Below are 72,089 nucleotides of genomic sequence, written 5' to 3' on the forward strand. Positions count from 1 at the left end.
GACCATTTTGGGAACATATTTTCAGCCCTCTCTCTCTCTCTAAAATCCCTAGGAGTCTCTCTCTCTCTCCCTTTTCTTCTTCTTCTCCATTTCTAACAAGGAATTGCTTCCAAGAGTTTCAAGATTTGAGTTTCCATTGAAGACCCATCATCAAGGTTTTCTTCAAGTCTTCACTAAGGTATGTAAGGATATTTAAACATGGGTTGAGTCCACCCATGTTCCCTACTCTTGCTTTGAGATTAGAGGTCCATGAGAATAAAGTTTCTTGGTATGGTTTGTGTTTGAATGAGTTTTGTCTCCTATTAAATTGACTTTATTTGTGTTGATGTTGTTGAGCTTATAAGTTTCTAAAAACCTTTATGTTAGTATGAGTTGATGGAGATGACTTGTTAATATATTTTGTTGATCTCTTTAACCATGGGATTATGTTGCATAAGTCAATTTTCTTAAATGCGCTATTCTATGTGAATTGTTGGGCTAAAGCCATAGAGTTGTGATGAGTCTTGAGGAGATGTCATAAATTCTTATCTAAATGAGGCTTGATTGAGTTGATTGGAGGATAGAATTGACGAGTGGACAAGGTCCTAAATGAGACTTGTCATTATGACTTAATAGAGTTGAAATGAGGATAGAGTTGATGAGTGGGCAATGTTCCACGTGAAACTAGCCATGAGGGCTTGTTTGAGATGATTAGAGGGAGTTTTATGAGCATGAAGTCATGGAAGGAGTATCGAGCATCGAAGCGGGTGAGAGTACAGTCCATACTCGAACCCCAGAAACTACGCCGCCAATGTAGGGAGGGATGGAACCGTTAAAGTCGGATGCTTCCCATGGGATCGAATCGTTAAAGTTGGATGTTTCCCATTTTTATTGTCCTGAAATGATAGGACTTGACTAATCGATGATATCCATGATTAGGGAGGCGTTCATACCCTGGCAAGGTATGGACTAACGTGGCAACAACGTCTGATTGTTGTACTATCACTGGCTCATAGGTGATGGTTGTCGGATAAGAGAAACTCCCATTTAGGTCTTGATAGTGCTCCGAGTCAGTTGAGTTGAGTGGCTTGTGATGTGGTCCCGTCTAAACTATTCTTGTTAGACTTAGGACACTTGAGTGAGTTGTCAGGTATATATGAGTTGAGATCCCGAGTTGATATTGATGTTTTCTTGATGTTTGTTTCATTCGGCCATTTTACATACTAGTACATTCCACGTATTGACGCCATTTGGCCTGCATCATTTCATGATGCAGAGACAGGTGCCAGAGATCATCAATCGGCGCTCCGTTGAAGATCCACACCCACTCTCAGCTAGCGGTGAGTCCTCCTAGTTCTGGAGGATGTTAAGCCCTTTTTGTATAGTTTTGCTGTCATTTACTTTGTTTTGATTGTTGGTAGCCAAGGGCTTGTCATGGGGACCTTCTAGATTGTAGATAGAGGCTTCATACACCAGAGTGTAGAAATGTTGAATTGTTCTTTTGAGTAGCCCTTTTTAAAATTTCTTGTCGAGTTGATGGTTGTTTGGCCTTTAGCCCTAATTCATGAACAGTATATCATTAATTGAGTTTTCCGCTAAGAGAATGTGATTGAATGAATGTGTGACTAGACAAGGTGGTTCGCTCGGAGGTCATAAATGGCCTTCAAGTGCCGGTCACGCCTAGGGTACCCTCCCGGGGTGTGACAATAAACTACGCCGCCAACGTAGGAAGGAATTGGACCGTTAAAGTCGGATGTTTCCCATTTTATTGTCCTGAAATGATAGGGCTTGACTAATTGATAGATTCATGATTAGTTGATTCATTCATGCCCTAGCAAGGTATGGACGGACGTGGAAACAATGTGGCTCATTGTGCACCACCTACTTATAGGTGGTGGGATTGTTGTCGGTTAGAGAAACTCCCAATTGAGTGGATTGTGCTTGATATGATTGGTTTGATTGAGTTGATTTGTAAATTATTGCTAAATTCTAATTTGCATATCTATTGAATTGAGTCTTTTGACTTTATTGTTGAGTTGATTGTATATGATTGGATTGGATTGTATGTGATTAGATTGTAAACGATTGGATAGGATTGAATTGGATTGTACAAGATTGAATTGAATTGTATATGATTGGATTGGATTGGATTGGATGGTATGTGATTAAATTGAATTGGATCGTATGTGATTGGATTGGATTGTATATAAGTAGTCTCTGTCTAAACCGTATTCCTACTTTAGACTTATGACACCTTGATTGAGTCTCTCTTATCCTTTTTGATTTGAGATATTTGAACCGGTAATGTTTCATTCTGTCATATTACATACTCGTACATTCTACGTACTGACGTCCATTTAGACCTGCATCGTTTTATGATGTAGAGACAGGTTTAAAAGATCATCAATAGGTGCTCCGTTGAGGATCTGTTCACACTCAGCTTATTGGTGAGTCCTCCCCTACATTCGGAGGATACCACTTATGTTATTCTTGCGTTGAGTTTAGTCTTTCATTTTGTTTCGAGGTAGCTATGAACATGTCATTGGCACCAATTAGATAGTAGTGATAGAGGCTTCATAGACTAGATAGTGATGGGTTAATTGAGTATTTTAATTCCTTGAATTATCCTTGTCAAACTATTTAATGACATAGATTGGAGTTCGATTTGTTGGCCCATGGCCTTTATTCTTTGAGTTAGATTGATGATTTGAGTTGCCCACTAAATTATTTTTTTATTTTAAACTTTCCGCTGATTGATTGATAGGAATGGATGTGTGATTGGATCACGTGGTTCGCTTGGGGAACAACAATGGTCTTCAAGTGCCGGCCACGTCTTGGATACCCTCCCGGGGCGTGACAATAGTTTATCCCTAATGCAAAGGCACTGAAACGGTATCAAACATATTTTGCGATACCTAAAAGGTACTATTAATATGAGTTTGTTTTATACTAACAAAGATTGTGCAGACCTTATTGGTTATGCAGATGCAGGTTATTTATCAGACCCACATAAAGCTCGATCTCAGACAGGCTATCTATTTACAGACGGAGGAACTGCTATATCATAACGATCTACAAAACAGTCTATTGTTGCTACTTCTTCAAATCATGCTGAAATAATGGCAATTCATAAAGCAAGTAGAGAATGTGTGTGGTTGAGATTGATGATATAGTTCATTAAAGAAAGATGCGGCCTGAAAAATGATGTCAAAGTACCCACAGTTATATTCAAAAACAATGTCGCGTACATAACTCAATTGAAAGGTGACTTCATAAAAGGAGATAGAGCGAAACATATTTCACCAAAATTATTCTTCACACATGATCTCCAGAAGAATGATGATATTGATGTACAATAAGTTCATTCTAGTGATAATCTTGCAGATTTATTCACAAAGGCATTACCAACATCAACTTTTGAGAAGCTAAGATATAAGATTGGAATGCGTCTTCTCCAAAATATCAAATGAAGTTACATCAGGGGGAGTAAAATACGCATTGTACTCTTTTTTTCTTAATCAAGGTTTTGTCTCATTGGATATTTCCTAATAAGATTTTAACGAGGCATAACATCTATGGATATTGAAAATAATTATATATATATATATGTATATTTATTCTTTCCCTAAAAAAATTTATTTTATCACGTGGACATCCAAGGGGGAGTATTATGAAAAGTAGTAGTGGATGTACTGTTGTGGACCCACTTAAGAAAGTTGCACCCAATTTGTACTCTTTATTTGGCTATAAATAGCCAAAGTTTTGCAATGAAAAAAATGATATACACAGATACGTTTTCACTCCTCTACTCCTCCTTCTTTCTCTTATTCTCCTTTCCTTCTTATTTTGCTGAGTTAGTTTATTTTATAACAATACTAATTATTTTTATTTATTATCTATAATATTTTTAGTTTATTTTTACTTGTCATTTAAATATATTAAGAAAGGTAATTTTTTATATTATTTTTAATATTAATTACTTATCCCTCAAATTATTATTTTTAAATCTAATACTAAATATTACTCCTAGGGTTTGTGTAGTATAATAATCATATCAATTATTATTTTCTTAATGAATGTGTGAAATTCAAATATGACAAATAAAAGTAAATGGGAGGAGTACCTTATTTATTACTCTATTTGTTCTATATTAGTTGTCTACATTTTTTTATATGTCCCTTAAAGAATCATAATAAAAAAAGATAGTTTAACCAATTTACCTCTTAAATTATTTTTTGAAACTTTACACTTTCAAAATGAATTACCTCTTTGATAGAAGGGCTGATCTATGAGGAGTATGAGAGAACAATTCGACATGTAGAGCCAAGGTCGTAAGGGTAAACTGGATTAAAAATTGACAAGTAATTTGATATAACTATATTTAAAAATGTAGACAACTAATATGGGGCGAAGGGAATATGGTTTTTTGGTTACATAAAACTAACTGAGTTGAATAGGAGTATATTCGGAAGAAAACAATTACTCCATCTATTTTAATTTATTTGTCTTTACTTTCTTTTTTAGTTCACTTCAAACGGAATATATACTTTCTTTTTTAGTTCTCTTCAAACGGAATATATCTTTCATTTTTTGTCAATTTTTTAGTTTCAACTTTTCATATGACATGTTTAGGACCACAAAATTAAAGGACATTTTGGTACATTTTATAGTTTAACACCACGATATTCAAGAGTCATATTTATTTTCTTAAATTTTGTGTTAAATTAAAACTAGACAAACAAATTGAAATGTGGAGGGGGGAGCACCTTCTTAATTACTCCCTCTATTTAATTGGTCCATGTTAACTTGTCACAAGTCACAATCCTTAAGAAAGCTTTTATTAGGAGTGTAGTTTAACGAACTAACCTTATTAATGATACTTTGGAAATTCTAAATTTGACTATTATTATTTCATGTGATTATCTAATATAAGGAATAAATATATTTTAACGAACTAACCTTATTAATGATACTTTGGAAACTCTAAATTTGACTATTATTATTTTATGTGATTATCTAATATAAGGAGTATAAAAAAAAGAAGTATAATAAAACTCTCTTAATTTTCAAAATTGGACAAATAAAATAAAATATCCATTATTAATATAGGGGCCAAGTATGAAATGGATGGAGTATATGAATCATCACGTATTTTGGATCAAAATTAAAAGTTAAAAACACAACTTAATACAAATTGAAGGGCGCGTAAAAGGGAAGGAAAGATTCAGTGAAAATTAAACTCACACTAATAATGTGAAAAAATTGTTGAACTTACTTTAATGTATAATTCCTCCATCTCAAAATACTTGTTGTGTTTCTTATTTACATGCCCCTTAATAAAATATAACTGAAGAAGGGTGTTTGCTTATTTTACCTTTATTTATATGTTAAGATACAATTTCTATTCATGGAATACTTTATTTATATGTCATATAAAATCGAGGTGTATGTAGTTTCAAGAACAATTACGACTAAAGATAAAATAAAAAAAATATCATAAACTTCTAATTAGCTGACATATATTTTTGAAACAAATATTTAATGACGATAAGTATTTTGAGACATATGGAGTAGCATGAAAAGTTTGACGAACTCACGCCAATAACTTATTTGATCAAACTTTTCAAAGAGTTTTTTGAAATTCTTTTTGTAAAAATAACAATTTATGTTTGACTAATCAATTTTAAAAAATACTTTTATCAAAGGCATAATACATAAATAGGACCTTTAACTTGGCTTCAAATTATAACTTTGACATTTAACTTTGATAGTGAACAAGTAGGCACTTAACTATCCAACATTTAAAAAAAACACTCGAATATTGCATCCCAAACACGTGATATGCAGACACTCTGACGTGGATTAATGAGTCATTCAGTGGCTGCCACCTAATTAAAATAAATACACGTGAATTTTAAAAATTTCTTTAAATTTGACAATGAACAAGTAGACGCTTTAACTATCTAACACTCAAACAAAAAACACTCGAATATTACAGCCCAAACGCGTGATAGAGGCTGCCACTTGGAGGGGCCTCGTTCCTAAAAAGCCTTTTTGATTGCCTCCGCCCCTATCTCTTAAAGCTACGGCAACCCACCGATCCCCGAATCGGCTCTGGAATTCCTTTCTTGTATGATACAAAATAAATTTCACTCAATTACATTACCCTTAGAGAATACTCTTCTAGATTTCACTTTTCCTTTTTTGGCTCCGATTTTGTGTAACCTCAATTATGAATATTTTGAATTTGAAAAAAAGAAAGATATATCTCATTCAAATTTCACCTCGGAGGACAACTAAGAATGTCCATTAAAAGGAACGGACTGATGGGGTCATTTTTCAAGCACGAATAGAACGATCTAAAGGGGTTGTGCAACCTAAAGAGATGGCCATATCTTTTTGACGTTGCATACTTTCGTTTAGTATTCCTTATAGCTATTCTCCAATCACCCGAAATTAGTGGCGAGGCGGACAGTGCGAGGACAGTCCTCTGAATAGAGTCCATTGTATCCCACAATAATCGACGGGCAGCCCTCATACATTTAGCATAAACCGCTGGAAACTCAAAAGTTTGTCCACTCTGAGTGGGCAGAGCCTGCTAGCAAAGAAGTTATCCCCTATCAACGTATATAGTTAAGGGAAAACTAAGGGTTTACCCATAGATTCTGTCCATGAATCCTCTTCTGCTTTGAAATATAAAAATGGTCTTTTTAATTTCATTTGACTCGGGGCGTCAGGGACCCTCCAACAGAAACCTCATCTTTTTTGTCGTCAATAAGTTCTTCCTCAGTGTCCTACTATTCATAAGAAATATTGATTGTTAAGATTGGACAGAAACGCTCAACTGTGGCACAATTAGTTCAAATTCTTTTAGAAGCGAATGCTTTGAAATATTTTATTCTTATAGCAACCACCGCTTCAGATCCTGCTCCTCTACAATTTTTGGCCCCATATTCTGGATGTGCCATGGGGGAATATTTCTGCTATAGTGAAACATCAACATAGTCATTCCTTAGTAGTCGTTGCTACAACTTCTATTTAGCTCATTCCGTGCCTACTCACTTCACTCGTTCTCCCGTATTACTACCTTGTTTTGTTGTGCCAAAAGGAACTAAAAGCATACTTTGCTACTAATCTGATATCCATCTAGCAGTATTTCCTATTTTTTGACTTACATGGTTACGATTCTACCATATATGTCTTTTTCATTCCGTCGAATATCGATTTTATGGTATTGATGCTTATGACCTCCCCCTGTGGTTATCTGATACCGGTAGAAGTGGCTATGGTAAAAGTGCTTTCCAATCCGCCACATCGAGGAGCAACTAAGAAGAGAGGGGTATAAAAAAAGGAAAGGAATGTCTTCGATCTGGCTCTTGTTCCCTGTAGGTATATATATATAAAGGATTGATTAAGGATATAATTGTCTTTTCAGCTTTTTTTACTATTAGGGTCGTCGAATTTTACCTCTGAAGCGCGTAACTTGGATGTTTTTCACGCATTTTATCATGTAGGATTGGAGTATTTTTTTATTTAAGTGTTGGATAGTTAAAGTGTCTGCTTGTCAAAGTTGAAGGTCAAACTTATAATTTGAAGCCAAATTAAAAGTTCAATTTATGTATTATGTCTTTATCAATTATGTATTTATTTGAGATTCTCAAAATATTTATGAGAAAAGTTGTTTTTTTAATTTCTGTTATTACGTAGAAGCACTTTTTTTCGTAATAACTTAATTAAACACCTTCATCTTCTATTAACTTGAACAAATTATAAAATTATAATTAACTAATAGCACGGGGAGAAAAGCTACAACAACATAAGACTTTTATTGACATCATTGTACTACTAAACAAAAAAAACAAAAACAGTTATTAAAGACAAAATAGATAAAAGAGGAGACACTATTCACCTTTAATCCTAAAATTTGTGGCTTTAAAAAAAAAATGAAAGCTTCAAGAAGGTGTAAAAATACAAAAATAAAATAAAAAATATACCCACTTGCTTGGTTGGTTCTCTTATAAAACTCCATGCATACATCCAATCTTCGACCGGACATTAAAAAATTACTTGTAATCGCGCACCATCCAAATAAACAATTGAATAATGACTTTTTCTTATATTCACACGACAGAGGAACGTGTTTATCAGAATATTTTTTATTCTTACTTCGGTCTATTAGCAAATTTACGTCCTAATTGCCACTTACATATTTGTTACACCCTCTCGTTCGTCATTTGTGACGATGGTATTTGATTGAGCACTAAATTTATTTATTTTTTTAAAGAAAAAAATATTTTTAAAATTTATAGTTAAAACAATTTATAAATATTGATGGGATTATAAGATTATGTCATTAAGTATAAAATAAAATATTATAAAATTAAATTATTCTCAAAAATTAAAACATTTCATTTAATTATTTTTTAACAAGCTAATGTGTTTGAGTATATGAAAGGTTATGGAGCTAGTCTTAAAACTAGCTCTTGACATCGCATTGAGTCCAGATTAATTGAGTTTCAATTAAGCGTGTTGCATGGTGAACAAGGAATCTTAATATAAATAATCGGTCAGATAGTTAAGCAGATAGATAAACAATTATTTAGATTAAGGATGTATTTGGTATGAAAGAAAAATATTTTTTTGGAAAATAAGTGAATCTATTACTTATTCTATTGTGTTTAGTAAGTAAATAAAAAATAATTTAAAAGCATTTATATGTATTTTAACAAAATAATATGGAGGGGTGGAAAGTGGAGCCTGAAGGGTAGTGAGGGTTAGGGGTTTGGGTGGGTGAGGAGGAGACAATAAACTTATAATATCATAAAATGTTTTTTCTATTTTCATTAAAAAAGTCCTTTTACTCATTTTTAAGAAACTTATTTTTCTAGAGAAAATATTTTTCAAAAATTTTTTCGAACGGGAGATTATCTATATAATTACTAAATTAAAACATTAGAAAAAAACATCACTCCCTTCGTTTCTTTTTAATTGTCTTGTTGCGCTTTTCGAAAGTCAATTTGACTAATTTTCATAGATAAATTAAATTATATTAGTTTGATATTTTAAACAAAAATTTAAATATTTAAAAATTATATGAAAAATATTATAATTACAATTTGACATCATTTATGATTGAATGCATTTTCTTGGTTGAAGCTCTCTTATTAGATCCCACCAAAATTCATCCCTCTCTAATCTCTATAGTTCAATATGAATAAATTGTTGAGCGTACCACACTTTTTAAGAAAAATATTTTAAAATGTTAATTAAAATAATTTATCAATATTATCTTTTTAATTCTTCTCTCTCTTCTTAATAGTAGAGATAATTATTATTTAAAATTTAAAAGCAATTAAAAACTTCATTAAAAGGATAATTCTAAAAAAATAATTAATTATATATTCTTGAACTTTCAAAAATTCATTTATTTTGAATCATTAAAAATGCCAATCCTCTATTTATATTGACTTAAAGGAGTACCTTCTTAGAGTTCAACTCGTTTCAAGTATGTACTAGAGAGATTTCTATTCTCCTTTCAATTTTCAAACACCAAATTAATGCTAGTAATTATACATAAATTTTTTCAAGTAAATATTTTATTTACCAAAATGGTAATTACAAAGAATCAAAACCAGCAAGCTTGGACAAATTAGCCCAAGTCTTGCTAAGTATCATAATCGAAACTATCTATACTCATCTATACAATTTTACTAGGGATCAACATTGAGTTCTGGCAGTCTATTACCTAATCTGACTTGGTGGGATCCTCTACCATGTACTTCTTGTATAATTTGTTTGAGAATGAGCTCCTCAGTCCTCTGTTTCATATGTTGAAAAATTCTACAGTTGCGCTCCATCCACAAGTGATAAGTGGTTCCAACCAAAGTCATCCTGTACACTTGTGTTACACTGTTTCTACCTTTCATGTATTTTATTGCCCTTCTTCATGCCATTTCAATCCTGGTCTTTGTATGCCGTGCCATGCTAGCAGCTTGGTCCATATTCTAGCAGTGAATGAGCAGTTAAAGAAAAAATGATCAATATCCTCATCCTCCATTTAACACAAGGGAAATGTCAAGATGGTTGTTAGCCCCCATTTTGCCAATCTGTCTTTTGTTGAGAGCCTTATATTAAGTGCAATATACAATATAAAAAGCCATTTAGGAGCTCCATAGTTTGCCCATACCAACTTTCTCCTCTCCACTTTCACCATGTTATCTCTCATCTTTCCATAAATATTTTTAGTAGGGATTACACAAATTTCACAGTATTAAAAGCTAATTACAACATATCCCTATTCTTTTTCAGATTATAAAAATACCTTAAATTTGATGGAATCTGAATAAATCCCAAAAACGTCCTGATACACCGTGTCTCGATTCCGAATACATCACGTACATCTTGATACATCACGTAAAGTGATGTATCCGATTGATACATCGCGTAAAGTGATGTATCCGATTGATACATCGCGTAAAGTGATGTATCCGATTGATACATCGCGTAAAGTGATGTATCCGAGAATGGGAGAGAGTAGAGATTTTTGTATTTTTTTTAAATGGTAGGAAATCTTAGAGAATATGGTAAAATAAGTTGTATATTTAGGTAAATTTTTCATATTTGTAATATAGTACTGTTCCATTTGCAGCAGAGTATGTTCACTATATCCAGCAACTTGTAGATGTTTATGGGCCTTGAGTAGAGCTATCAAAATGGGTTGGCTTAATCCAACCAAACCCAACCCTAAATGGTTAGCGAGTTAAATGAGTTAGGACGGATTGATCCTTTTAACTAAAGGACCTATAAAATACCAGCTCATCTCATCCCTAAGCGGGCTACGGGCTAGGACGGGTTGACCCTTCAATCAAAAGATGGACAACAATGGCCTCTTAGAAAGACTATCGAATATTGATGAACACAAAACTAATATGTCAAAAAGTCACATGTCCATGAGTTGTACACACTTTAGTGGAATAGATAAGATACAACAATGAACGATCATAGGATTGATCAGAACAACATACATTACATGATCATTTTTTTCATAAACTAGACAAGAAAGGAGAAACGAAAAATTAGGCATAAACACAAAACTAAAAGAGGTCAAAGATTTATAGTTATAATTTCAATTGCCTAGTTGCTGAAGATTTTATAAAATAAAGCACTACTTAAAAATATAAATATTTTTAAAATTCACGACCCACGGACTGACCTCTAAGGCTCGCAAGTTGAGCCTATGAAGCTGGCGGACCAAATGAGTCTGGGCTAAAAAACCTCATAACTAAATAAGCTGAAATTTTTTAGCCCAATCCTACTTAATTCAAGGATTGAGTTGGATCGACCTCACAAGCTAAGCCCATTTTGACAGCTCCAACCTTGAGTATTTTCTGTACTAGTCAAGATGCTTGCTTGGCCGGGATGCCCCATACTCCTCACTATAAAACAAATGTGTTTTTTGCAACGACTTTTGGTGGCGACACATATAAGTGCCACAAAAGTAAGAGTTTCAGTGGCAACTTCAAATGGTTGCTGCAGAAGGTGATAGTTTTAGTGGCGATCCTAAAGGTTATCGCCACAAATATGAAATAAGTTTCTAATAAAATATGAATGAAAAAAGTATATGTGGCGACTTATAAGAAATTGATACAAAAGTCTTTTGCAGCGACCCTGTCTCGCCACTAAAAATGGAGCTATATTGTGGCATCATTTTAATTTCTTAATCTAGATAATTCAAAAAATAAATAAATAGACAAAAAGTAAATGAAACCCAAAATGATTAAATAGAAACCCTAATGATATATCTTTGCTTTTATTTTTGGATCTTTTCTAATGGGTTTGAGTTATTTTTTTGTTAGAAATCAGAAGCGTGATTTGATTGTTCGTAATATATGCTAATTTGAGTATTCCACTGTTTTTTTATTCTCATATCTGAAATGCTAGTGGATATCTCTACAAGTTCGTTTTATTCTCGAGGCATATTGAATATATTGAGACGAGAAGTTAGTTTTGCTATAACAAGTGTTTGTTCTTCACTTTTTATCTCTTTTTGAATTGGTTCTTTTGAGCAACTAACTTATTTGCATAAAGTTGTATATAGTTAGTTAGAAGTACTTTCCTAGAAGAGTAAATTGATAAGCAGGGACATATCTCACAATTAAAGATCCTTAGAGTGTATAGACAGCCGTTCTTCTTACTTCAACATTTTGACCTTTTTTTAAATGAAGGACTATACATTCTTGTCCTGCCACTTCAAATTAACAAGTTGATTCATGTTAACAATTAATAGGAATCGTGTTATACTAGAATAGCAGGAGTTGTTGATCAATTTGTGGATTATTAATAGTATCTAGGATAATCAAGTGACCAGGTAGTATCAGTTATAATATTCTTGAATGTTAAAGTCGTTTATATCACGGTTGTTCGAGGTCCAACCGTGAGATGTTATTACTTATTACTGCTTTTTTTCTTTTCTTTTGATAGATAAATATAATTCTATTTTTATTAATGTAGTGACAGCACTTAGGTAACTCTAGTTTGTACAAAAAAGGATCTAAGCTCAGCTTCTGTGTACAACTATTATGGGAGCAGAGGGACTCTAAGATGATCCACATCAGTTACATTTTTTATTTTTTTGGCCAAAACATCTAGTGGAAAAGACACTGTTATTCTAATACACACGTGTTCTCTGTGTTGCCTCAAAGCATCTGAGTTTCTAATCTTTTTATATAGTCAATCAAACGCTAGATTGTATCTCAGACTTTTCTTCGACCTTTGCCAACATGCTTTAACAAATTGTTATACATGCTCTTATGCATGAGCCGATCTAATAGTTAAGAGACATATTCTTGAAGATGCTAAGAAACTTAGATGTCGGAAGTTTCTTTCATTGGCTATCACTTGATATTTCTACATTAATCAGTGTATTTACCATTAGCTTTTCTTCATCAGTCACTTAGTTTCCTTGATGTTGGCGTCTTCTGTTCTTGATTTGTTCAAATTTTGCTCTTGTAGGGACATTGAGGAGGAATGATAGCTAGACTTGGTGTAGAAATATTGCTACTCTCATTTGTACTCTATAGACTTGGCTAGAATAAAGAGGTATATAAGCTCATGTTTATTTTTATCAATTGAACTTTTAACACTTAAATGTTTGACATTTTGGCTCGATTCTTGTTTAGAATATCAGTTGATGCTCTGTACAAGATTACCCATATAGACAACACTAAATTCTTGTTATTAACACAAATTTTTATTATCAAGATCATTGCAATAAGGCTAGTTATTAATATATTGCATATATACTTGTCATTGGAATGAGTATCTTTCATTGTTTTTCTTATATTATCTATGTGTGAGCAAGACAATTTCTGCAAGAAGAATAGCATGTTCATTAATGGTTGAACTCCTTAAATTGGTGCTACATTTAATGCACTCGCTGCACTTGTACTTCACTAATTCAGGTGTTTGATTATGCTTCTTTTTTTTCATGTCTTACTTCTCATGGAACTGTTAAATCTGATTAAAAGATTAGTCTATAATGGTACTGGGCTTATTCTCACCGGTATATTATTACAAATTTGAGGCTCACATCTCATATTCAAGTGTTTTGAGTTCAATCAGCTTATCAGTCATCTTTGTTGGTTTTTAGGGTAATAACTGATAGTTCCACCGCACTTCATTTTGTATGAACACGTACTAACTATATAATTTTTAGACTGTCTTAAGAAAATGACAGACCGAAAAAATCTATTAACTATGTACTTGTAAGTTAAGAGAAAATAACAAAAATATTTCTTATATTTTGGGTAGGTTCTAAGTAGTTTATTAAATATACTCCTGCTTGATTGTGGTCCTTAAATTTTTTGTGTATGGATGTTGAGAAGCTTAAAAGCTACTCCAATAAATTTCTGTGTCGTTAACAACTTATTGCAGACGTCTCACATATTTCTTGATATGTAACATTTGCTTGTAAAGTGATCAAAGAAGGCTTAATTTGAAGAACAAGTGTCTGAAGGTAAGAGAACTAGTGATTTGAATTAAATATTATGCATTGAATTTTTTTTATTTCTTTTCTTATTTGGACATAAAGTGTATCTAGAATTTGATGACTTGTGAAATTGCTAATAATATATTGTATTCTTTATAATTGTACTGACTATTTGATTGGTAATGAAAGGTTCTTATGTTATTTTTTCTCAAGTATATTTGGTAGTGTTTGTTATAATGTTAATAACTTAATGTAGGGCAATTCGTGTAAATATTCTGCCCAATTTTTTTTTTTTAAAAAAAGAAAATAGAGCTTTAGTGGTGCTAAAGGAAATTCTTTTGTGACAACCAATCTAGAGTCGCCACTAAGGTCAATTGTTTTTGAGGCGAACTACCTAGAGTCGCCACAAAAGGGCATTTTGTTTTGAGGCGAGAACAAATATTGGACCGGGAAGAAAAAGGGGGAAAAAGTAAAGTCTAAACGCATATGGCACGAAAAGGGACCTTCCTAAAATCCATTTTGTTGGACCTTTTTTGTGGCGTATTGGTTAATATTTTGTGGCGACTAAGTTGCCACATATATGCGTATTTAGTGGCAACACAATAAGTCATCAAAAATAACATTTAATTATGGAAGTACTTACCATAACTCTAATATCGCCACTAAACACATACAGTGGCGAAATTGTGAGCTTTTGTGGCGATACCATTACGATTCAATATAGGTAACTAGAAATATGATTTTTGGATCAAATACTCCACAAGTTCATAACATACTACGAAGGTGGTCAAGGGTGATAACCATTAATATTCGTGTGCAACAAGCCTTCTACACATTCGAATACTATGTGTGGATTTTAAAAGACCCTGAAAGCAGAGATTTGAGGGGAGAGGGGTATCTTGGACTTGCTGATGAAAGAGAAAGAATGTGGCATGCAATTCGCTGAACCATAAATATGATGCCACCCTAGAGATGAGAGAGCAAATTGTACCCAACTATAGGGATCAACATGAAGTTTCTGGATTCTAGGATTATTTTCCCTTGTTAGCCTTTTTCCTTAGTTTTATTTCCCTTTTGCCTTATTTCTCGTGTTTCAAAATGATAAATAGTTAGTTTTCTTTTCTGAACTTTAAATTGACAAAATAAGGCTTGAACTAATTATTGTGCATCACTTATTTGTCATCTTAGGCCTACCACTCTCCTAAATCACCTTCCACCACCTTATACTATCCCTCAAACTCGATCGAGCTCCAATTATATGCCTTTTCCAAATCGCCTTCCACCACCTAATATAATCCCTCAACCTCTACTTACATGCCTCTCCCAAATATCCAAATTACCATTATTAACCAAATATTTCCGAGGCAACCTTATACCCACAATACTTTGCCTATGCTCATGCTCCTGGAAACCACACCCATAAACTCACATATGTTGAAACCATCTCATTTATCCATAACTATCACGAATCAGATTCTTTCCAAAAAGACATGCTGATAAAATTCATGTTTAAGAAATTGGATAAATTGGCTAATAGAGTGCAGTATGTAGAAGGAAGTAAGAGAGTGGGTGGTTTGAGTTGTGAAGATTTGTGCATTCATTTGATGTTGAGTTCGAGCTGTTCAATTGTATTGGAGATCCCAAGGCCCACTTACGAATGTATTATGACAAATTAATAGGGTTTGGAAAATATGAGAAAATCATAATGAAGTTGTTTACGAAAAGCCTCAAAGGGGAGACTCGGTCATGGTATATTGAACAAGATTATCGAAAATGGGTGGACATGGCTTCAGATTTCATGAACATATTTGGTTTCAATGTCGAAAATGCATTAGATTAGTTTTATATTGAGAATTTGAAGAAGAAGCCAAGCAAGTCTTTTCGAGATTATTCTATAAGATGGAGGTTTGAGGCTGCTAGGGATAGACCTCCTATGAAGGAATCTCAAATGAAAAAATACTTTATTCGAGCTCAAGAACCGCAATACTACGATAAAATGATGTTGGTTGATGACAAGAGTTTCGCCGAAATTATTAAGTTGGGAGAGAGAATCGAAGAAGGTATCAAAAACAGTACCATTATCAATTTGAAGGCTTTGAAAACCACCAACAAGGCCATGCAATTTGGAGGGATGGCTGAGAGCTGAAAGAAGAAAGAGGTAGGTTTTGTAATCATGGCGCATGGAACCAATGGCCAAATACTAGATGCCAACTCCTCAATATCATGCCTTTTTATATACCTTCTCCATAGCAAAATCCCCATCCACAATATCAACAACGCACCTACCTATCTATAATACCCAACCTACATATTTCCAAACTCCACCTCCCACTCAACCATCAATTTATAGAAACGGACTCAATTTTGAGAAGAGGCCCATAAAAAGCTATACCCCTTTAGCTGAGTTCATAGCCTAGCTTTATGAACGATTGAGAGACGATGGCTATGTCACTCCAAGTCCTTCTTTGCCTGTAGATTTTCATGCCAAATGGTACGATCCTAATAAGACGTGTGCTTATCACTCTGGAATGAAGGGTCATACTTAAGAGTGTGCAAAATCGAACCAACCAATAAATTAAATCGAAAAAAATATTATTGGGTTAATGATTTTATAAAAACAATTATCGGGTTATTAATTTTTAATATTGGGTAAACTGATAACCCATTAAGACAATAATAATTTACTACTTCATCCCTTAATAAATATTAATATCAATACTTTATTGGTTATTACCTTTGCCCTTTAGCCTTCAATTCCCATTATTGTCCTAGTTCTTTTATATGTGTTACACTTGTAGAGTTCTTTTTATGTTAGTCACTATTGTTTATATTTTATGAGCATTCCGTAAAGTTATATTATTATCTTGTCGCTTCATATTGTTGGAGAAGTCATATAACTATTTTATGAGCATTTTCTTATTGGTTAAATCAAAAATCGAACCGTTAAGGACCAAAATTGATAAAAAAAAATGTCTTATTTATTTGTTATTGGTTTAGCATATTTCAAAATTGATAAACCGAATCGATAATATGTAAAATTGAATCAAATCGATCGATGCACACCCCTAGTCATACTACTAAGGCTTGTCGATCTTTGAAAGATAAGATTCAGAAGCTTATTGACACCAAGACCATTCAGCTCAAAGATCCTATATTGAGCGTGCCAAATAATCCACTTCTAAACCATCAAATGAATATGCTGGAAGTGGTAGATTTGGAAGGATCTATTTGGTTGGTTGAGAGAGAAGAGATAACGATTGCAACAACTTGAACGTCTGTTATGGTAGAACGGTGTGCTCCCTTTGAGGTCAAGGTTGTTGCATCCAAGCCACTATTCACAGTTGTCAAGGCTTCCCCCGAAAGCTATGACACTCATACAGTATTGCAGAGTTATGATAAAGGAAAGACAAAGGTGAAAGAAGAAGATATTGCTCATGGGGTGACACGATCTAGAAGAATAAATTCTCGATTTGAAAAGAGGTACAAGTTAAAAAAATACTCGATCAATTGAGTAAGACTCCCGCTCAAATATCCATTTTATCACTGTTACAGACTTCTGATGAAGATATTGAGTGAATCTTATGTTCCCTCCAATATCACTGATAGAGAGGTGGCCCATATGGTTGGGCATGTATTTGAGGGATATAAAATACCTTTCATGAGGATGAATTGCTACTTGAAGGAACTTCGCTCAACAAGGCTCTCTAAATCACTACCCAGCATTAGAACAGAGTCATAACTAAAGATTTGGTCAATTCGGGGTTTGGTCTGAATATATGTCCTTTTAGCGCGTTAACAAGGTTGGGGTGGATATTGCGAAAATTCAAACATGAAAGATTAATGTGTGATCATTTGATGGCCCTCAAAGGGACATGATTGGAGAGGTGACTCTAGACATGTTCATTGGTCTTGCTACCTTTTTCATGGTTTTTCAAGTGATGGACATCTATGCCTCCTATAATTTATTGCTTGGTACCTTCGACTCTTCATTAATGTTTGAAGTTCGAATGGGAACATCAAGAAGTAGTAGTACATGGAGAAAAAGTTTATCCTATTTAGGCAATTAAATGGAGAGCCCACCTGGATGGGGAGATGTAGGGGTGTTCATGGTCCGATTTGACTCAGTTTTTGGCTAAAACTTAACCAAACCAAACCATTATAGTATAAATTCTGTCGGTTTCGATTTTATCGATTTTGTCAGTTTTATCGGTTTGATTCATTTTTTACGGGTTGAAATAATATGTTTTATAATGCAAAAATATTGACAAACTTATTTACTATCTTCATAATGCAAATCAATAGAATTTCAAAACAACTGTCATTAATCTTCAAAGATACCTGAACTCGTTCAGAGATAGTGAGGACAGAAGAAAAATATATAAGTTAAATTAGTTACCATCTAAAGTCCAAGCTAGAGCTATAAGAGAGAAGAAAAAAAAGGTTTCAATAATAACAAACTTGAATATGTCCTGACTGGAACTATGTCTGATTTTCTTGTAAAGTATATAAGCTAAAATGATAAGCTCTAAAAAGGGCAAAATATTAGCAACATAAATCCATAAGTTGGTGGATTGTTCAACTCATACGGTTCACGAAGGAAATGACTTCAAAAATAAAGAATTGACAACCTATTTTGACTGTCCAAGTTTGATACCGAATTTGAGAAGAGGAACCACCAGAATAAAAAGAAGTCCTTTAAGAAGCATCATTTTTTTCACTATTGCATGAAGTAATTGAAGCATTCCAGCTGTGGCCAATAGAAAACTTGCTACTTTACCTTTCTCCAAAATGAAACTATTTGAAAAAAAACTGAAAGCACGAATCAACACAACAGCATATGCAAAAATAGCTTCGAAAGAAATTACAAAATTTCCACCACGAGGAAGATAGCAACTACTGCATAGTAGTACAACCTCCACAACAACAAAATTAAGAAGGCTAGCACATAAAAGGTTAATTATATACTTTACTTTTTCATTAATCAAGTTGAGAAAAATAACAAGGTCTTTAAACAGTCCTCCGAATGATCAATATTCAACACAAAAGAACCATATACCCAACTGTCACCAGAGAAAGATCACTCAATTGCTTGCATAAAAGTATGATTAAATACAAAAAACAAGTCAAAAGCATAATCCAAAAGTACTTCAGGTGAAGCAGCAACAAAAATCTGAAAATTAACTACCAAAGAGCAAAACAGTTGCACTACGAATTTCAATTGCAACATCCAAACTAATCAATGCTCAAGGTTGTGCTAGCATATTCTGAAGGAAAAAAAAGAAAGTTTAACAAAATAGATGTTAAAACTTTTTAAAACATAAAAGACATATTCATAAAGAGTAAAATATGTAAATTTATATTTTTCAACTATCTCAAGTCTCTGAATTTCTTCTAAAAGATCTTCAAGCTTGCATTCTTTGGAAGTTGATCTTAACCATTGTTGAGTGCAAATAAAAGTTTCTACTGTCTTTGGAGATAAAGAACTTCAATAAGAGTCAAGAATCCAAACACCGGTGCTAAAAGTTGATTTAGAGGCAACAGTAGAAATAGGAATAGAAAGAACATCTCTTGCCATCCTAGAAATAATTGGATATCTAGCCAAAGAAATTTTTTACCAAGCCAAAATATCTAACTCTTGACATGCCTATTCGTGTTTCTACTCCTGTTGGTGAGTCTGTGCTAGTTGAGAAAGTGTATAGGTCTTGCCTTGTGACTTTTATGGGGAGCAGAACTTATGTAGATTTGATTATTCTAGAAATGGTTGACTTTGATGTAATCTTGGGTATGACTTGGCTCTCACCAAATTTTGCTATCTTAGATTGCAATGCTAAGACTGTGACATTAGCCAAGCCTGGGATGGATCTGTTGGTGTGGGAGGGTGACTATTTTCCAGCCCCAATGCGGATTATCTCTTTTCTTTGTGCTAAGAGGTTGGTGAGTAAGGGTTGTTTAGCCTTCCTAGCATATTTCAGAGATGATAGTTTTGAAGTGCCATCGATTGAGTCTATTTCGATAGTGCATGAGTTTATGGATATTTTCCCCGCAGACTTACCTGGTATGCCACCTGATATGGATATAAATTTTTGTATCAACCTGGAGCCCGACACTCGCCCTATTTCCATTCCACCTTATAGAATGGCCCCAACTGAGTTGAGGGAGTTGAAGGCCCAACTTCAAGAGTTGTTGGATAAAGGTGTTATTAGACCGAATGCCTCTCCTTGGGGTGCCTCAGTTTTATTTGCAAAGAAGAAGGATGGTAGCCTTCGTATGTGCATAGACTACAGGCAGCTGAACAAGGTGACTATTAAAAATAGGTATCCCCTTCCTCGCATTGATAATTTATTCGATCAGTTGGAGGGTGCTTGTATTTTCTCAAAAATTGATTTGAGGTTCGGTTACCATCAGTTTAAAATACGGGCAGTAGATGTACTGAAGACTGCATTTCAAACCAGGTATGGACGCTATGAATTCTTGGTAATGTCTTTTGGGCTTACAAATGCACCTACTACTTTCATGAGTCTGATGAATGGAATCTTTAAGCCATATTTGGATCTCTTTATTATTGTTTTTATTGATGATATATTGATCTACTCAAAGAGCAGAAAAGAACATGAAGAGCATCTGAGAATTGTTTTGGGATTGTTAAAAGAGAAAAGGCTATATGCCAAATTCTCCAAGTGTGAGTTCTGGCTTAATTCAGTGTCTTTCTTAGGGCACGTGGTTTCTAAGGAGGGAGTGATGGTGGATCCCCAGAAGATTGAAGTAGTGAAGAGTTGGGCAAGACCCACTAATATCTCAGAGGTAAGGAGTTTCATTGGTTTGGGCTAGCTACGACCGCCGGTTCATCAAGGGATTTGCTTTCATTGCTTCCCAGCTAACTAATCTGACCAAGTAGAAAGTTCCATTTGTGTGGTCGGGCGAGTGTGAAGAGAGATTTCTGAAACTCAAGACATTATTGACTACTGCACCGATTCTTACCCTATTAGTAAAAGGTAAGAATTTCATTGTTTATTGTGATGCATTATATTTTGGTTTAGGTGCAGTGCTAATGCAGAAGAAGAATGTAATTGCCTATGCTTCAAGGCAATTGAAGGTACATGAACGTAATTATCTCACTCACGATTTGGAGTTGGCTGCGGTTGTATTTGCATTGCAGAAGTGGAGACATTATCTATATGGGGAAAAGTGTGAAGTGTATACAGATCATCGCAGTTTACAACATGTGTTCACTCAGAGAGACTTGAATTTAAGACAAAGAAGGTGGATGGAATTACTAAAGGACTATGATATCACTATCCTTTATCACCCAGAAAAAGCCAATATAGTGATCGATGCCTAGAGCAGAAAAGTAGGGAGCATGGGAAGTTTAGCTCATTTGCAGGTTTCCAGATGTCCATTGGCTAGAGAGGTTCAAACTCTGGCTAATGACTTTATGAGGCTGGAAGTAACTAAGAAAGGAGAATTCTTGGCCTGTGTGGAGGCAAGATCTTCTTTTCTTGACAAGATTAAAGAAAAGCAATTTGATGATGAGAAGTTGAGCCGGATTCGTGATATGGTCTTGAAGAGAGGGTCCAAAGAGGCTGTTATCGATGAGGAAGGCGTCTTAAGGATTAAGGGGCGGGTGTGTGTGCCATGTATTAATAATTTAATTTAGACTATTCTTGTAAAGGCTCACAGTTCGAGGTACTCTATACATCCTGGTGCAACTAAGATATATCGCGATCTGAGACAACATTATTGGTGGAGCAGAATAAAGTGTGACATTGTTGATTTTGTTGCCCATTATCCAAATTGTCAGCAGGTAAAATATGAGCACCAAAAGCCTGGAGGGACACTTCAAAGAATGCCCATTCCTGATTGGAAGTGGGAAAGAATTGCAATGGATTTTGTTGTCGGCCTTCCAAAGACATTGGATAAGTTTGATTCGATATGAGTGATTGTTGATAGGTTAACTAAGTCTGCTCACTTCATTCCAGTCAAGGTGACTTATGATGTTGAGAAGTTAGCCAAACTCTATATCCGCGAGATTGTTCGATTACATGGAGTTCCGATTTCTATTATATCAGATAGAGGCACACAATTTACTTTTAACTTTTGGAGGACCTTGCATACCGAGTTAGGTACTAGATTGGATCTTAGTACTACATTTCACCCTTAGACCGATGGGCAGTCTTAGAGGACAATTCAAGTGTTGGAGGATATGCTTCGTGCATGCGTGATAGATTTTGGTGGTCATTAGGATCAGTTCCTACCTTTGGTAGAGTTTTCGTATAATAATAGCTATCACTCGAGTATTGATATGGCTTCATTTGAGGCATTGTATGGAAGAAGATATAGGTCTCCTATTGGTTGGTTTGATGCATTTGAGATGAGACCCCGGGGAACTGATCTTTTGAGAAAATCACTAGAGAAGGTGAAATTCATTCAGGAGAAGCTTCTAGAAGCTTAGAGCAGGCAGAAGGAGAATGCAAACCGAAAGGTCAGGGACATGAAGTTTATGGAGGGAGAGAAAGTATTATTGAAGGTCTCACCCATGATGGGTGTGGTGAGATTTGGTAAGCGAGGTAAGCTTAGTCCGAGGTATATTGGGCCGTTTGAAGTTCTTAAGCGTATTGGAGAGGTGGCCTATGAGTTGGCTTTACCTCCAGATTTATCCGGAGTACACCCAGTGTTTCATGTGTCTATGCTAAAGAAATATCATGGTTATGGAAACTACATTATTCGCTGGGGTTCGATCTTGCTTGATGAGAATTTGTCTTATGAGGAGGAGTCTGTAGCTATTCTTGATAGGGAGGTTCGCAAGTTGAGGTCAAGGGAGATTGCATCTGTGAAGGTACAATGGAAGAATTATCCGATTGAGGAGTCCACTTGGGAGACTGAGGCGGATATGCGTGGAAGATATCCACATTTGTTCGTTGAGTCAGGTACCCTTTTCTATCCTTACTCTTCTTTTGACCGTTCGGGGATGGGTAAATTGGTATCTGTTGTAACGACCCATTAGATCATTTTGAGAACTAAAATTTTTTATTTTATAAAAGACTCACTCCGTAAATTTTTAATATGTATTTGGACTATTCGATAACTATGATTATTTAGTTGAGGGGTGAATCTAAATAATTAACTAAATTAATGGATTAAAATGGTAATTTATTTAATATCCTATGCCATTTATCCCATATTTATTAAATTAGAGTTAGTAGGTTTATATTTGTTAACCACCACAAATCATCATGCGGCAGAAACTGTAATACGAGAAGAACTCAATTTCGACGTCAGCAAGACTTAGAAAACGACTTCAGGTAAAGTGTACAGAAACATCAATATCATTATTTTTCTATACAACCAATTGTTGGGTTAAAATGGTTTGCCTTATATGTCAATTTCACTTTCTTTCAAATTAAATAGAGGAAGACCAGTGCACTTTGATGGTGGAAAAGTCATAAAACTGGATGGTTAATAATATAATAATTCACGAATATGTTGCTCGTCTTTCATAGTTGTAAATTCAAGAAAATTATTTTTTAACTTTGATTCTGTGATGGAATTTTTGTACAACATTATAAACTTAATCCAAGCCTTGATATATTGAGATAAGTAATTAAATAGTAGGTGTATTGTACTATATGAATACCATTAAATTTATGTTATTGGAGCAATTAAGACTTAGCCCTAGACTTGAGAATTTAAGAAATTGATTATAGAATTGGGTGAGTTGTTGGATCTAGGTTAAACATATAAATAATATTGGTGTCTACGGACTAGTTTACTTATAAATATTATATATTTGATAGATTGAAAATGGTCTGAGGCATTGAAGAAAGGAAAAACATTGGTGGATTAGCTTGCTTTACTTCAGTTCTTCGATTGAGGTAGATTATGGTTTTTATTCTATATCATAGATAAACTCTTAATAGTGATTGATATTCATTGAGTAGTGTATGAAGTTTACTATGCATTTAATTGTTGTGGCTTGGATGTTGGTATGTTATTGTGATGGTCTGAAATCCTAAGACCGTGAAATCTATAATCTTGAAATTGCCCTATCAAAAATGGTGCCTTGAATAAAGAAAGCTTGATGAAATATTGTTAATGAAGTGAAATGTAATCACAAAGAATGATAAATGAATTATATTTGGATCGGGTGTCACATTTCGATATGGTATAATTGAATCGGGTGTTATTTTTCGATACGGTATATTTGGATCAGGTGTCACGTTCCGACACGGTATATTTGGATCGGGTGTCACGTTCTGGCATGGTAATATTAAGGGAAATAAATTAAAATGACATAATACTACCCAATCTCCAATAACTCATTTTCCAAAAGAGCGTGATGTGGAGGCTTGAGTTCTCATGTGTGATCTTGATATTGTTGACTGATTATGGAATTCTTAATTGATTGTCATCTGTTAAGGGCTATGGTTGATTTTCCACTATTACTTTATGCATAGTGATTTCTATTTTGAGTCGGCCGATGATATCTACTCAGTACATACTGTCCTATACTGACCCTTACTTGTATCTTTTCTTGTTTTATTTTGTGGAGTGCAGCGAGTGTTCCACCAAATTTGACTCAACCTCAGCTCTAGTCAGTCTTCAATTCAGAAGATTTCAGGGTGAGCTATCATTCTAGCTCGTGATGGATTCTCTCAGTTATGGCATGGTGTTCTTAATTTTTGGACACATTTTGTGATTTATTTATTCTGGTGTTTGACATTTCCAAACTTTGTTTTAGAATTTAGATGTCCTTAATGTGATGACTTTCAGATTTTGGGAAACGTTATGTAATAGATTTTAGTGGCTTTTGTTATTCCTAACTTTAATAAGATTGAGCTTCCGCATTATTATCGTGGTTTATAAGTTGAATTGTTAATGTAAGTTGAGGTTTGTATCGTTGGTTCTCTCACCTAGGAGGTTAAGTGTGGGTGCCACTCATGGACCATTTTGGATCGTGACACTTCACTACGAACATATTTGTAAATTATCTTTTGAAGATTAAAGATGTCATGGAATAAAGAATTGGAAGTAACATATGAAGTTCCTAAGAATTTCAAAGTTACCTGGTAGAAAATCTCAAGGAACTTAATGAAAACTTTAACATTCTTTCAATCATCTATCGATGGATGCCCTCCCACATTAGTTGTTTCTAAACAATACTTGAGGTACTTGTGATCATCATCATACATTCTTGAAAATGCCCTTTCAAATTTTACAACTATATTTAGCATCATATATGTGGAGTTCCACCTAGTTTCAATATCTAAAGTCAAAAGATCATGAGTGTCAATCTTAACCTTCTCGACAAATGACTTAAAGGAATCAAACCTTCCAGCTGAGGACTTAACATATTTGATAGCATTTTTTACCCGAGAAATAGACTCATTTTTTTCACCGAGTCTTTTTTTCACGATCAAATTTAGAATATGAGCATTACATCTAACATGTAAGAACTCATTTCCTAAGATGCCTCATTTCCAATCCTCAATTCTTCTCTTCAAGTGTTTAATTGCAGAATCATTAGCAGTTGCATTATCTAAGGTCACCGTGAATATGTTATCAATTTTCCAATCAAATAAGCATGCCTCAATCCCCTTAGCAATTATTTCACCCTTATGATCTGATGTTTGAAAAAAATTGAGAATTTTCTTTTTCAGATTCCACTCATCATTGATTCAATGGGCAGTGACAACCATATAAGTTAGATTTTGAAGTGATGTCCACATATCACTAGTAACACATACACATTGATTATGAATAAGCTTTTTAAGCTTTTCTTTCTCTTCTTAATATATTTTCAAACATTGTCTACCAACAGTCAAGCGAGAAGGTAATTGAAAATTAGGCAAAACAATTGCCATTAATCTCCTAAAACCTTCCCCTTCAACAACTTTAAAAGGTTGTTCGTCAATAATGACAAACTCAACAATGGCTCTCCTAATCTCATTGACGTTAATCACAACCTTTTCTACAATACATGTGTTATATGTTTGTTACCCTTTTTTAACTACCTTGATTTTTGATTAATTTCTGTCAATAATTCTAAGAGGGAAATTAGGACAAACCTCATTTAAATGTCTCCATAGTGTTGAGGTCCCATTCGTACTTTCAGAAGCAAAGTTACTAATACAGTAGTTACATTTCGCTCTTTTCTTACCTCATTTATCAAGATATTCAGTATAGTGTTTCCAAACGCCGGATGTTCTCCTGTCACTACTCACAAGGCTACGATCAGGGTCGCAAAGAGTTGTTTGTTTCTGCTTGTTAGCATGATTGAGAGTAATATCACGAGTTTTATCATCGTCAAGCTCAAGTTCCAGCAAAGTAGTTGGAGATACTTTGTTGGTTACCTTCACTGGCTCCACCTCTTTTTGAGTAGTTGTAGTTTCCATCTGAAAAAAAGTATCCAAAAATTTAAATAAATAGAGATATCCAAAATCATTAGATAAAAACTAAATCAACAGAATAAACCTAAATCAGTGGAGAAAATCTAAACTAACAGAGAAATAAAATAAAAAACACATACAAGATGAAAGACTAGAGAAACAATTCATTCAAGTAAAACTTCAAAGACACAAAAATAATTACACAAACAAAGAGTAGGTAACATACAAAAAGTAACCAAAAAAGTAAAAGGAAGAAAAAATTACAGACTTACAGGGATTAAAGCTTCTTGCACTCAATTTTTATCGTGAGAGACTGAGAGCGGAATAGAGGTCTACAGAATTTGGGAAGAAATAAGAGGGAACTGAAAATCTAACGAGAGAAAAAATTATTTATGCTAACTATTCAGTAAGGATTTTTTATTTTACTTTAAACGTAAATGGACTTGGGAAACATGGGCTAGACTTTTTTCTTGGAATGGTCCTAAATTATGAAAAAGTTAAAAAATAGATAAAGTTTAATAAACATATATAAATATATATAATATTTTAAATATATACATATTTATCCGTTCGGTTCAGTTTAGTTCGGTTTTCTTTATGGGTAACACCAAACCAAATCAAATGTTATCGGTTTTTAAAAATTCAAAACCAAACCAAACCAAACCGAGCCGATTTTTGATTTATTAAATCGGTTTGACTTGGTTTATCAGTTCGGATCGATTTTTCGGTCTCGTTCGAACACCCCTGGGAGGATGTTTCACATAGTGAGGCTGGTGGGAACTATTGAGCAGCAGGTTTTGAGCTCATTACTTTGGCTAGGTTATGAGTTGGAAGAGGACTGGGGGCTAGACTACAAGGTATATCTAAACCAATCTTGCCCTATTTGAAGAATGATATTGTTGGCTTAGGTTATGAGGGTGAAATGCCTATGTGAAGGAGTATATTTGAGTTTGTACTACCGCATCCCTTGCCACCTTTGTACCAAATTTTTCAATCATTTGGATTTCTTGACAAAAACGAAGAAAAAGAGGATAACCTGCTAGAAAGTTTGAGGAATTTGTTCATAGTAAAGGATTGTCCTTTCGACGCTGAAGGCAAAGCAGATGAAGAGTAATAGAAAAAGAGATGTTTGATGGGATGAACCTGATGCTCAAATATGGTTATGAACCAGGAAGTGGTTTGGGAGCAAGGCTGCAAGGAATGAATTGAAAACGGGATACTACTATGCTTTTGCTTATTGATAAAACTTTTATTAACCGATTAGTAATTATTACTAGAATACTTTTACTTATTGCATAGTCTTACATTTAGTTTCTTGTATAGCATATATTATTAAATAAAATGAAAAGCATCCAGGTTAGTTCCTTATTCTTCTCTATATGTTTTTTAATATGTAAATCTTATCATCTTCTTTGTTTATGTGAAAGCTACATGTTCGTTTCATATTTTGTTATTTGGTGTCTCGTTTGTATTTCTTTATGTCTTAGCAGGTTTTGAAATAAAGTTTAAAACACGAAAAGTTCGCATTGGTTAAAAATACATTGGAATGAGTGTTTACTTAGAGTTTTCTATTTATGTTGTATTTCTTTCTTTAAAGTATTTCTTTATTTAATTTTGTAATAATTTTATAAACACTGCTCTATATATAAACGAAAAGCATGCCTATAGAAATTAATTGTTTGATTTAACTTTGGACTATGTCTTAACTACTGTTTTGTTCAAAGAAGTGGCCCACTGTTAACGTTAATGATCTAATCCTAGCATTGTCCTACTGTCTATTATTATAATATATCTTTAAAACCCTCCAACTTGGATATTTTAAAACAATCATTAGTATGTGACAAATAATCCGCCAAGTCTTCTGTGTCTATTTCTTGATATTTTGATGTTATTAACAGCTGTGGGTTTTCCAAAATTACTGCTACTATTTCTGCGACTGTTGCTGCAACAAGCCGCACTTCTGTGCCACCGACAGAAAAACCAGGAAAATTTTTTGGAGCCAACTTCAAAGGATGGCAGCAAAGGGTGTTCTTTTGGCTTACCACTCTTGGTATGCAGAAGTTCACCAACGAAGACCCTCCTGTGCCCGCTGCTGATAAGTCGGCCAATGAAAAATTTATGATTACTGAGGCATGGACACAGGCAGATTTTCTATGCAAGGGCTACATTCTAAGTGCTTTGGATGATGATTTGTACAATGTCTACAGTGCTGTGAAAACTTCTAAAGAATTGTGGGATGCACTTGAGAAGAAGTACAAGACTGAAGACGCATGCTTGAAAAAATTTGTGGTTGCTAAGTTCCTAGACTATAAAATGATAAATAGCAGAACTGTTGGAACCCAAGTTCAAGAACTACAACTTATTTTTCATGACCTTATTGCTGAAGGTATGGTAGTTAATGAAGCATTTCAAGTGGCTGCGATGATAGAAAAGTTGCCTCCTTCGTGGAGAGATTTCAAAAATTATCTAAAGCACAAGCGTAAGGAAATGAAGTTGGAAGATCTTGTGATTCGTCTCAAGATTGAGGAAGATAACAAAACAGCAGAAAAGAAGTTGCGTGGAAATTCAACAATTATGGGAGCGAACATCGTTGAAGATGTTGCTCCAAAGAATAAGAAAAGGAAGCAACCTTTTGGAAAGAATCAGGAGCAGAACAAGAAAAAGTTCAAGGGCAATTGTTATAATTGTGGGAAAGTTGGACACAAAGCTCCAGATTGTCGTCTTCCGAAAAAGGACAAGAGAAAGGGACAAGCCAATATGGTGGAAAATAAATAAGGTATTGATGATCTGTGTGCAATGCTATTAGAATACAACCTAGTAGGTAATCCCAAAGAATGGTGGCTTGATTCGGGAGCTACTTCGCATGTGTGTGCAGTCCGAGAAGCCTTCTCTACTTATTCTCCTGCAGCACCTGATGCGACGATCTATATGGGAAATTCTGCAACTGCTAAGATTGAAGGATATGGGAGAGTATTTCTGAAAATGACATCCGGCAAGGTGGTGACGCTGAACAAAGTGTATCATGTTCCAGAAATGCGAAAGAATTTGGTGTCTGCCGGCCTTCTTATCAAGAATGGATTCAAGTGTGTTCTAGTTTCAGACAAAGTAGTTGTCAGTAAGAATGAAATGTATCTAGGAAAAGGCTACCTCACTGAGGGTCTTTTCAAACTAAATGTAATGGTTGTTGATGATAATAAAGTTCAAGCTTCTTCTTACTTACTTGAGTCAAATAATTTATGGCATTCACGTTTAGGACATATCAATTATAAAACCTTGCGAAAACTGATTAACTTAAATATATTACCTAACTTTGATTGCAATAAATCAAAATGTCAAGTATGTGTTGAATCTAAGTATGCTAAGCATCTTTATAAATCTATTGAAAGGAATTCTAGTCCCTTAAAATTGATTCACACAGACATTTGTGATATGAAGTCTACACCAACTCGTGGTGGAAAGAAGTATTTTATAACTTTTATTGACGATTGCACTCGATATTGTTATGTATATTTGCTTAATAGTAAGGATTAAACAATTGATGCATTTAAGCAATACAAGAACGAAGTGGAAAATCAATTGAATAAAAAGATAAAAATGATTAGAAGTGATAGGGGTGGAGAATACGAATCTCCTTTTGAAAAGATATGTTTAGAATATGGAATTATTCATCAAACTACTGCCCCCTACACACCACAAACAAATAGAATTGCGGAAAGGAAAAACCGAACATTAAAAGAAATGAGGAATACTTTATTAATAAGTTTCGGTTTACCGCAGAACTTGTGGGGGAAGCTATCCTTACAGCTAATCGAATACTCAACAGAGTGCCCCACAGCAAAACACAAACTATTCCGTATGAACTATGGAAAGGAAGAAAACCCAACTTGAAATATTTCAAAGTGTGGAGGTGTTTAGCAAAGGTCCAAGTTCCTTTGCCCAAAAGGGTAAAAATCGGATCAAAGACTGTGGATTGTATTTTTATTGGCTATGCTACAAACAGCAAAGCTTGTCGATTTTTGGTTCACAAATCGGACAATCCTGAAATTCATGTTAATACGGTAATTGAATCAGATAATGCCGAATTCTTTGAAAATATTTATCAGTATAAAATCAAATGTGAGTCCTCAAGTGAAAGATCTAAACGACCGCGAGAAGATCCAAAGGAAAATAAACCAACCGAAGAAGATCCAAGGCGTAGCAAACGTCAAAGAATATCTACTTTCTTTGGACCAGATTTTGTGACTTTCTTGCTTGAAAATGAGCCTCAAACATTTAAAGCTGCAATGTCTTCTTCTGATTCAGCATTTTGAAAAGAGGCAATCAATAGTGAGATTCAATCAATTTTGAATAACCATACATGGGAATTGGTTGATCTTCCTCCTGGAAATAAACCTTTAGGATCAAAATGGATATTTAAAAGGAAAATAAAAGTTGATGGCACTATTGATAAATATAAGGCAAGACTTGTGGTCAAAGGTTATAGGCAAAAAGAAGGTCTTGATTACTTTGACACATACTCGCCGGTAACAAGGATAACATCTATTCGGGTGTTAGTGGCACTTGCTGCTGTTTATGGTCTTGAAATCCATCAAATGGATGTTAAGACGGCTTTCTTAAATGGAGAATTGGAGGAAGAAATTTACATGGAACAACCTGAGGGTTTCGTAGTTCCGGGTAAAGAAAGGAAAGTGTGCAAACTTGTTAAGTCACTTTATGGACTTAAACAAGCACCTAAACAATGGCATGCAAAATTTGACCAAATAATGTTAGCAAATGGATTTAAGATTAATGAGTGTGATAAATGTGTTTACATTAAAAATACTCCAAATCATGAAGTCATTGTTTGTTTATATGTTGATGACATGCTGATAATGAGTAAAGACATTGCCGATGTAAATGCTACAAAGCGTATGCTTGCTAGCAAATTTGACATGAAAGACTTAGGGGTTGCTGACTTGATCTTAGAAATTAGAATCCATAAAACTCCACAAGGTCTAGCATTATCACAGTCACATATTGAAAACATACTTGATAAGTTCAAGTATTTAAATTTCAATGTTGCAAAAACTCCAATTGATGTAAGTTTTGCACTTCAAAAGAATGAAGGTAAAAGTGACTCACAATTGGACTATGCACGAGTTTTGGGAAGTTTGATGTATATTATGAATTGTACACGACCAGATATAGCATGTGCTATTAGCAAGTTGAGTCGATTCACGAATAATCCCAATCAAACTCATTGGATGTCAATGAAACGAGTCTTGGGGTATTTGAAACACACCCAAAACTATGCTTTGCATTATAATAAATATCCCACAGTAATTGAGGGATATAGTGATGCAAACTGGATCACCGGATCATCTGAAGTTAAATTCACAAGTGGATATGTTTTCATCGTTGGTGGAGAGCAGTGTCTTGGAAATCATCAAAACAGACATGCATCGCCCGCTCTACAATGGAGTCTGAATTTATAGCTTTAGATAAGGCTGGTGAAGAAGCTGAATGGCTCAGAAATTTTTTGGAAGATATTCCATTTTGGCCCAAACCTTTGGCACTCATATGTATACATTGTGATAGCCAAGCGGCAATAGGGAGGGCAGGAAACGTTATGTATAACGGAAAATCACGTCACATTCGACGGCGACACAATACTGTTAGACAACTACTCTCTAGTGGTGTTATCACTATTGACTACATAAAATCAAGAGATAACGTATCGGATCCACTAACAAAAGGCCTATCTAGAGAGGCTGTTGAAAGATCATCGAGGGGAATGGGGTTAAGGCCTAGGACAAGTCATCATGGCGGTAACTCTACCTAGTAGACTGGAGATCCCATGAACTAGGTTCAAAGAGATCAAACAAAGTTATGATTGGCGGTTCAACATTGTCAAATAACTCAACCCATTCTCGTGATGATGACAATGTTCATAAATAAAGGATAAAACCTTAAGGCTTTTTAATGAGTTAATAAAGCATTAAAGGTTTTTTAATGATTATCTAAATCTGTCAGAAAATGACTAGATAGTGTGTCTATAGGACTACACATTTAGAAATCACCTATATGAATGTGAAGTATAAGCCGCTTCAAGGGGAATGACGGTAAAGGCCCATTCTCTATGCATTCACGAAACTAGACGGTGTTCATGGCTGAAACAAACACAACCGTGAGAACCATAGATGGTTGATGATTAATTGTGTGACTTATGTTGTCTAGTTATACAACAAAGTTCGACGGTTCAAAGATATCGCATCTATCGATTGATCGAGTATATCCTATATAAGTTCACTATGGAAAGTTCAAAGGGAAACCTACTTATCCAGATGCAATTAATCTTCGTTTGTATATCACACACTTATCCGTGCATTCCTTTATCTTGTAGACATTCCCCATTCATGTGGGGGATTGTTGGGTTTAATTGATAGTTTGAATGGGAAACTGAGGGAAAAAGAAGTGGAGAAGAAAATGATATATTCTCTCTTGCTTTATTAAATAAGATTTGGTCCCACATAGGTGGTGGAAATGAAAAGTCTCCTACTTAAAAGTAGAAGCACTCATTCATGTATCTAAAGGGTCAAGAAGAGGGTCTCCCCTCGCGCCGTCGTCGTCGTCGCTCGCTCGGCTCGGCTCGGCTTCGGCTTCGGCTTCGGCTACGGCTACGGCTTCGGCTTCGGCTTCGGCTTCGGCTTCGGCTTCGGCTTCGGCTTCGGCTTCGGCTTCGGATTCGGATTCGGATTCGGATTTGGATTTGGATTTGGATTTGGATTTGGATTTGGATTTGGTCAATTGATATGATTGATTGATAATCTTTTTGGACCAAATTTTCTTTACATTTTAATTAATTAATATTATTTATTTAATTAATTAATTAAGTGGAAAAAATCCTGACCCGCGACCCGCGACCCGTTTTTTTCCCGGATTAATTTAAATATTTCCCTCCGTTTTTTCCAACAGATTTTTAAAAGGTTGCAACCTTGTCCGAAAAGTTGCAAACCTTTTCTCAACAGACAAATCTTTTCCCAACAGGTTCCTTTTCTTAAAAGGTGCAAACAGTCTATATATATGTCTCTTAATCCTCAGAATGTTCCATACGAAATTCTGAATATATACCATCTTCTTCTTCTTTCTGCACTTCCTAAAACTCGTGTGAAATACAACCATCAAGTGGTTCGAAGTTATCAAAGATTTGCAGTACCTCTACTTTGGTGAGTAAATCGTTCTATCCTGGGAGGAAAGATTCCAAAACCTCGGGTACTTTGAGGGAAATAATTTCCTTAAGGACACACTGTGCAGTCAGTGGGCTCGATTTTGTTCTTGCATTAAATTTCCAGATTCTGTGTTTTATTACTTTTAGTTGTTGTTACTGTTTTAATATTTTTCAATACAGTTCACTAACATAAAAGGACTGGTTGGGGCAAAGAGAAGATTACCCTTTTCTGAAAACAAACAGTCTTGTCGGGAACACTGTTAGCTGGATTCCAAATCAAAGAATGCAGACATGGGAACTGAATAGATAGCTCGGGGAGCTTTCCCTCTCGGCTTCGTTAACTAGACTTGAGAACAGCGCCTGGGTAGGGCGGGATCTAAAAACTCTCCAACGTATTGCACACACATGTTCCGGTTAGTATTTTTAATTTTTTTTCCTGATTTATATTATCATGTTAGTGTAAATTCGTGATCCTAAATTATGCTTTCGATGCATATATAATTTGTATACACTAACAAGGAGGAGGAGGTGGGTTGTAGTTACGCCATTGATGAAGGATGTTTGAGTTCTAGCTTAACTTATGCTCAATGGATTGTCTAAGAGGCTTAGTCATGAACCTATTAGCCCAATGGATTGTCTAAGAGGCTTAGTATCCTCATAAGATATGTATCTTTCCATGACTTTAATGAAACACTATTTTGTCAAGATTACAGCCCACAGAAGTAGAATGCACATCAACACTATTTCTATTTTTATGAGAAAATGTTTGTTTTCGATAGATTCTTGGCTCAAAAGAGAACTATTTGATGTAAGATTGTAAAAAAAAAAAAAAATCATCTTTATAACTATATTGAGAAGTATATAAATACCAACAACAATATACCAATTGTAATCCAACAAGTGGTCTGAGGAGGATAAATTAATGTACGCAGACCTTATTCCTATCTTTATGAAGTAAAAAGTTTTTTTCTGATAGACTCTTGAGTCAAAAAGATGCTATCTGATACAGGATTGTAAAAAAAAGATTCAAAACAATATCTATAACTATATTGGGACGTTATTAAGTGTGTGTTTATTTATCTGAGAATAAATTAATATAGTGGTGAAATATATGCAATAAAGAAGTTCTTATATAATAGTACTCCCTCTATTCTTTTTTATTTGTCAAGTTTTGACTTGGCATACCTTTTAAGAAAACAATTATTGATATAGCGAGTTTATCATTTTATCCCTATTAGTTGATATAGTTTTAAACATATTTACTCACTACATTTTTCAAAGACATTAACTCAATGTTAATAAATTGAGGGTATAATAGGAAGAAAAAAATTATCCTTTTTTGATTTGTCAAAATTAACAAGTAAAAAGGAAAATCAAATTAGAAACTATTTGACAAGAAAATAAAAACGGATGGAATAACAGAGAATACATGCTACTTCCATTAATACTAATTAAGAGCGAAAACAAGAAAATGCATTGAAGATCACTGACCAAGGCGTAAAACGCATACCTCCTAATGCGATTTATCAACAAAATAATGTTGAGGCCAATAAGTTAGTGGCATTTATTTATTTTAAGACGACTAAAGTAAATCATTTGTTTCTCAAATAATATCATCAAAACTTGGGACAAATTATACATAAATGTTCTGCAAATTAAGTACAGCTAATCTAACCAATCTATTACTTGCTTCTTCCAAATCATATGGCATTTCTTTTATCAATTTGATACATTCCAAATTAAAGTGCCTATTAATAAATTATCTTGTATACTATTTAACCAAGAAAAAAATCGTGCATTCTATAACAATATTCAAGAATTGAAATTAATATTAACATGTAACTTTAAATTTTTTCATATAGTGATTTTCCTATTAAATTATTTTTTCAAATACTAATTTAATATTTTCCTTTAATACTATAATATATAAATTGAATTAATGTTTTAACTTCGTGTGAAGTCAAATATCATTGTATAAAATAATGTAACATGGATGAAATGGTGGTTATATCTATTGAGAATTATGAGATTTTAAGTTTAAATTCTAACAAAAGTAAAAATATGTGCTGATTTATTCCTTATGTTTAAGTTTTAATGGATAGAGTTAAACGATAATTATCTTAATGGGAAGTAGGAGAGTGCTCTGTGAAATTAGATGAGGTGGCAGGGTGTTATGTAAAATTAATCGAGGTACGTATAAATTATAAATAGTAAAATATTTTGTGAAATTAATCGACGTACGCATAAGTTGATTTAAATACCACATTATCAAAACAAAATTCGCCTCTTATTAACATGCATGGTGTTTGAAAAGACTAAATAATTACAACAAAAAACTTCGTTATCCATGACTTTAACAGACTCTATGGATTCTCATAATACATAAGAAGATATATTTAAATTTGGCCTTAATCGATAGTAAATATTTTTATAATATGCATATTTAAACAGCTCAACTTATTTTCATTGTGTAAGTTAAACACTTTAACTTATATAATGACCATCGAGTCAACTTCAAAAATTATGTGTCATGTCATCGTTGAGTATCCACTAGACACAATAAAAATAAATTGAAGTATTTAATTGTTAGTTGGCACCTAGTTAGAGTGTCTAGATGTACGTACTGTTAATATATATTTATCAGTTAAGACCAAATTTAAATGCTTATTTATGTATTACTTCTTTCTTCTGTTATGTTGGAGTGCAAATTTCTGATTCTTAGAAATTTAGTTGGAGAGGAGAAGATTGCTGAGATGATAAGTGTCTTTCACTTCCAAATGTTATGAATCTAAGTCACCAATAGAGCAAAAAAATGAAAGTTTCATAGAGAAATAAAAAAATATTTTTTACAAAATTACATTTAAAAAAGGCCAAACACACTTTTCCTCATTTTTTCATTTTGACATTCTATTTTAGTCTTTTTTCATTTAAACCTTTCAACTCAATTTTTTATGTACAATTTAAACACAAAATACTAATTTTATGATTTCTTAATTTTTATATATGCTTTTCAATCAATTTTGCATTTTACAAATCGGCGTACGTTCGTTAGTTTTCATAAAAAATAAAATATACGACGTATTTTTCATATTCAGGCTATTTGATTTTAACTCAAAAACTAGCTTTCTAATTTTAATTCAATTCAAAATGAGTAAAAAAAAACTATCTTCAATATGAGTAATAAAAGACTCTTGTTAATTGCTAACAACACTACTAAAAAGCGCTAAAACTAGATAAACTTCATTGGGTTGCTATTGATTTTTTCAAGAAAGAAAATCTATGCATTTTCGTCGGTTAATTTTCATGCAAAAATACAGAGAAACTCTCAAAAAAACATATCTTAAAACATAAATCAATATGCGTCCGTCAATTTTTAATTTTTTTAATGAAAACTAACAGAAAATGTCGATTTTTAAAATGTTAAATTATAGTTGAAGAGCATAGATAAAAATAAATATATTATAAAATTAATAATTTGTATTTAAGTGATACATAAAAATAGATTTGAAGGATTAAAAAAAAGATAAAATGCCAAACTAATAAATGAAGGCAAATTAAAGTAGCTATCTATTTATTTGGCCTTAAAAAACAAGACATTTAGATGTCTCAAATTGTCTTCATCATCACCATCAAATATATATTGTGAAAGTTCCGTTAGAAAAAATATTGTTATGGGCTTGGCTTCTATATAATTGATGTGATAGAGTGATGGAATTTAATATATACACATGTTGTCCTATGGTTGGTTCAGACAATTATTGATCATATCATAATTGGGAATCTCTTTTCATAATTATAAATTATTTTATTAAAATAAAATAAAAAATTTAAAGTTAAATTATCACTAAAAATGTAAAAATATGACCTTTTTTTTTAAACTGATAGAAAAAGGCTACATTAATTGATACACGAATAATTATTCCCTCTAAAGCAAATACGTATTTTAAAATTATTTGTAATTTGTGTCATAAAATTTTAGCATCTTCTCAATAATATAATACTTGAATCGGCGAAGATTTTTGTCAAACTTTCGATAAAAAAAGGTACCAAATAATCCTCCCTTGGAAACGATCTAAAAGCTTAACAATTTATGTTGAGGTTCTTTGAAGCACTTATTAAACTTCAATAAGTTCAAAAAAAAAAAGAATATTCATGTCTCGCTTGACATATATGAAGAATATTAGTATAAAAAATATATAATGTTATTATGATAATAAATATTATAGAATATTTGGTCATGTTTTCTATTGATTGGCTTAAATATTTTATATATTTTATTTCTTTATATAATATTTATTATTGTAAAATATTATTGCATACTATCTTAAGGTATTCTATTTTTATATTTGGCTTTATAATGTCAAAGTCTTACCAAATTGTGACGACCCGCCACATCATCATGGCACATAAGCGCCACGTAAGTGCCACATGGCACAAAGTTGCTCGTGTGGAAGGCTTACATAGGAAAAAGAGTTGTCTTAATAGATAATTCTAGAGAAATATAGGTATTTTCCATAAAAGATTATAGAATTGCATAGAAAGTCCCTAGAATATTCTAGGCACGTAGACATTTATAGAGTAAGGACCCTAATGTAAATATGTAGGGACTTATGTAGAAATCATTATTTACACTTTAGCCCATAGATGAGTAATATAAATAGAGGGACATCCATTTGTAAATTCATCAACCAAAAATTAAGCAAAAATTTAAAATTCTCTGCAATACCATCTTTCCTAGCAATCCTCTTGTGTTCTCTCTTCCATTCTCTTAGCGATTCCTAGAGTTTTAGGCCGACTTGGCATAGCAAGATCGTGAGCAAGTAATGCAAGAACATGAACAAGTTGTCAAGTGTCGTACGTGCGCTTAGTAAAAGACTAAGGACGTGACATAATGCTTTAAAGAAAAATAAATGATTAAGAATAGAGATGAAAAATTAAGGGTGTCAATATTTATATTTATAATACTTCAAGGGGATAATCGAACCTCCGTAAAATATTGGTGTGTAGTTGAGAATTGGGCAATAAATTGAGGGGCCATTTGACTATTTTCTCAAAAATAAATGATTAAGAACAGAGATGAAAATTTAATAAAAATCAATAAGAATTAGCAATATTACACTAAAAGAAAAAGGTAATTAACATTTGACTAGGACTATCATAAAAAGGTTTATAGAGAGTGTACATGAATAATGATGGTTGATGTTGTTATTGGTGCAATAATATCATAGATAGGTAAAACATGATGTTAAAATTGGATTTTAAAAACTATTTAGTGTATCTATCTATCTATAGAATTATCCTTATATAAATAATAACATTTTATTATATAAAATAATACTTTTCGTAATTGATTTTTGATGTTATGATTTACATTACTATAACAATTTTTTTACCTATTACAACAACAATCTTTATAATAGTATATGTTTTTTTGTACAATTACCATCTATAATTTGTTTATATATATAGATAGATAGATTAATTTTGAGATTTTGATCAACAAAATAAGAAAGCCATAGACGTCAATGAAAGTATTGATGAAGAACCTCAACCTATTGCTATTTGGACTGATATAGACTATTCAACTATTAAACTCCTAAATTTTCATCAAGTTAAAACTTTCAAATACCCGTTTATTGAAAATTTGAATACAATTTTTCGTCAATTCAAACGTTATATCGACAGTAAGAAATTGAAATCTAGGAAATAAGCTTAGACTTATAAATTTCTTCCATCAATATAATGGCCCACAACAACTTATCATATTTTTCTCATAATAATAGTGTTACAATCAATTTGGCGATAGCTTAGCTCTAGTTTAGTTATAAATTTTGAAGTTATAATTGTGATTGAACACGCATTTTATTTGATTTTAAAAAAAAATTATAAACAAAAGTGAAGTTTCATCCAAAATTTTTGTGAATGAAATTTAGAACTTGAAAATATTTTAAAGATAAATTTTTAAATTTGATCAAATAAATATTTAAAATATTTTTAAAAAAATTAAATTCAAAATCTATAATCAAATGCTATCTAATTATTTGACATGCTCATCAAAATTTGATTGGATATAAAGAGATGGAGATTTTAGTGAAAAGAATTAAAGGAAGAAAATGGGCAACACCAAACTGTGCAATCCATCATTCTCCCCACTCCTTTTGTCGTGACATAAGAAGCAAGATAGAATCAATTCCCTCGTGGGCTCCAAACATAAATATGAAAGGCCAAAATCCACTTCAAGTCTTCTACTACACCACAATCAAAGCATCTCAATCTTTCACTATATAATCCCTTCCTCCATTTTTATTTTTCTATGTTTGTCTAGACAAACTTTTTGAAAAGTAACTATTTAATAAAATGATAGATTTATAATACCAAAAAAGGTTTTTAAATATCTTTTAACGTATTAAAAATAGTTCAGAAATGCTCTTCTTTTATCTATTGAATCAATAATGTCCTTAACGTATAAAAATGGTTCAAAAATATCTTCCTTCCACTTATTGGATTAAAAATATCCTTAACCTATGAGAAATGGTTCAAATTTGCCCACTTTCTACCTAAAATTATGTTTATCAACTATTAAATACTATTTAATTTGCTTGCATTTCGTGCTATCTTAATATATTTTATTAATAAGTATAATATTTTTATAACACCAAAATATTTCTAAAAAATTTTTTTAGCCTTCAAATTTGAATAAATTAAAACTCATCTTTTAAATTCATTTTACTTCTATTAGCATCTTAGTTATATATTTTTTTCATTGTCTAACAATTTTAGTCTTTTAAAATTACTGAATTTTTTGTATAAATTATGTTAACTGATACTATATTTACACTCAGAAAAAAATTCAACAAAAATTATCTTTTTATGGGCATACATAATGAAATTCATCTTCTCCTTGACTAAGACAATGTTTTTATACAATATACATTCGAGTTAATTCACACGTTAGTTCATATATTTTATTTAATGCAAATATTTCTATTAGGTAAGACAAACAAACAAGAATTTTTCAAAAAATAAATACAAATAAAAGAAAACTAAATAATTGTCAAAGTACTGTTAAAACAATTATAGACATATATAATTAGAATTAGTAAATTTTTGAGTCATTTCTAATATGTTAAGGGAATTTTTTATCTTATAGGTAGAGGGAAGGATAAATTTGAACTATTTCTAATAGATTAAGGACATTTTTGATCCAATAGATGGAAGAATGACATTTTTTAATCATTTCTAAAATGTTAAGGGCTTTTTTTGACCCAATAAAAGGAAGAAAGAGCAAATTTGATCTAATAAGTAAAAAAATGATATTTTTGAACCATTTCTAATACGTTATGAGCATTTTTTAACCTTTCCCTTTATAATATTATTTTTTAAATATAATAAATTTAATATTTTAGTAAATACGTGACAGCTGAATAATATTTAATAATAAGAATAGAATAGATATTATATGGTCAATTATTTCTTAATTTTTTTAACTAAATAAGTAAAAGTGAATATCTTTTAGTATAATAAATAACTAAAATAGATGGAGGCAGTAATAATCACTGATTAAGTAAATTCCTCATTAAACATATGGAAAATGATAAAAACATCCTTAAATTATGTGAAATTAAATGAAAATGTTCTCAATTGATAATTTGGTCCAAATATTTTCATATTATTACTTAATAGGTCAAAGATATAATACTCCCTCCATTCCATTTATGTGAAATCCTTTACTTTTTAGTCCGTCTCAAAAAGAATGACACTTTAATATAACTAGAAATAATTTAATTCTAAAATTTCTTCTTTACCCTCAATGAAATGATTTACATCTAAATAAATATCTAAGAATTTTTTAGTAAAATATAAGTTTTAAAATTTTTCTTTTCTTAAACACCATATCAAGTCAAATAATGTAATAAAAATGAAAAAGAGGAAGTACATTTTTGAGTTTTTGGCTAAAAATATCCCTTAACTATGAGACAAACTCAAGGTACATCCCTATGTTATAAAAGTGAACAAAAAAACATTCCTTATCTATGACAAAAATTACAATATTCATCCTTCCATTAGTTTCTTGTCAAAAACTAATGGCTATGGTCATTTTTCTTCCTCTTCCCGCTCTATTTCCTGTACCTTTCCTCCTCAACCTTGTAATCGGCGCATAATGACTTTTATGCAGCAGTGATCAGTACAATAATCTAAGGAGTGAATATAGGCTAAACCAGTCTGGATCAAGTAACGAAGGCCAACAGACAATGAAAATGAAAACAGGTCGGATGAAGAAAGACAACGGAGGATTTAGCGAAAGTAAAGGCTTCCGTGGAAATTCTTAGTACAAGAAACTTCATTTCTAAATAATCTTTCAACCTAACTCTTTATGATATGAATGCTTCAACAATTGCATAAAAGGGATGATTTACTTGATCAATATACAATTTATTTTCTTTTTAAATAAGTTTTTCATTGTATTTATTACTGTCAATTCTTTTATTTTAATTCTTCAGTTGTAGCTTTGATTGTTTTGCTCATATCTATTAAGATTTATTCCTTGATATATTTTTTTCTTTTTTGGCTTAAGTGTGCATTTGGCAAATTGAATTTGAATTAATTGATTGGTAGATGACAAAACTAAGCAAGTTGTATGTAGTATTTTATGTTGTTTATTCAACTTTGAATTTTGTATTTTCTTGAATTCAAGTTGTAAGACCAAATTGCTGACTTTTAGACCATAGTCATTAGTTTTTGCCAAGAAACTAAAAGAAGGATGAATATTATAATTTTTGACATAAATAAGAAATATTTTTTGTTTACTTTTATAACACTTGCTACATTTTTTTTTCATGGCAACACATTTTTGACCAAGGGGTAATGGGCATGCAGATAGGGTAGGTAGATGATTGCTGAATAGGAAGTAATGTTAAATGTGACGACCTAAATCCGTCAACATGCATTAACGCAATTCCCACTCTTTGCTCCACTCGCTACATTTCACTCTATTATCTGCAATTTCATTTTTCATCCATGTCTGCTATGGAATCCATCATTCCTATTCATTGTTTATCTTTAATTTTACTGTTTTTGAGCCCGATAATGGCGACTTCTATCGGCATAAACTACGGTCAGATTGCCGATAATCTCCCCCCTCCGGAGAAAGTAGTTCCATTAGTCAAGTCCATGGGAGCAACCAGAGTGAAACTGTATGACGCAGATCCACATGTTCTCAAAGCATTCGCGAATTCTGGTGTTGAATTCATTGTTAGCCTCGGTAATGAGTACCTCTCTGGTATGAAGGATCCTGCTAAGGCTCAGGCTTGGGTTAAAACCAATGTTCAAGCTTATTTACCGGCGACTAAAATCACTTGCATCGCCGTCGGAAATGAAGTACTAACTTTTAACGACACTGCACTTTCCGGTAATCTACTCCCGGCGATGGAAAATGTTTACGCCGCTCTTGTAAGTATGAACTTAGATAAGCAAGTGAGTGTAACTACTGCTCATTCTGTTGCTATTCTCGAGACTTCTTACCCGCCGTCTGCCGGAGCTTTCCGTCGAGATCTTGTGAGCTGTGTTACTCAGGTGTTGGATTTTCATTGTAAAACTGGCTCGCCTTTTCTGATTAATGCGTATCCTTATTTTGCTTACAAGGCAGATCCAAAGCAGGTGCCGCTTGATTTCGTGCTTTTTCAGCCTAATCAGGGGATTGTTGATCCAGTCACCAATCTTCATTACGATAACATGCTTTTCGCCCAAATCGATGCGGTTCATTCTGCTTTAACTTCCATTGGCTACAAAAACGTATGCGTCCAGATCTCGGAAACAGGATGGCCGTCGAAAGGAGACGCCGATGAGCTCGGGGCTACGCCGGATAATGCGAGGAAATACAATTGCAATCTCATAAAACTCGTGAGTCAAAAGAAGGGAACTCCATTGAAGCCTAACAACAATTTGAATGTATACGTCTTTGCATTGTTTAACGAGAACTTGAAGCCTGGCCCTATGTCGGAGCGCAACTATGGTCTTTTCAAACCGGACGGTTCACCGTCATATCCCTTAGGATTCTCCGGTATCAACAACGCCGGCGTCAGCACTAATAGTAGCTCCGGTAGAAGTCCAACAGCTAGCAGTGGTTCTTCAACACCGACGTCGTGGTCACCGCAGGACGGGAGTTCCTCATCCGGCTATATGTCCATTACTTCTAATTCGGTGAGCCTTTAGCTTCTATACGAATCAATCTAACTATACATAAACAAATATATTTAGTTAGTTAGTTAGTACTAGTTTTTTTTATATTATTTCAAATCAGTCATAACTGCCGTACGGCGCCGGCGCCGGCGCTAACACTTGAGTTATTTATTTTACAGGAGAGAGTCTTATTCTGCTGGAAATCTCTTATTCTGCAATTCCACATCATAGTGGGTTCAATTTCACTGATTTTCTCTCAATTGTAAACTCCATTGGAATTGCTGTGAAGGTCTGCCATTGTCGAGTACTGTTGTAAAAGCCAATTTGGCCGTTTTCGCCATAGCTAGTTGCCATTTTATTCTTTGATTATTGTGTTATTCTTTTCTTTAACGAATGAATAATGGGCGGCTTGATTTGATTTGCTGATTAGATTCGTCGGTACGCCGGAAAGTCCAAAAGATGACAGCTGCTCTCCACTTTCCTCGCTGGCTTGATGTTACCTTATTTTCTTGTTGATGAGATTACACTGCTATTCATCAAATTGTAATTTGGTAACACTAATTTGTATATTTATTGGTACATTAATTTGTACAATTGTAATCCAATGTATTATTAATTAAACTTTCATTTCATGATTTGTATCTCTTCTTGTTTCCAAAAACACAGAAGTACTTATAAATTTTTAACTTTTTTCTTAATTATTGGTTTAGCTTAAACTCAAGTAGATTTTTAATTTAGTCAAATAACACTCCAAAAATATTTTACAAAGCATTTGAAACAAGAAAATTCAAACAGGGGGCTCCATTATGGTTCGATTTATTTTCATGTATTATTGGTTTGATTTATCAATTTTTAATTTTTAAATATGCTAAAATGATAACCACCCAATAAGATATTTTTTATTGATTTTTGATCTTTAACGGTCTGATTTTTGATTTAATCAATAAAAAAATGCTCATAAGATAATTATATGACTTCTCTAACAATTTGGTGTGACAAAACAATAATATAACTTAATAGAATTCTCATAAAATAGAAATAATAGAAACTAACATGAAAAGAATCATACTAATGCAATACAAATAAAAGAATTATTACTAATGCAATACAAATAAAAGAATTAGAAAAATAATGTGAATTGATTGCTAAAAGACAAAGATAATAACAGTTACTGATATTAATATTTAATATTTATGTAAAGATAAAATAGTAAATTACTATTGTCTTAATAGGTTATCGGTTTACCGAATAACCAAATATTAAAAAGTCAATATCTAATAAATAATCTGATAATTTTTTTAATAAAACCATTAAAAATTCATTTATCCAATAATTTAATAAAACTTTTTATTAATAGATTTACTTTTTGCACACCCTAAGTTGACGTGTGATTTTTCTAATATTAATATTAATTGTTCATTATTTTAATACCAATTTGAATGTTGCAAATTGACTTCTAAAACAGAGTACCGTTGCCACTTACAGCATTTGTTTCAATTCTTAATTGGCATTAATCCTCCCCATCTTAAATTCGTTGGAGCGGGGTGTTTGTATTGACTCTTTTCTTTTAACTGATTTATATATTAAAAGCTACCAAACGCTTTTGAAATTTTTAAAAAAAAGAAGCTTAAAAACCAAAAATCACTAAAAATAAGCTAATTCAAACACCCATTTCTTATATTCATATATACTCAAACTCCTCCTTTTGGGTTAGAGCTAAATGATAATCCTTTCTCCTATATTATAGTAGGAAAAAGGCTTAAATATGTCATTGAACTTTGAGAAAAGGCTCATCTATGTCCTTCGTTTAAAATTTGGCTTATTTATGCCATTTTTATTTGATAAAAGGTTCATCCATGCCATTATTTGTTAACTGAAATGACATATGTGAGTCAAACTTTTAACGGATAGCATAGATGAGCCTTTTCTCAAAGTTAGATTGCTTATTTGAACCTTTTTCATTTTAAATAATAAATTAGTTAATGACGTGACCGAATCATAATTGACCACGTGTACAAAGTAGTTTTGCAAATCGAAAAATATTTTTAATTTACAAATAATGACATGGATGAGTCTTTTCTCAGACAGAAATGATATAAATGAGGCAATTTTTTAACGGATGACATTGATGAGCCTTTTCTCAAAGTTCGATGGCTTATTTGAGCTTTTTCCCATTATAGTATGATGGAGTTTCTTTTGATCTTATTAATTCTCAGTTAGATTCTGGCTCCTTATTTTATTTAATACTAGAAAAGCTTGTTGAATCATGAAGACTTTATCTTTACGGATGAAATATTTTTAAGAACAATGTATTTGACATGCCACAAGCTGTGAAGAATTTTCTACATTGTTCATGATGACGTATTTCTCGTAAGACTTCCAACAAAATATAGTTCAAATAAGAAGTGAATTAGTGACAGATAAAAAATTTATAAAATTAAAATAATTAGAGTTTGATTAGCTTGATTCTGGTGATATCTTTGATGAAGATGACCACAGAACAACTGAAATACACTAAAAATTATAAGAAATGTAAACTTGCTTGCTAGAATTAAAATACATAAATTGAGAGAATAAAATCTTATAAGGATGAATTTCCCCTGACTTGATGATTTAGGAATATTACCTATTAATTCTCATTGAATAAGGATTTAAGTGATATTTAATAGTAAAAGAGTTGTAATTTTTTTTTTCTGAACAGTTCTCAATTACTTCCATTGAATGAAAGTTTAGTTTCTTCATCCAAGTAATTTTTAATTGCTTGTTTTGAATAAAGATTTTACTCTCTTCACCCAAGTTAAGATTCCTTACAAACATATTTAATATATATTTTTTACAATTTGAAAAGGTTTATATTATTTGCATGAGATACACACACTTGTTCAGAAACTAAAGTATTATTATATATATGATATATGACATGACATGTTAACTAAATATTGAATTTTTAAATTTTATTTTATGTTAAAATAACAATTTCAATAAAAATATTACTCTCTGTTCATTGTTATTTGTCACTTTTAATATATTTAGAAATTTTTTTAATATTTTATTCTAAACATTAATTACTTATTCCCAAATCATTTTTCAATAACTCATACTCTCTCCATTTATTTTTACTTGTCACATTTGTACTTAACACACCCATTAATAAAATAATAATTGACATGAATATTTTATCACACTATCTCTATTAATTAATGCTTAGTTTTAATTTTTAAAAATAATTTGATATTAATGCTAAGGGTAAAATATGAAAAAAAATATTACTCCCTTTGTCTCATTTTATATGCATCACCCTTTACTTTTTAATTCAACCTAAAAAGAATGTCACCTTACTATAATTAGAAAAAATTTAAATTTAAAATTTTTCTTTTACCTTCAATGAAATGAATCTTAGTCACACAAATATCTTAGAATTGTTATAAACCACAAGTTTTAAAAGTTTTCATTTTTTCTTAAATATCATGTCAAGTCCAAGAATGTCACATAAAATGGGATAGAGGGAATAATTTTTTGACAGGTTAAAAGTAACAAGTAAAATGTAAATTTATATGAAATAGTGGACAAGTAAAAGTGAATATATACTTAAACATCAATTAATATGAACATTATGGTAAAAACCACATGTCAATCATTGTTTTTTAAGGATGGTACAAATAAAAAAAATGGACAAATAAAAATGAATAAGAGAATTGGCCAAATACCTAGACAACCCCTCTAACTTGCCCTTAGTTTTATTTTGGCACTTCATCTCAGTCTTGTTTCATTTTAACCCTTCAACTTTATTTTTCATGTACCATTTAAATACAAAAAATATTATTTGGTGTAAACTATTCAACGCGTGTTGATAAACATAAAAATGATGCAAAACATTCAATTAAATAACACAACATATTTTTTCCATATCATTCAATCTATCTAGATTTAACTTCAATATTCGCTTTCTAATTTGTAATTCAACTTAATACAGGTAAGAAAAACCATCTTCAATACGGGTAAAGAAAATACTTCTGTTCATTGCTAATAACACTATTAAAATTTCGCTAAACTTGATAGACTTCATGGGGTTGTCAATAATTTTTTTAGAAAGAAAATCAACGCATTTTTGTCATTTATTTTTCACACAAAAATGCAGATAATCTCTCAAAAAGAAATTATTATTTTTTTAAAAAATCAATGTTCGTTCGTCAGTTTTAAATTTTCTTTTACAAAAACTAACAAATGAACATCAAATTTTAAAATGTAAAATTGCAGTTGAAAAACATAATAAAAAAATGGGTGTGTTGAGTAACAGAGTAGAAAGGAGTGAGTTAGCTGCAGGTGACCATATCTACTACTCTCTTTGCATATTCTCATCACGGTCAGTCTGCAGCCCCATTTTACTAAATTTTTTTTAAAAAAATCATTTTTTCCAGTAAATTCTTATGTAAAGTTCTATTTTATAGATATTCAATAATTTTGTTTTTGATAACTCCACTAAATAAGAAATTACTTGATGTTTTTATGCCATCATTGAAATTTAACTTGATGTCTTATAGTTCTCAACTCATTTCATTGATCATTCGGCGACAACATGCTTAGTGCATAACTCAACTCATTTGTATTAATATGTGTATATTACTTCTTCACTCGAAACGATCTTCATTTGTTAGATTATCCATTTAAACTCATTTCCTCCACAGCTAAACATTTATGAAACTCATGAAACATGAAAATGTATGCTTTAATCTAGAGAAACGTTTGGTTGCCAATTATGTACATCAATAGTATCAATTCCATTACATACGGATCTCCAACATTATTGAAAATATGGTCGATGAACCAAAGCAATACTATGACTTGATGAATATTTGGTGTTCTTAGAGGCGTATGTAGCATTATAGTTACGGAATTCAATTGAAGTCATAACTTCAAAAAAATATAATGAACTCAGTGCTAATAATCTTATAATTGAATCCGTAAAATTTAAATCCTGTATTCGCTTCTGGGTTTTCTCTGATCTCATGAGTCTTCTTTTTCGCATTTGCATTTGCATTTGCATTTTGTAATGAACTCAAGTCTAATGTAACAGTAACCAACTTCTCAACTATATTAAAAATACGACTAAGTTCAATTACAAATCCAGAAAGTAAATACAACAACTCAATTAGCAAAAGCCAAAATAGAAATGTAGAAATACTGAACGAAAGAACTAAGGATTGATAGAATGAAGAAGGGAGATGAAAAGTATAGACTCAGAATTGGGGATGAGAAACACAGAAATGCCTTTGCACATAATTCATAATCACCTCTGATAGTGATGCCCTGTTCTATTTAACGACAACCAATGATACCCTCAGTCTTAATTCCAAATTATCTTTTGTGAAGGCCTGCGCCCTATTGCTTTTACTTGACCCAATATCTATTTGTGTGATATCCTTGTTGGTATCCCTATTGGACTGGGGCTGATTCACAACACATTTGCATTTGATAAAAATACTTGTAGATCCTATTGTTAGCATGCTATTGTTTCTTGAATCTTGTTTAACTGATCACTATGAGGTCTCTTCTGTGTGTTGATGTTGCTTTTGAAAAAAAAGAAGTTAAAGTAACAAATGCACCCCACATCGGATATTTCTTTGAGAATAGTATTTTAGAAATTGGGGTATGTGGGAAAAATATTGTGCATTATTATATGGTGTAATAATTTTTAAATAGTAAATATTTTTTTGAGAGGCGTGTAGTTTTTCATCGGAGAATTTTTTACATTAAATCTTTGTATTATTATTTTTTAAATATTTTTTTGTTATTTTCTGCTGACTGTCCGGAAAAGACGGAAATTAATGTACGCTTTTTCCCAACACTCTGTTCCCTTTAAACGCTCATCAGCTTCAAGTACAAACGTGTCTTTAGGTATAAATGTTTCAGCTTCAAGTACAAACGTGTCTTCAACCTGTTCTATTCTTGCCTCTGGATTACAAAAGGAAAGTGATGTTATTCTCTCTTGCTTGGATTGTTTCCTGGATACCTCTGTACCGCTTTGAATATGGAGTCAGCAACTCATTTTTCCTTGGTAGAATCCAAGGGAAACTTGCACTAACACACACGAAAAATTAAAATAATATGAATTCAGTAGAGGCTATGCATATTATTTACTAGGTCATTATGGACGGTTTCAAAAAAAATTGACAAGTCATATTCTCAAAATATTTATGGATACACAAAATTTTGGACGTTTACTAATTCTATTCTTCTGAATATGCTTTATATTCATCAATCTTGTAAACTTGCAATTACTCATTTTTACCAAAATCTATATATGAGTTTGATTTGACAGTGATGTGGTGCTTGCTTACTCCAAGAAATTATCAGAATTTGGTGAGATGGTAAGAAGAATGGTATTTGATAAATTTGGGTTGAAACATTAATTGGATGGGCACAAAAAATCAGGTGATTGCTTACTTTCCTTTATAAAGTACAGAGTGCCTAAAGCTGACGAGACAAATGTTGGAGTACCTCCTCATACTGATAAAAATCATTTGAACAATTTTAAGCCAACATGATCAAAATGTAAATGGGCTCCAAATTATGGACAAAAATGGGCAGTAGCTTGATGTTTAATACACATAACCTCAGTCCTCATTCATACATATTCCTCGTTAGTGACTGTTTGAAAGTAAGTCCTTTTAATTTACACCGTTAGTGTAGACAATTTTTACGTCATCAGATCAACTTACCTGTTGAAACAAGATAACATACCTTAGTTTCAAGATTTCAAATGTCATCTTTTAGAGAGTTTTACATGTGTAAATATTTTTGAATGACATGACAATGTAATGTTTAATTTGTTTACATCAATCATGTATAAAACTTATACTCCTTTTTCATCAAGTTAATTCCTTAAACTTTCTCAGTTTCTAGTTTGCATATGACGGCTTTTCGATGACCTAACATGTGACGGCTTCTAATAATCACAAAGATAGAGTACATAATTAACTTACATATTTCACCTTTTTTTTAATACTATTAGTGCATATAACTTAAACCGATACATAATTACAAGGATTTACAAACAGTAGATTGTATTGTCCAAATCATTTAGTGATTATGGGAAATGAAGCGAGGTATTCTATGGCTCTTGTTGATGAAGATCATTTTTTGCTTTACAAGCCCTTTGATGGTTCCAAATATCTTCCGTTTTGTATCTTAGAGGCTAGTCGCGGCATTGTTTGTCTCTCGAGAGTTTCTGTGGAGTCTAAGCTAACATTCTGAACTTATCTTGATAGTGATAGTTGATTGTGGGGCATCTCCTTGTTTTGACCTCCATCTTGTAATAGACTACCATTTTCATTGTGTAATCGAGAGCTTCTGTGATGTTTCAATCAACATTCCAAACTTATCTTGATAATGATCATAGTTGATTGTGGGGCCTTCTCCATCGTTCCGTCCCTCCATCTTGTAATAGTTATAAACTAGCATATTCTTGTCACGATCCAACCCACAGGGCCGTGCGGATACCTACTCTAACACCTAGATAGAAGAATCCTTACAAGATATCATGCGAATGTTTAATAATTACCAAAATAACAGCCTGAAACGTCAAGAATGCACCATAATTAAGTATTAAACACTAAGGTTTATTACAAGAAAAATTCTAACACTTCCAAGGATACTAGTCTAAACAGGTACAAGAGCTTCTAAAGATACATAGTATAAATAAAAACAAGACACAACTCCCACTATAAGGAATGAAGAGTAGAAGCTGTTGGAGACTCATCTTCGTCTTTACCTATGAAATATCACTGACCCTGCAACCAAACTATGTCAAATGGCATAGCAAGAGCAGTATCAGTACACACAACACGTAGTAGTAGGCATCATCGGTCAACTCGATACCCACCGCATAATATAAAGAAATCAACAAGAAGAAAACATGCTATTAAGGGAATACACTCGGCAACCTGTATGCACAAACTCTTATCATTCTCATTAACCTCATTAAAGTCATTTAAGCCTAACTCTAAGCCCTTCTAGTTGGTCCGCTACCAACTCTTATTCAGATCAAGGCCTAGCCTTTATCAGAATAGATAAGTTTCTGAGCTAAGAGGCTTATTAACTTTGTCTAATCAATCTACTACCCTTAGCTTTCGCACCAACACCTGACCCTAGAATAATTAACATCTCACTTAAAAGAGGAAAACATTTAGGTGGGCTAAGGCTCCTATTCTAACCATATTGGCCCGTTGTGGAGGGTCCTATCCCCCTCTGGCGGCCTCGCCACAACGGGATTCTTCCTGCCAGAGCAGCTTGTCCGGAGGTAGAAACTCCTAATTTTCTTCAAATCCCTCCTTTAAAACATGTACCAACAGGACATCAACAATATCTGACTTTAAGTCACTAATTTTACTTAACAACGCATTGATTTCTCTCCACTTATTTATCCACAACCTTATGCCTACGATGCAGACGAATCTAGCAACCATAACATAATCCAAACAGCCATATACGTGAACACATTATCAATTTATCATTTCAGGTGAAATATATAGTTTCGCAATGTAAATCTCAGATACAATAGTCAACATATTAACACTTGGACCTTCAGTCATTTCATATCAATTATTACACAAGATGGGCATGCTCAATTATATTCGGGTCAGTTTCTCTATTATCAGCCACATAGTCAAGATCAATTCATAAATGATAGCCACACAATGGTTCTCTTATGGAACTCATACCCAAATTATATGTGTCGAAATGTGACACCCGATCTTATATATGTGTCGGAACGTGACACCCGATTCAATATATGTGTCGAAATGTGACATCCGATCCTATATATGTGTCAGAATTTGACACCCAATCCAATATCACAATCACAATTACAATCACAATCCACAACGAATAGTTCACATACTTGCACAATCAAGTAACAAGTTTATTGCATGTAGTAAGAAATATATAATTTTACTTTTTGGATCGTTATATGAGTTTTCGGTCATATTTGGTGATATGGGTCCTTCCCATAATTATCAAGATTAAATAGTAGTAAAGTACTAATTTTATATGTTGCCTTTAGACCTTCCTCCCTATCGGATGAAATTAATACAAGTTACTATGTATTTAATTGCTAGTTTTGATAATCTGTATTAACTCTCCTAAACTGAGTAATATATGATTGGATCAATGTAACTAGGGTGGTTTTCACTTAACTTAAGCTAACAGTAGACTCTCCATCTGAGTTAGGTCTGTGTAAGTTTATGGAGTGAATAATTGGTCATTGTACATGTATATTGCATGAGTAGTTCTCCAATCCCATCGATTGGCTATTTGAGATGCATGGATATATATGTATAAATGAGTCCTGGATTTTACTATTCAGAATTATTCGACATATTATGATCTGTTTATATTTCAAATTCTCAACAGACTTCACAGACCCACTTAGTACTACTCAAGAATTTTTTTGGAAGAGATAAAATATTAATTCAAAGAATGCATTGTACATGTACCTTGTGTTAGAAGGAATTTATTTTCAGTTTCTAACTAGATAAGAGATAGATACATAATATATTTTTTTTGTAACTCTCCTTTTATTGCGTTTGATAAATCTTTTATCTCTTGTGGTATATTGGTGCATGATTTTTTTTATTTGTAGTATCTCTCATGAATTAAATAATATTAATCCATCACATAAGAGAGAATATTTTCAATTTGGATGAAATTATCTTTACACTAGCGTCTAAATCATTTATTCCGAATAGAACTTTGAGGTTGGTTAAGGGATGAACATAATTGTTCATTGAAAGTGGAGTCACTACCAACGTGTGAGTCCTGTTTAGATGGAAAAATGACTAAGAGACCTTCCTCTTAAAAAGAAAATGGAGCTAGTGATAAGTTAGAATTAATCTATTATGATTTGCGTGGTAAATGAACATTCAGGCAGGAGGTGACTTTGAGTATTCTGGAATATTCACAGAAGATTACTCATGATATGAATATATATATATATATATATATATATATATATATATATATATGCTTTTTAAATGCCTTGATAAACTCAAGATATTTAAGACAAATGAAAATAGCATCATGAAAAATATATAAAGTCACTGCGATCTGATTGTAGTGACGTATACCTCTCTGTAGAGTTCACTAATCACTTATATGATAGAGTAATTGCATTTTAATTGTCTACACCTGACACTCTATAATAGATTGGTGTAAAAGAGAAAAGAAATAGACTCTTATAGAGATGATAAGATTAATGATTGACTTATTCGAAGTTGTTTTGCTTCTTTTGGAATATGTCCTAAGAATTGCATATCACATTCTAAATTTAATTTCTTTTTATGTCAGTACCTTTGACAACTATAGAACTAGTGAGGATTTGACGTAAGTCTAGTCTGTGACATGTTCAGATATAGGATTGTCTAGCATATTTGCTGAAAGGGTGACCCAACAAGTTGGAATTAAGAATGGATTTGTGTGTTAGTTGGATAACCAAAAAGAATGAATGAAGGTTTATTTTATTGCCTAAAGAAAATAAGACAATTGTTAACAAAATTATCAGATTTCTAAAAAAGGACCATTTAACAAACCATGTTCCTAGAAGTAAATTAGTTTTACAAGAACTGAATAGAGAAACAACAAATGAGTCAGTTGTAAATTCAAACGCTCAAGAGCATCTAATTAGTATGAAAGAATTGACGTTCCATTGCATGTAAGTAGTGGGAGAAATGTCACTAGACATAAGAAAATCTACTACCTCAAGTAGTGGGAGTTATGTTGAGCAAATTAAAAAAAAATACTACATGAATAAGTTGTTAATATTTCAATGCCCAAAGGTTTTGAAGAAAATATTAAGACTTAAGAACATGAAACTGTAACGATAGTAGTAGTACTTAGTCGTAGTGGGAGAATCATAACGAAGATTGATTTGTTGTGTATTCTTGAGAGAGTTTTCATGATAGAACTCCTGAAAAGAAGTAACTCTTGGAAGTATGGGTGTTAAGTGGGCCAGGATGGGTCAAATTGGCCCACTTTTTTTGGGTCACCAGGTGCCGGGCCAGGCCGGGTCGGATCGGACCTTTAATGGACCGGTCCGATCCAGTCTCAACAGTGAAAACATATATTAAAAAACTCGGCCCATGACCCATTAGGGGTATAGGGTCCGGGCTTAATGGGCCGGGTTGGGTTGGGGCCGTTGGGCTTGATTATTTTTTTCGGTGTTTATGCATTTGAAAATTTGAGTCAATCATCAATATAGTGTATCATTATCTAGTTAATTTAAAAGTAATAATAACAATTTATATAATCACAATATACTCTCTAGTATAGTGATATACTTAATTATGTATTTTATATATACTTACAGTGTATATCTAATATACTCACAATATACTATCTATTATAATAATATACTCACAATATACTATCTATTATAATAATATACTCACAATATACTATCTATTAGTATGTATATAGTTACATTATACTATATATACTTACTATGTATATCAAGTATACTAACATTATACTATCTATTATAGTAATATACTTACATTATATATACTTACAATGAATATCTAATATAATCCACAATATACTATCTATTATAATAATATACTCACTATATACTCACAATATACTATCTATTATAATAATATACTCACTATATACTCACAATATACTATCTATTAGTATGTATATTGTTATGTCAAAAAATGGACGGGAGTTTAAAATTAATTTCATCTTTTTTAGAAAAAATCAATTTTATTAAAAGAGGAGTCGCCACTTAATTTTTTAAAGAAATTAAGAAAACTTAATTTAAAAGACCCTAACAGATTTAAGTCTTAAGAATTAGAGAAAAGAGGTACGATGTTCATATTACTATTTTAAGAAGGTTTTAGTACTTAAAATAGCCGCTAATATGCGGTTATCCGATGATTTGAAATTATTTGACTAACTTTGGAGAAATGTGTTTTAACAATAATCAAGGTATTAAACAATTTGAAAGAAATATAAAATTTAAAACATTTAGAAAAATTTATAAGAGAAATAGATTTGGTATATAAATAATTTAATGAAGGGGGGATAATTTGAATAAATCATTTAAATGAGATAAAAGCGATCGTAAATATTATACCTAATATAATGTTAGCTATTACATAAATGAGAACATATTCAAATCATATAAGCAAGTTTAATATGTAATAGTAATAATAGTAGTATTAGTAGTAGTAGTAGTAGTAATAATAATAACAATAACAATAATAACGATAATAATAAAATAATAATGACAACAATAACAATAATAATAATAAAAAATAATGATAATAACAATAGCAAATAAAAATTTGCTACTACTACTAATAATAATAATAATGACGAAAATAATAATAATAATAATAATAATAATAATGATAATAATGAAAATGGTAATAATAATAATAATGATAATAATAACTGTAAAAGTACTAGTACTACTAATAATTATAATAATAAGGAAAATAATAATAATAATAATAATAATAACAATAAATAAAGATACTACTACGAAAATAATAACAATAGTAATAATAAAAAATACTAATGATAAAGAAACTAATACTAATACTAATAATAATAATAACAACAACATGGCTACAGTAAATAAATATACTAATAATAATGAAAATACTAATAATAATACTAACAGTAAAAAAAATACAACTCTAACTACTAATAAAATATGTATACCAATAATGCTAATATTAATAACGGTAATAAAATATGTATAATAATAATATTAATAACGGTAATAAAATATGTATAATAATAATATTAATAACGGTAATAAAATATGTATACTAATAATAACAGTAAATAAAATATACTATTAATAATGGTAATAATAAATATGAATAATAATAATAATAATAAATAAACATACTACTTCTATCAATAATATTAATAACGAAAATAATAATAATAAATATAATAATAACGATAAATAAAATATACTAATAATAATGGTAATAATAACAACGAAAAATAATAATAATAATAATAATAAACATACTACTACTTCTATTAATAATATTAATAACGAAAATAATAATAATAAATATAATAATAACCATAAATAAAGTAACTAATAATAACGAAAATACTACTACTACTAATAATAATAAACATACTACTACTTCTATTAATAATATTAATAACGAAAATAATAATAATAAATATAATAATAACAGTAAATAAAATATACTAGTAATAATGATAATAATAATAATAACGAAAATACTAATAATAACAGTAAATAAATATACTACTACTACTACTACTACTACTACTACTAATAATAATAATAATAATAAAATGATAAAATAAATAAATAATAACAATAATGATAAAAACAGGAGCAGCAATAATAACGACAATAACAATAATAATAATAAACAAAATGCTGAAAATATAAGCAAGCGGAATTGGGTCCGAGTGAGATCATCTTGTTTTATTTGCTATTCGAGAGGTCTAAGATATCGGTTCCATGTGAGGGGATGACGACTATATTGAGTCTCAAATCAAGACTCCATTTTTGCTCCCAAAGTGTCCATGCAAACAAGAAAAGAATGACGAAATTAGAAAGCTAGCATTTTTAGGACAATATTTAAGCATAATGACAACAAAAAAAACAAAGGAACATGAAGTAAATATTACCTGTTGCAGGGCAGTGAACGGGGATGATTTGGTCATGAATCTATCCTCGTTTTTAAGTAAATTCAAGTGCAAATTCAGAAAGAAGATTCGAGAATTTTTGTAAGATATATTTGAATAAGAGTGTAGGAGTTTTTGTCTATGCCAAAAATCTATCCCAATTCCTCCGCCCTGCTTCTCTTCGTTTTCTCTCCTCTCCTGTCCGTGTCCGCCCCCCTTTTGTTCTTTCTAATCCCTCTATTTATAGGGGTATGGAGATTGAATAAAAATAATAAAAAAAATGGATGATTAAAATAATGTGTAGTAGAAAAATTAATAAAATAATGTGGAGCGGGTGGAAATATAAAATACAGCGAAACGACGGAAAATATAAAATAATGCGGCAGAATATTAAAATAATGCGGAATGGAACGAAATATTAAAATAATGCGGGATGAATAGAAGAAAAAATACTGAAAGAAATATATATATATATATATATATATATATTTATGTATATATATATATATATATATATATATTGATATATATATATATATATTCATCCGAATTCCTTCTTTTTTTTAAAATAATAATAATAATAATAAAAAATATATATAAAAAAATAATAATAAAAAAAAATAAAAAATGTGTATTCTTCATCCGAAAAATAAATAAATAATAAATATATTAATTTCCCATCAATATACACATTAATATGTTCCTTTGTTTTTATTTTTCGGATGAAGAATACACATTTTTTATTTTTTTTTATTATTATTTTTTTATATATATTTTTTATTATTATTATTATTATTTTAAAAAAAAGAAGGAATTCGGATGAATATATATATATATATATATATATATATATATATATATATATATTGAAGAGGGGACAAAAGATTATGGGTTAATTAATATAATATTAATATAGGGTATGGGGAGGGGGCACGCGTGTCAGTTTTTTTTATTTTATTTTATTATTAAAATTTTGGAAGAATATATATGGGGAAGGGGTGCACGCTTGGATTTTTAATTATATATACATATATTATATTTATTTTATCGGAAGAATAAAACTAATTATTTATTTATTAATTAATATTTTTTATTATTTTTTTAATTACTTTTAATTTTAAAGAGACAAAGTGTGGTGGGCAGTATTTTTTTTAATTATTATTATATATATTTTTTATTTTATTGTTTTATAGAAAGGGGTGAGTATATTAGAATAGTAATAGTATTGGAATATGAGGGGAAATATATATATTATTTGCATGTTGTAGTATTAATGGAAGAATTAAAAATATTGTTAAGATAAAATTAATTATGTGTTATTTAGGGGAAGAAATGAAAACGTAAAATTAATTAATTAATTTATGAAATAATTATTAAAAATAAATAAAATCTTTTACGGGTCAATTTTGAATATTACTAAAAGATAATTGTCACGATCCAAAATGGGTCATGAGTGACACCCACACTTAACCCCCTAGGTGGGAGAACCAACGATATAAACCCCAACTAATAACAATAATGCGGAAGCTCAAATAAATACATTTTCTCCAAAACCTTAAAGTCATCACATGAAGGACATCTAAATTCTAAAACTAAGTCTCGAATTATCAAACACCAAATAAATAAATAACATAACGTATCCAAAAACTAAGGACACCATGCCATGACAAGAGATTCCATCGCCATCTAGAAGGATAGCTCACCCTGAAATCTTATGAACTGGAGACTGACTAGATCTGAGGTCGAGTCGAAGTCGGTGGAACACTCGCTGCACCCCACAAAATAAAACAAGAAAAGATACAAGTAGGGGTCAGTACAGGACAACATGTACTGAGTAGGTATCATCGGCCGACTCAAAATAGGAATCAATATGCAATAAATAATAGCGGGAAATCAACCATAACACTTAACAGGTGGCAACCAACAAGATCAAGTGACAACACAATGAACAATTTCATAACCAATCAACAATATCAAGATCACACCTGAGGACTCAAGCCTCCATATCACACTCTTTTGGAAAATGAGTTATTGGAGATTGGGTAGTATTAAGTCATTTTAATTTATTTTCCATTAATATTACCGTGCCGGAATGTGAGACCCTATCCAAATATACCGTGTCGGAGCGTGACACCCGATCCAAATATACCGTGTCGGAACGTAACACCCGATCCAAATATACCATGTCGGAATGTGACACCCGATCCAAATATACCGTGTCGGAACGTGACACCCGATCCAAATATAATTAATTTATCATTCTTCATGATTACATTCCACTTCATTAACAATATTTCATCAAGCCTTCTTTATTCAATGCACCATTTTTTTATAGGGCAAATTCAAGATTATGGATTTCATGCCTCGGGATTTCAGACCAATCACAACAACATATCAATCATCCAAACCACAACAATTAAATGTGTAGTAAACTTCACACATTACTCAATGAATATCAATCACTATTAAGAGTCTATCTATAATATAGAATAAAAAACCATAACCTACCTCAATCGAAGAACCGAAGTAAAGCAAGTTAATCCACCAATGTCTTTCCCCTTCTTCAATGCCTCAGACCAATCTCAATCTATCAAATATATGATATTTATAAGTAAACTAATCCGTAAACACCAATATTATATATATGTTTAACCTAGCCCCAATAAATCACCCAATTCTATAAACACGTTCCTAATCTTGATGCCACTTAACATGTCAACTCCCATATTTTATGAATTTCAAAACTAGGGTTAAACCTCAATTAAATTAAATAATCACTTTAAAACTTGAGCCTCTCGTAACGCTTTTGAATGATCAAAATATGTTCAAATACATAATCTTCATAAGAATAAGAATCCAATGACACCCATATAGCTATATTTATTTTCGGATAAAACAATTGGGTCAAAAAGTCATCCCGAGTCATTGCAGTCAAATCTGAAATTTTCTTTCCGATTATGTTCACTCATGATAAAATAAATTCACATGTCAAATTTCAGCTAAAACGGATCGTTATTCGACCCCCAAATCAAGATTTTATGTGAAGAACCCTAGGGTCATATTTCCTTATTTTAGCATTATTTCTCCACCAATATACCCTAAAAATATGTTCATAATTGCATAAAAATTTAATGAAAAGGATGAGAATAATTACCTTGACGCTTTGGAATGAAAATTCCTATTTTTCTCTTCTCCTTTATTTTTGTTTTCCGCTTTCTTTTCTTTCTTCCTCCGTATTTTTTTTCCAGTTTCTGCTTCTGTTCGTCGCTGTTCTCCTCTTCTTCTTTTTTTTTCTCAAACTAATTATGTATAAAAAAATTTATAAACCCTATCCTTTTCCTTTAATAATTGGTATATAATATTAATTAAATTAACACTTTAACCCATTAATTTAATTAGTTATTTAAATTCACCCCTCAACTAAATAATCATACTTATTGAATAATCCAAAATACCCATTAAAAATTTACGGAATGAGTCTTTTATGAAATAAAAAGCTCTAGTTCTCAAAATGACCTAATGAGTCGTTACAATAGATACCAATTTACCCACCGTTCGTCCCCGAACGGTCAAAAAAAGAGCGAGGGTTGAAAAGGGTACCTTACTCGACGAACAGATGTGGATATCTTCCACGCATATCTGCCTCAATCTCCCAAGTGGACTCCTCAACTGGACGATTCCTCCACTGGACCTTCACAGACGCAATCTCCCTTTACCTCAACTTGCGGACCTCCCTATCAAGAATAGCTACAGGCTCCTCCTCGTAAGACAATTTCTCATCAAGCAAGACTAAATCCCAGCGAATAATATAGTTGTTATCACCATGATATTTTTTTAGCATATACACGTGAAACACTGGGTGCACCCCAGACAAACCTGGAGGTAAAGCCAATTCATAGGCCACCTCTCTAATATGCTTAAGAACTTCAAACGGCCCAATATACCTCAGACTGAACTTACCTCGCTTACCAAATCTCACCACACCCTTCATGGGTGAACCTTCAACAACACTTGCTATCCCTCCATAAACTCCATATCCCTGACCTTTCGGTCTGCATACTCTTTCTGCCTTCTCTGAGCTGCTAGAAGTTTCTCCTAAATGAATTTCACCTTCTCTAATGATTCCCTCAAAAGATCAGTTCCCCAAGTTCTCACTTCAAACGCATCAAACCAACCAATAGGAGACCTACATCTCCTCCCATACAATGCCTCAAACGGAGCCATATCAATACTCGAGTGATAGCTATTATTATATGTCATGACCCAAGCGTAGGGCCTAGATGTGACATGGCGAATGAGGAACCCAAAAGTACCTCAAACAAGCCTCTTAGCATTCTTTTAGCCTTTCATAGGTAATGACGATAAATAGACAAGCGGAAATCATAATAATAAATCTTCAACTTACATATGTCCAACAATACCTCTAACTATTAGATTTAATGGGGCTAAGACAAGTTTCTAGCTCACCCTCAATCATAATAGAAGAAATGCCATAATAAAATATCTTAACATATCATAAGCTAGAAAGATAAAGGAGTATTGTTCCCGGAACATGGGAACTCACCAAAAGTAGTCTTCAATGGAATATCAACTAGCCACGTGGAGGAGAACGAGGAGGAGCACCGATCCCTACATGGTGATATCATGTAGGCAAAAGAGTATGCGTTAGTACTTTGAATGTACTAAGTATGTAAGGATGCATGAACATTGAGGAAATATTATAACATTTATGTAATATGGAACATAATGTAATACATGCATAATAAATCATATGATATCCTTTAAAACATTCATTTTGTGGGAAAATAACCATAACCGACATTTAAGACCATGCGAGCTATTACATGGAATCCAACATAACCCCCTACATTGGCCGGGGAGACTACTTGCCGGGTAGAACTCCGTCAACTTCATTCATTTCTTTAACTTTAACTTTAAGGGCTATTTATGGATCCATTAGCCTAAGCCTACAAGGGCTCCTATGTTGGCACATAGTTAATAAGACAAGGGGTTGCTACTAGGATTCCCTTACCGAATCCCACCTCAATGACCCATTCGGTGCTAAGTCAATCCCACAGAATAGTTTAATACTTTAAAATAGTCATAACATATAGCTTGAGAATTCAAAATATCATATTCGGTAGAATAGCTCATTAAAACATTGGGTAATTCAAATATGCAAGAATTTTCCTTATTGCATAAAGAATCCATCATTCATATCATTTCATCATTCTTTTATTTCATAAGACTCCCTTTTGATCATAGATATTGCTTTTATTAACATTCATTTGGAGTCAAAGCTTTTAAGTCAAACTTTATTAAAAACATAGTAAAACTAGGTGGGTTCAAATCACTTCAACTTGAAAACATGTATGTAAATAAATATACATAAATACTTTGAAATCCATTAATTAAAAGTCATGCTTTAGACAACCCACCATGAATTTTAAGAACCTTTAAAAATATAAATAAATAAATTACTTGCAATCCATCAATTCATACATATAAAATTATGTTGTATCAAAATAGATCAATAATCATTAGTTTAACCATGATTCATACTATTAAGTAAAAATAAAATTACCATAACAAAAATATTACTTGAAATCAAAAGACTTAATTGAAAGAGTTTTTGGACTACATGGGTGGAAGAACCCATGGATAAACACCCACATAACTTAGAGTAGAGCTTAAAAAAAATAAACATAATTTATCATATAATCAAAATAATTTAGGCATGAGAGTGGAAGGAATACTCTCATTGAAGCCTTACATACTTGGAAACCGAAGCTTTAGTTGGTACCGAAAGACTTAATGAACACTCTTGAGTCCTAGCTTCTCTCCTTGCCGGAACGTTTTGTGTACTATCCGGAGTATATGAATCACCGGAATAGTATTTCTTCACTACTAAGAACTAAAACTATATTTGAGAATGTGTAAAGAAGTGTATAGAGAGAAGATTTGCTTGAGAAAGCTTGATGAATAAAATGAGGAAATAAGGTGGGTATTTATAGGTGGGAAAGAGGAACCTAACAATAAATAAAATAATTATAAAAAAAAATCTAAAAATTTAGTGGAATATATTGATGTCATGAATGATGTTAAATGGAGGACAATTTATGTCATGAGTGATGTCAAATGTATCTAGATCTTTCTATGGTAGGTGAAATGAGTTATCTTTGACAGAATACTCTTTTTGGGAGTTGTGTTTGAATAAGATAAATTCCTTATTAGGATTTGGTGTCTTCATAAGAATTGTAGATATGGAAGTCTAGTTTCATATCGTTCAAGAATCAACCAATTTGGATAAACCTACAGTAAGATATGATGTTTCTTCTATAAATACTCATTTCCGTCACAGCATCCTACCTTACAAAAATTAATTTATTTGACGTACTTAACCTCCGAATCTTAAGATATGGTCTTCATAAAAGTTGTAGGTAATGATCTTGTGGTTACTCAGAAATTTAAATCACTCAATTTGGATATTTCTATGAAAAGTTATGACCAAAATACAGAGGTTGTATCATGTTTAGGAAAAATTTGAAACATCGTATACAACGTTTTTAGGGGATGTTACATTATCTCCCCCTTGAGAACATTCGTCCTTGAATGAGAAAAGACTTAGCTTGAGTGGAGTAGAGTGTTAACAAACAACCTATCATTAATGCAACAGTGTAATTTAAAATATCGTTTAAAATATATTTCATAATTTTGCAAGCATATGACAAGAACAGTTGAGATGTAAAGATTTCAAGTAATTGAGCAAGGACAACTTAATACCTTAGGTTTGGGTAGAGGGGAAAAGATGAGGGTATTTCTTAATCATATCCGCTTCCGCTTCCGATGTTGCACTTTCTATTTGTTGATTCCTCCAAAGGACTTTAACAGATGCAACTTCTTTGTTCCTCAATCTCTTAACTCACCGGTCCAAAATTTCTACAGGAACTTCTTCATAGGTCAAGTTTTCTTCAATATTCACTACTCCCATAGGTAGAATGGAACTAGGATCACCCACATGTTTTTTCAACATAGACACGTGAAACACCGGATGAACCATGGCCATTTCCAATGGTAATTCCAACTCATATGCAACCTTACCAACACGTCTCACGATTCTATAAGGCCCTACATATCTAGGGCTCAATTTCCCTTTCTTGCCAAATCGAACCACACCTTTCATGGGTGAAACCTTCAGATACACCCAATCATCCACATTAAACTCAAGATCCCTTCTTCTAGTGTCAGAATAGGACTTTTGACGACTTTGAGCCATTTTCAACCTTTCTCTAATGATCTTCACCTTCTCTAAAGCATCAAGTACCAAATCGAGGCCCAACAAGGTCATCTCGCCTACTTCGAACCAACCAACTGGTGATCTACATCGTCTCCCATACAAAGCCTCAAATGGCGCCATCTCAATACTTGAGTGGTAACTATTATTATAGGCAAACTCGATGAGAGGTAGATGATCATCCCAATTCCCTTTAAACTCCAACACACAAGCCCTTAACATATCCTCTAGTGTTTGAATCGTCCTTTCGGCTTGCCCATCTGTTTGAGGATGGAATGTTGTGCTCAACTTTACCTTAGTACCGAGGCCTTTTTGAATTGATCTCCAGAAGTGTGAAGTGAATTGAGTACCACGATCCGAAATAATGGATAATGGCACACCATGCAACCTCACCAACTCCCTAATATACAACTTGGCATAGTCTTCAGCACTATAGGAAGTTTTAATCGGTAGAAAGTGAGCTGACTTAGTCATTCTATAAACAATTACCCAAATCGAGTCATGACGCTTCCGGGTATGAGGCAAACCCACTACAAAATCCATATTCACATCTTCCCACTTCCAAGTAGGGATTTCAATGTCTTGAGCTAGTCCACCCGGTCTTTGATGTTCGGCCTTTACTTGTTGGCAATTTGTACATTCGGACACAAACCTTGCTATGTCCTTCTTCATGCCACCCCACCAATACAACTCCTTTAAGTCTCGGTATATTTTTGTTGAACCGGGATGAATGGAGTATCTAGAATTATGAGCCTCCATCAAGATCAAACTCCTTAGGCCATCAACATCTGGAACACATATCCGACCTTGGTAGTATAGAACCCCATCTCCCCCTTGGGAAAAGACCTCTATCTTCTTTTCCTTTACCAACTTCTTTAACTCAATAAACTTTGGGTCAAGATCTTGCTTTGTTTTAATATCCACTACCAAAGAGGATTCAGACCTATTTTGAACAACCATACTCCCATCATTAGTACTACCCAACTTCACCCCTAATCTAGCCAATCAGTGAACATCTTTCACCAACTCCCTCTTTCTTTCATCCACATGGGCCACACTCCCCATAGATACTCTACTAAGTGCATCAGCAACCACATTGGCTTTACCCGGATGATAGTGCACACTCATGTCATAGTCCTTAAGGAGTTCTAGCCACCTCCTTTGCCTTAGATTAAGGTCCTTTTGGGTGAACACATATTGAAGACTCTTATGATCAGTATACACATCCACATGCACCCCATAGAGGTAATGCCTCCAAATCTTCAGAGCAAAAACAACGGCCGCCAATTCAAGGTCATGGGTAGGGTAGTTGCGCTCATGCACCTTTAATTGCCTAGAAGCATAGGCTATTACCTTGCCTTTTTGCATTAAGACACAACCTAAACCAATTTTTGAAGCATCACAATAAACTACAAACCCTTCTAATCCTTTTGGGAGAGTCAAAATAGGAGCAGAGGTAAGTCGATCTTTTAAGGTCTGAAAACTCTTCTCACACTCATCTGTCCATATGAATTTGGATTTCTTTTGGGTCAATTTTGTCATAGGAGATGAAATGGAAGAAAAGCCTTTGACGAACCTTCTATAGTACCCGGCTAGACCTAAGAAGCTCCTAATGTCTGAAGGAGATAATGGTCTAGGCCAATTTTTGACTGCCTCTATTTTCTTAGGATCAACCTTGATTCCATCACCGGACACTATGTGACCAAGAAATGCTACCTCCTTTAACCAAAATTCACACTTACTAAATTTTGCAAATAATTGTTTATCCCTCAATGTTTGAAGCACAACTCTCAAGTGATTTTTATGTTCTTCCTCACCCCGAGAGTAAATTAAAATATCATCAATGAAGACTACTACAAAGGTATCAAGGTAAGGTTTGAACACCCTATTATCAAGTCCATAAACACCGCCGGTGCATTCGTCAACCCAAAACTCATTACCACAAACTCATAGTGACCATACCTTGTTCGGAAGGCTGTTTTGGGAATGTCACACTCCCTTACCCGTAGTTGGTGGTAGCTGGATCGAAGGTCAATCTTGGAGAAGTGACTTACCCCTTGCAATTGATCAAACAAGTCATCTATTCTAGGGAGTGGGTACTTATTCTTAATGGTCATCTTATTTAATTGTCGGTAGTCTATGCACATTCGAAGTGACCCATCCTTCTTTTTTACAAATAGAATGGGAGCACCCCATGGCGAAATACTTGGTCTTATGAACCCCTTCTCTAACAAGTCCTTTAATTGTTCCTTCAGCTCTTTCAATTCTGCTGGGGCCATGCGGTAAGGAGGAATAGAGATAGGTTGGGTATCGGGGAGGAGATCGATACCAAAATCAACTTCCCTTTCGGGAGGGACACCAGAAAGGTCATCAGGAAAGACATCGGGGAATTCATTGACTATAGGAACTGACTTAAGAGAAGGACTTTTGGAGTTGACATCCCTAACCCTCACAATATGATAAATACATCCCTTAGAAATCATTTTGTGAGCCTTAAGATAAGAAATAAACTGACTCTTCACCACCGAATCACGACCCTGCCAATCAATAACAGGCTCATTTGGAAATTGGAACTTGACTCGACGATTCCTACAATATATGGAAGCATAAGATGTATGTAACCAATCCATCCCAAGAATGACATCGAAATCTATCATGTCAAGCTCAATGAGATCATAAGGAATAACTTTATGCAAGATAGACACAAGGCAACCCCTATAGACCTTTCTAGCAATAACTGACTCACCAACAGGGGTAGATACCAAATAAGGTTCTAATAACATTTCAGGTAAAACATCAAATCTATTAGCAAGGAATGGAGTAACAAAAGATAAATTTGCACCCGGATCTAATAGTGCATACATATCAAAAGAAAAGACCTTTAACATACCGGTAATGACATTGGGTGCATCCTCAATCTCTTGTCTCTCATGCAAGGCGTAAAAGCGATTGGTGCGTTGGACACCTCCTTGGACTTGTTGACCATGAGCAATTTGTCCTTGAGTCCTACCACTACCATCTCTACAATCTTAGCATGGTGGCCCAGCTTGCCACACTTAAAGCATGCATTGGAGCCGGCTAAGCATTCCCCTTTGTGAGTCCTTCCACACTTCTTGCAAGCAGGGAAAGTTTGAGTAGCAACATTCTCTCTTGGAATCATTGGTTTACCACTCTTGTCCTTGTTGAACCTTGGAGGAGGAGTATTGGTGGAACCTTGTCCCACAAATCGTTGCCCACCATGGCCTTTGCCATTGTTACCATGATCGGACCTTTGAGGGTTAAACCCTCCACCATCTACTCTAGCCTTTTTGAACCCCCTTGATCTCTCTCTAAGCTTCTCTTCTTCAATTTGTTCTGCGTAAGTCATTAACCGAGAGATATCCATCTCCTTGATCAACATGGCCGTTTTGCACTCCTTGGACACCAAGCTTGAGACATCGGAAATAAACTTGCTCATCCTAGCTCTTGGGTCAGAGACCATGAAGGGAGCATAGTTGGACAACTTAGTGATTTGAGAGCATACTCCCTCACGCTCATACTCCCTTGACGGAGGTTGATGAACTCTTGAATTTTGGCCTCCCTTAGCTCCAATGGGAAGAAACGGTCTAGGAAGGCACCTTTGAACTCTTCCCATCCTATCGACCCTATTTCTTCATCCCTCTCAAAACCCATTGTTCATACCACACTCGAGCCACACCTTTGAGTTGATAGGCTACTAGCTCGGCCTTCTCATTTGGTGGCACACTCATGATAGCCACAATCCGATACACCTCATTAATGAACTCCATAGGGTCCTCATCTACTTTAGAACCATCGAACTTGGGTGGATTCATCCTTTGGAATCCCGAATCCTAGAGGCTGGATTTTGTATTTGGGGAGGAGGAACGCCTAGATTCCCTTGGTTGGCTACGACTTGAGCTAACAAAGTAATAACACTGCGAAACTCAACATGGGTTACCCCATCCTCATGATGTTGGGTATTGGGAACCGGAGGAGTTTGGTCCTCATCGTCAACCCTTGCTCTTCGAGGTGGTCTTCCATGAGTCATTATCTAAAGAACACAAAATGGGTCGTTAGTTAAAGGAAAGCTTAGGATGATCTAAGGCACGACATGAATTTGAAAGAAGTGAAAATTTTCCTAAACGCCTCATAGTCTCTTATTCATAATTATGGCGCGCTTCACAACCATGAACAAGACCCTATTCGACGCGGTATCTTGGACTCCAAGGATCATTCAAAACCTCGGGCTCTGATACCAAGTTTGTCACGACCCAAGCCTAGGGCCTAGATGTGACATGGCGAATGAGGAACCCAAAAGTACCTCAAACAAGCCTCTTAGCATTCTTTTAGCCTTTCATAGGTAATGACGATAAATAGACAAGCGAAAATCATAATAATAAATCTTCAACTTACATATGTCCAACAATACCTCTAACTATTAGATTTAATGGGGCTAAGACAAGTTTCTAGCTCACTCTCAATCATAATAGAAGAAATGCCATAATAAAATATCTTAACATATCATAAACTAGAAAGATAAAGGAGTATTGTTCCCGGAACATGGGAACTCACCAAAAGTAGTCTTCAATAGAATATCAACTAGCCACGTGGAGGAGAACGAGGAGGAGCACCGATCCCTACATAGTGATATCATGTAGGCAAAAGAGTATGCGTTAGTACTTTGAATGTACTAAGTATGTAAGGATGCATGAACATTGAAGAAATATTATAACATTTATGTAATATGGAACATAATGTAATACATGCATAATAAATCATATGATATCCTTTAAAACATTCATTTTGTGGGAAAATAACCATAACCGACATTTAAGACCATGCGAGCTATTACATAGAATCCAACATAACCCCCTACGTTGGCCGGGGAGACTACTTGCCGGGTAGAACTCCGTCAACTTCATTCATTTCTTTAACTTTAACTTTAAGGGCTATTTATGGATCCATTAGCCTAAGCCTACAAGGGCTCCTATGTTGGCACATAGTTAATAAGACAAGGGGTTGCTACTAGGATTCCCTTACCGAATCCCACCTCAATGACCCATTCGGTGCTAAGTCAATCCCACAGAATAGTTTAATACTTTAAAATAGTCATAACATATAGCTTGAGAATTCAAAATATCATATTCGGTAGAATAGCTCATTAAAACATTGGGTAATTCAAATATGCAAGAATTTTCCTTATTGCATAAAGAATCCATCATTCATATCATTTCATCATTCTTTTATTTCATAAGACTCCCTTTTGATCATAGATATTGCTTTTATTAACATTCATTTGGAGTCAAAGCTTTTAAGTCAAACTTTATTAAAAACATAGTAAAACTAGGTGGGTTCAAATCACTTCAACTTGAAAACATGTATGTAAATAAATATACATAAATACTTTGAAATCCATTAATTAAAAGTCATGCTTTAGACAACCCACCATGAATTTTAAGAACCTTTAAAAATATAAATAAATAAATTACTTGCAATCCATCAATTCATACATATAAAATTATGTTGTATCAAAATAGATCAATAATCATTAGTTTAACCATGATTCATACTATTAAGTAAAAATAAAATTACCATAACAAAAATATTACTTGAAATCAAAAGACTTAATTGAAAGAGTTTTTGGACTACATGGGTGGAAGAACCCATGGATAAACACCCACATAACTTAGAGTAGAGCTTAAAAAAAATAAACATAATTTATCATATAATCAAAATAATTTAGGCATGAGAGTGGAAGGAATACTCTCATTGAAGCCTTACATACTTGGAAACCGAAGCTTTAGTTGGTACCGAAAGACTTAATGAACACTCTTGAGTCCTAGCTTCTCTTCTTGCCGGAACGTTTTGTGTACTATCCGGAGTATATGAATCACCGGAATAGTATTTCTTCACTACTAAGAACTAAAACTATATTTGAGAATGTGTAAAGAAGTGTATAGAGAGAAAATTTGCTTGAGAAAGCTTGATGAATAAAATGAGGAAATAAGGTGGGTATTTATAGGTGGGAAAGAGGAACCTAACAATAAATAAAATAATTATAAAAAAAATCTGAAAATTTAGTGGAATATATTGATGTCATGGATGATGTTAAATGGAGGACAATTTATGTCATGAGTGATGTCAAATGTATCTAGATCTTTCTATGGTAGGTGAAATGAGTTATCTTTGACAGAATACTCTTTTTGGGAGCTGTGTTTGAATAAGATAAATTCCTTATTAGGATTTGGTGTCTTCATAAGAATTGTAGATATGGAAGTCTAGTTTCATATAGTTCAAGAATCAACCAATTTGGATAAACCTACAGTGAGATATGATGTTTCTTCTATAAATACTCATTTCCGTCACAGCATCCTACCTTACAAAAATTAATTTATTTGACCTACTTAACCTCCGAATCTTAAGTTATGGTCTTCATACAAGTTGTAGGTAATGATCTTGTGGTTACTCAGAAATTTGAATCACTCAATTTGGATATTCCTATGAAAAGTTATGACCAAAATACAGAGGCTGTATCATGTTTAGGCAAAATTTGAAACATCGTATACAACGTTTTTAGGGGATGTTACATTATACGAAAACTCTGCCAAGGGTAGGAACTGATCCCAATGACCACCAAAATCTATTATGCACGCACGAAGCATATCCTCCAACACTTGAATTATCCTCTCAGACTGTCCATCGGTCTGAGGGTGAAATGCAGTACTAAGATCTACTCTAGTACCTAAGTCAGCATGCAAGGTCCTCCAAAATGTTAGAAGTAAATTGCGTACCTCTATCTGATATGATAGAAACCGGAACTCCATGTAATCGAACAACATCGTGGATATAGAGTTTGGCTAACTTCTCAGCATCGTAAGTAACATTGACTGGAATGAAGTGAGTAGACTTAGTTAACCTATCAACAATCACCCATATCGAATCAAACTTACCCAATGTCTTTGGAAAGCTGACCATAAAATCCATTGCAATCCTTTCCCACTTTCATTTAGGAATAGACATTCTTTGAAGTTTCCCTCCAGGTATTTGGTGCTCATATTTTACCTGTTGACAATTTGGACAATAGGCAAAAAAATCAATAATGTCACACTTCATTCTGCTCCACCAATAATGCTGTCTCAAATCGCGATACATCTTGGTTGCACCAGGATGTATAGAGTACCTCGAACTGTGAGCCTCTACAAGAATAGTCTGAATCAAATTATCAATATGGGGCACACATACATGCCCCTTAATCCTCAAAATGCCTTCCTCATCGATCACAGCCTCTTTGGCCTCTCCATGCAAGACCATATCACGAATCCAGCTCAGCTTCTCATCATCAAACTTCTTTTCTTTAATCTTGTCAAGGAA

At 32.9% G+C, this 72,089-nt stretch overlaps 2 protein-coding genes across 3 annotated transcripts; both read left to right on the forward strand.

Annotated features, from left to right (window-relative positions):
• The first annotated feature begins 28,641 nt into the window (after positions 1–28,641).
• On the forward strand, positions 28,642–34,573 carry LOC129894435 (uncharacterized). The gene is made up of 2 exons (XM_055970139.1): positions 28,642–29,041; positions 34,566–34,573. Exons 1-2 carry the CDS (start codon positions 28,663–28,665, stop codon positions 34,571–34,573), a joined length of 387 nt encoding a protein of 128 aa, XP_055826114.1. The 5' UTR covers positions 28,642–28,662.
• A 7,826-nt stretch (positions 34,574–42,399) lies between these two features.
• Positions 42,400–44,376, forward strand: LOC129873030 (glucan endo-1,3-beta-glucosidase 11-like). Of its 2 annotated transcripts, XM_055948122.1 has the most exons (3): positions 42,400–43,756; positions 43,915–44,024; positions 44,166–44,376. In XM_055948122.1, the coding sequence occupies exons 1-2, from the start codon at positions 42,575–42,577 to the stop codon at positions 43,999–44,001; spliced, it is 1,269 nt and encodes a 422-aa protein (XP_055804097.1). In that variant the 5' UTR covers positions 42,400–42,574; the 3' UTR covers positions 44,002–44,024; positions 44,166–44,376. The 2 variants fall into 2 exon arrangements, with proteins under 2 accessions (XP_055804097.1, XP_055804027.1); XM_055948052.1 differs by having other exon boundaries at positions 43,915–44,376.
• Positions 44,377–72,089: the final 27,713 nt, after the last annotated feature.

Source organism: Solanum dulcamara, chromosome 1 (genome assembly GCF_947179165.1).
Source record: "Solanum dulcamara chromosome 1, daSolDulc1.2, whole genome shotgun sequence".
In the NCBI taxonomy this organism is placed as follows: domain Eukaryota; kingdom Viridiplantae; phylum Streptophyta; class Magnoliopsida; order Solanales; family Solanaceae; genus Solanum; species Solanum dulcamara.

Bases quoted from the DNA above. Each gene is read 5' to 3' on its own strand.
- LOC129873030 (XM_055948052.1), top strand. From the start codon at position 42,575: ATGTCTGCTATGGAATCCATCATTCCTATTCATTGTTTATCTTTAATT. The intron at 43,757-43,914 runs GTGAGCCTTTAG...TTTATTTTACAG, and splicing joins TGTCCATTACTTCTAATTCG to GAGAGAGTCTTATTCTGCTG.
- LOC129894435 (XM_055970139.1), top strand. From the start codon at position 28,663: ATGATAAATAGCAGAACTGTTGGAACCCAAGTTCAAGAACTACAACTT.